General features: G+C 41.6%; 1 protein-coding gene across 2 annotated transcripts; it reads right to left on the bottom strand.

Annotated features, from left to right (window-relative positions):
• Window positions 1-3,429: 3,429 nt before the first annotated feature.
• Window positions 3,430-21,527, bottom strand: AKIRIN2 (akirin 2). Of its 2 annotated transcripts, XR_009958008.1 has the most exons (6): window positions 20,879-21,527; window positions 8,994-9,137; window positions 8,266-8,415; window positions 5,345-5,538; window positions 4,421-4,492; window positions 4,092-4,110 (listed from the first exon to the last, which is right to left on the bottom strand). XR_009958008.1 is itself a non-coding variant. In XM_062572775.1 (5 exons), exons 1-5 carry the CDS (start codon window positions 21,081-21,083, stop codon window positions 4,100-4,102), a joined length of 582 nt encoding a protein of 193 aa, XP_062428759.1. In that variant the 5' UTR covers window positions 21,084-21,519; the 3' UTR covers window positions 3,430-4,099. The 2 variants fall into 2 exon arrangements, 1 of the variants encoding a protein (XP_062428759.1); XM_062572775.1 differs by lacking the exon at window positions 5,345-5,538 and having other exon boundaries at window positions 3,430-4,110; window positions 20,879-21,519.
• Between the last annotated feature and the right edge of the window lie 42,591 nt (window positions 21,528-64,118).

Below are 64,118 nucleotides of genomic sequence, written 5' to 3'. Positions count from 1 at the left end.
CCAATGATGTGAACTTTGAAGCTTAACATCATTTATATGTACTATGTGATGCATGCTTTCTCAGCATCCTTAGTTCAGTACTTGGCACCTCATAATTTTAAACTGGTATTTTGCATGTTAGTTTATGTAAAGACCGCCATGAAATTTATTTTCCTGAGCAAGGAGGCAGGAAGGTTGGACGGTTAAAAAAAAAACAACAAAACTATTCATCAATCTCAAGTGTAATTTATTTTTCATTTAGAGGCTAGAATTGTCTCAGTCCTAACTCCCTGAGTTTAACATTGCAGAATTTTGTATTAACATCTGTAAGAGCAGAGGTATTTCAGATCTGTAAGTGTCACATGGTGCTTTTTCTCCCTGGATGAAGTTCTATTGCTAGAATTCAAACATTGAGCTTTTTGCTTGCAGATAATCAGCTTATGAATTTGACATTTTTTTGGCCCTTCATATGCTTTTACTATTGATACTGTAAATACCCCCAATTCACCTAGCATGCCATAGCAAAGTATACATAAAGTAGGCCTTACCTGCAAAGTACAGATGCACACATAACTTTAAAAATTAGTTTCTACAGTTGTCTGCCTAGTAATAATGTCTTATGCAGATATTCCAGGAAAACGCCTGTCTGCAATGTTCACGAAAAGTGAACATGGCAAAAAAGCTCCCACAGATATTAGTGTGCTGCTAGACCTGGAATTGTAAGGGTATAACACCTCACCTCTGAATTAATAACTGTATTTTGTTTTTCAAGACCCACATATTCCAGCAAAACTGTTAAAAATTACACCTGAAATTAAGTTAGCTATTGTTTAAACAGTACGCCAATTTTCTGTATTATTGATAAAATATTTTGCTACTCTTTGACACCCCTTTATGCAACTGGTTTCAGATACAAAAAAAAAAAAAAAAAAAAAAAAAAAAAAAAAAAAAAAAAAAATAGAAAGGACTTGAGAATTCAGTCTTTAAGATAAGTTAAGATAAACTGTGAAACATTCAGGGATCCTACAACAGCAGTGAAGTGTAAGAATGAACCAGATACCTGTATTAGAGCCAAACATTCTTCCTCACATTTTTCATCTCAGAGAATTTCAGAAGCGATTAAAATTTTTAATTACTTCCAATACTAAGGTCATAGCATTGATGCAGAACAAGAGCATAAACTCTTAATACATGATCAGCCTCATTTTCTTCTCCCCTGCTGCAGATCATACAGCTGATCCTTCACACTTCCCAACTTGCAAATGGAGTGAGCTGCCACAAAACACAGGTTCTAACTAGAATATGATAATGGTTTTGCTGCTTTTCAGATCAGTACAGAAGTTACCCATAGACAGAGCTCAAACATCTGCACACAAGCTTACTTGAAACTCTTTTAACCTTGAAAAAATGCTGAATTAATATTAGTTATACCCTTTCATACGTAGTTGTGAGAAGCAACATGCAAGCAGTCTGTCAGGATGTATATGCTGCTTTTTATAACAGATCTGCTTGACAAGAATTTACATGCTGATAGCTTAAAAATAGATTAACCAAGATCTTTAATTGCAACTTAATGGCATGAAACCAACTGTCCTTGACTTGCGTTGCTTTTGAACAGATTCCAGCTCCATATAAATGGAAACGATATTCTCCGTGTGGCCACCAAAAAAATACAGTGCAAGAATTCAGTATTTATTGAATCTTACCTATTTCTACAACATCCTCTAGGAAACCTTTGAAAAGGTTCTCCAAAACATTTTTAAGCACCAGCCTTCTCTTCAAGGAATCCAAACTCCATATAACATTTCTTGAACACTACCCAAGCAGCAAATGTTTTCCTCTCAAAGAGTCACTTGTAAGAACAAGCCTTTCATGTAAGATTCATCATGTTAGAAATTCACACTAGAAGCACTGTCATTGGAGAAAGCAGCCAGTTCGAAGTTGAAGATAAGCAGCAGGTTTTTTAAAGTCGTCTGATGAATGCAACCTCATTTTCAGTACAGGCACAAATTAAGCACACATTTAAGACACATAAACACCCATGGTGGCATTATATTTAATCTAGCAGAAGACTGTTTATTATGTATTTATTTGGAGCAGTAGAGGAGTGACCGGGTGCTAACATGACATCACTTTTTATTTAGAGCAGCTCTTAATGTCCCAAAGGATAAGACGAGCTGAGGTGCAGAGACAATCACACTGGTTGGTAACTTACTTCTATGTCAGTCTTGGAGAGGGAAGCACATTTTTATCAAATCAGAACAAGGATCTTCTGGAACACACTACAAGAGATGCATCAGGATGGTGTAATTTGGGTAGTGGTAAATCTAGAAGCAAGTGTGCTTTCCTACACTGGCCAATGAACGAAAGAATGAAGCCCTAAAACAGGGAACAGGAAAGAAAGGGCCAAGAACTCTGAGGTGGACAACAGCAGAAATGAGAGCTCATATTTCTGTCTTGCCTTTATCTTCAGCAACAGAAGACCTGAGGTGATAATCTTAACAGAAACTTTCCATTTCTAAAATTCTGATATAGTAAAAATAATCCCAATATTCAGGGAATAAAGGTTTCAGGTAAGCAGACAATACTCAGGTACTGTGCCTATGCACATAATTCTGAACCTGTAATCTCACTACTTTGTAAATGAAAGTCCAGTAAGAGCTAAAGGCATGATTCCCCTGAAATCAAAACCATCACCAGTTGAAGTTTCAATTACACTTCAACTTATAACTTTTCTCCATGTAGTTGAAACGGTACGGAGTTATACGATGCAAAAGACTTCTGTGTAACCAGAAGCTGACAAGCAGCAAGTTAAATTTAGAAAACAGCAAAATTTAATCCACAGATTGCTTTAAAACTGCTCCAGGTCCCAAAAGCAAATCCAAGTCATTTGAAAAATAGTAATTATACCTATAACATAGAGATCTGGACTTACCATGTAGTAAGTTTTCAGTAAGTCACACTGATACTCAGAATTACACAGACATCCTCAACCAACACTGATACAGCAATTTTAAAACAGCTGAACATATCTAGCAGCAAACTCCTAAACCCGGAACATAAGAATTATATACCTTCAGCTCTTGCAATACCTATGTAGTTCCCACTTGTGGTGCAAGTGCCTGGTCTATCATAAAAAGATTTCCTTTGACATGCCAGTTAAATTTGAAGCAAGAAGAGCACAGCTGTTTTATGAGTCAGCTGCAATATGTTAAATCAATAGTTTGTCAGTTATATAATGAACATGCTTCCACAACAGGAAGCAATATATGCAAATCTAAAAGATTTCTTAGCTCCTGAGGAATTAGGTAAGATTTGCATCCACCTTGCTTTAGTCTAAAACTCAGATCCACTCCGCACTTGCTAGTAAATAAAGTTTTCATTTAAACACTTAGATTTAAGTTTATTCATACACAGCAAAGTTCCACCTGCATATTAAAAACAAACAGATTAGAAGTAAATGTTTTATTCTTCCAACTAAATTCCAGTACTACAAGGGCAGTAAAACAATGATACACTGAAAAATTGCAGCAATAAACATTTGTTAAAGACTGATAGAATAAATAAAAACTACAAAAATGAGAAATCATATAAACCCATTCTTAACCCCCAAAAAAGTCATGGAATACAGAAATGCCCTCCTTCACTATTTCACAGGCAGTACTGTGGGCTATTTGCTTAAAATTGTCCTGGGATTACATTCTAATTCAACTGTGATTACAGCCTTCTTGTAGTGCACAGTTATGAAAACCACACTAACTTCAGTCAGAAGTGTCATTCTACATTTTTATTTACACAACCAGTGAAGGGCAACTTCTAGAACACCAGCTTTAATCCTTTACTTTTTCAAACTTATTAACATAAGAAGCCAAATTGTAATGATACAGCAAATGAGGCCACTGGTATTATTACAGGTAGCAAAGGTCCACATCCAGGTGGTACTGACATCAGGGAGCACTCCAAAACCAGTTGCTGCATAAGAGTGGTTGCCACTGACAAAAGCTTGAAATAACCTGTGTTCACAGGGGGGAAATATGGCATTGCTGCAAGTCTTTACTGGGACAGCTTGCAACAATAAAAGAGGGTGTATAGGGCAGCCCACATATGCAGAAAACGGGATTCATGAAACGTCTGAAACAGAAGAAAAACACACATTAATGATGAAATTAAAGCCAGATATATCCCAAATCTTTATGACAATGTCAAAAACTGCTTCAAAATCAAAATCCAGCATTTTATGAGAGACTATTATAGAAATTTTTTAAAAGACAATGCATTGCAATCTAACATCATTATCCTTTCAACTTAAGCTTTCCAAATTACCAATTTGGAAGTATTTTAACTTGGGGCCTAGCTGAAGTGAAACAACAAAGAATAGCCATTCAAATTATTGAACATTCAGTAATTTAATGCTGCTATAGGAATCAAAAGAAATACTCACAACTGGCAGGCTGTTCTCCATATCGTCGCATGATCTGATCATGCGTGAACTTCACAAATGCGTCATATTGTTCTGCAAGCATGAAACATTAGAAGTGTGAGTCTGCTAAGTTTAACTTAGGCTGAAAAATGTTCAAAGCTAGTTCTTATATCATATAAATCTTATCAATTAAGCACACATCCACTAATGGTATTTTTAGGAGACTTTGCACAGTTCAGAGCTGCCATTTCTTTACATCCGAAAACAATGCAGTACATGTATCCTTAATTAAAGGAATTTCCCTTAGAAATTTCTGTAACAAAAACCATCCTCAAAGATAACATGCTGCACATAGATGCAAAGATCTCAATATGCCTAACATCTATTATGCTTCAGACACCATGCTCTGAAGTAATCAAGCGCACCCATTTTACAGATGCAGAACAGATGCAGAACAGATAAGCAGATGTAACATCAAGGACAGTGCTACTAGGGTTGGAAATACAATTCTCTCTGCTCTTATCACTACCAAATATAAGAAAATTAATTCAATGAAATGGCAAGACAGACGTACAGGAGAGGGATTTGCCACAGAGTGAGAAATTCTTTTTTTTTGCCAGAAATCAAAAGAAATGAAAAGGAAGAAAGACTAAGCGACTAATACTTGACTAATTTCAATCACAAAAGTAGCCATAGTAGGAGAAAACATAATTGACTCTGGACTTCATGAAAACAGTTGTCATGTAATCTGAAATGAAATTCTGACACGAAAACTATTCATTTGGCTTTGAACTAAAAACTGTTATTTCCCAGAAGGATTATTATTTCTATACAACACATACATACAAAACCATTCGCAATGTTTTATTTAGTTTTAATATTGCACTCATCACCAGGATATCACCTTTCAGAATTAGGAAATTGAACAAGGAGAGTAATATCTACCAGATGCCGCTCCTCTCCATTCCCCTTCCTCCCTTGTGGAAAAATACATGTGCAGCAAAGTGGGGTGTTCTGAGAAAAGGGCAAGGTCAAAGAAGGCAATCTTCAACCAAAAATGCAGTTAGATTTGTAGTGGTTCCTAGTCCCACAGGTTTGCCCCATTAAAGTCCCCATCCTCTTGCTGGGATGAGCTTCACCTTTGAAGTAAACAGTGTATCAGTAATCAGCAAGTAGTGCAGCAGCAGCCCAAAGTATGGACCTGACTTCATGATCTAAAGATACTCATCCTTGACTAAAAAGGCCCAGTGTCATAGCAGCCAGCTCCCCTTTGCCCGCAAGCATAACTTTTGTTTCAGTGCAGCTGAGATTGATGGCTTTTCAGCAGCCATGTGAGGATCTTAGCAAAACAGCAAAATAATACAAACAGCAGACTGAGGGATTTGTTGCCCAGAAACCATTTCCAAAAACAACAGTGACCAGAACTTTTCCTAAAAGTATGTACTAAAGGCCAGGAAACAATTCGCATGCTTTCTTCTTTTAAGATGTAAGTCAAAATGCACAGACGCTTTGTAGTACCTTTGTTAAAAATGTGGCTTTGGAAATTTAAATAATCCATTGTTGCTGAAAATCACCTTTCCTGCAGTGTTCAGTTTGGTAAAGTTAAACAATCCAAAGGTAAGGGGAAGCTACATCGAACTGTTGAAAAATTAACTGAACACTTGTAAAGCTACTTACACCACCAGCATCCCATATTGTAGATAACTACCTTTAAATCAAAAGATGACAAAATATGCATACAAATATTATTACTGTATTCTATGAGCTGAACTTCAGTACTGAAGGTCATTTTTCACAAGCAGATTCTAGAACGACCTTGGAGCTGAAGCTTCATGTAGCCCCTTGCCCTCCTCCTCTGGTTTTAAAATCTACAAAGGATTTTGCAAACCGAAGTTAACACTAACACAGAGGTTTCATATAGCAGAGGCTTAAGGGGAAATAAGGGCATTACAGTGATCTGTGTTTTCCATTCAAACACCCATTCCATATAAAAAGCAATTCTGCTCACAAAGAACAGGGAGAAGGAAATCTAGCAAACTACAAGAAAACCCTGATTCAGAAAGGAATGAGGAAAATATCTCATGAGATCCAAACAGTAACTCGAGTGAGTTACTTCACTTGGAAGAAGCCATTCATTTAAGTTATGTTACAGAATTTCCAGTTATATTTCTATTGACTTCACTACTCTGTAAGAACAAGTATCATCCTACTGTACATAGTTTAGGGGAAAATATAACCATTCTGCCAGCAGAAAAAAAACATAACTGGCCTTCTATTTAGGGAATTATTCTAAATTTTTCTGTCAGTTTCTTTCTAAATTCCCACCTACTCCTGAAAATCTACTATTGGCTGGATATATGGGAAGAAGTAACAATCTTTTTAATAGGGACCACTGCCCTCACAACCAGGAAATGTAACTCTGTCACTCTGACAACAGAAAAAAAAAAAAAAAAAAAAAAAAAAAAAAAAAAAAAACCACACAACACACAGTCCCTCCTCCTGCCTGCCTACTACATCCCCCCCCACCTCTCAAAAAACCCACAGTTCCCTTTGGGCTAACATATGAGGAGCCTGCCAAAGGGTTGATGTTGTGAAGGACTACAAGTTTGTACTCAGGAAGCAACTGGGACAAACGTGTAATAATTAGGAGAAGACCACATACATTTATCATCACTACCAACTGGAGTGCATTTTAGGAAATGGAACAAATGTCTCAATTCCTTGGAGATATATATATGTAAATATTATATATAGAGAGAGAGAGAGAAAGAGAGAGAGAGAGAAATTATAAAACGTAAAATTATAAAACGTAAATATACGGCATTAGCAATATTTGTAAATTAAATTGAGATTTTTAAAGGGACTTAGAGCTATAGTGGCTTCACACAGCAATGGCAGACCAGCATGTACAGAACATGGAGAGGCTCAAGGGCAGAGACATGGGCAACCCACAAGCCTGACACAAACTTGGTGACCTCCGCATGGGTATGCTTGCAGAGGTTTTAGTCCCCTTCCTGAATAGGTCTGCAAACTATAATCTCATGTGTTTTCAGGTGGGAAGCAAAACAGCAGTGTGTATTCAAAAGCCGTTTTGCTGCCAAATAGTGCAATCACATGTTTATTAGATCCACACTAACTATTAAGTACTAAATTAAATGCTGAATCGTACTGTGAAGGCATCTACCTCTGAATGCACCAGAATTTAGGTGCTCAGATGTTAGAAAGATGCTTAGAAATAGAGGACATAAATACCTTTTCTTCTGACAATTAAAGGCCACATTTAAAATACTGACATCAACATCATCCTTATGAAAAGCAAGTTGGCAAAAGGCACAAAAATATTGGCTGAACTGTATGAAATACAACAATTCAACACAGAACATCAGAAATACAGCTAAGTACTGGCACTCAAGCAGCTACCGAACACCACTGGCAGCACTGTAATAGCAAGTGCTGGGAAAATGAAATCTTAGGTACTGTCTTCTTGCCAAATTCCAGAAAAAGGAAGTCAGTTCCCAAGAAGGGGGGAGGGGAAGTCTTTCACAAAGAGCTCTTAAGTCAGTGAAATAGAAAGCCTTTCTGGCAAAAAATGAGGAGGAAATGGTCAATTCAAACCTGATAGCAAGAGAAAGTTCTATCTGAAATAAAACCTCTGTTTCCATTGATTAGTAATATCCAACTGTCACAGCTTCTACCGAAGGCAGCGCAGAAGAGAACACCCCAAAGAACAAACAGTTTTTCTGTCCTGTATCCAATCTCATTTCTTAATTATATTAGGACAGAAAAAAAAAACACAGCGTAACACTAGTATTAGAAAAAGGTTTATACTTTCAAATTCATCTTAGTAATATTCAGCTATTAAATACCTGCAAGTTTTGTGGTCAAAATTTCTTCATACTCTTCACGGATTTTCTCTTCACGTTCTTTCAGCAAACGTTCACAGATCATTCCAACTTGTCTGAGAGTAAACAGAGGCTGTTCTTTTTTCAATGGTGATGATGCTGCAGATGAAGTACCTAAGATTGAATATTCAAGCGTAACAATTAACTACTTAAAGTAGTTCAGAATTGGTGGTTTTTTTTTTTTTTTTTTTTTTGATCTCATTTTCTTCACATCTTTTACATTAATGGAATTTTCCTAAACATTTAAAGAAGTGTCTCTGCCACCTGAACACTTATTATTGGACAGTCAAAAGGAAAGTATCTGTAATGGATGATATGCACTGATACTGAAAGACTAAGTGTATTACACAAACATGATAAAGAGAAAAAAAATTACTATTCCCTACTTAAAAATACAAGCTTCTATTTTTAGCAAAAAATACAGTAAAATATCTTTTTGCAAAGACTACTGCTTCACAAAAACCTACTATAAGATCTCTGGCAGAGCAAGATGGTTTCTTGAAAGTGTTGTAAACTTTGTGCCCTACTAATTCTCACAATGAGAAACTAGAATTTTCCAGATCAATGCCAGCATTGCCAAAAAATGCAACACTGAGTGGTGAGAATATGTCATTAACACCAGATAACTAGGAAAAAATATTTACTCAGAGTCAAAGAACATACACCAGAATTGCAAAGAATTTCTGAGGCACCTGGCAAAGCTGGTCCAGTGAGAAGAAATGCATGTGGCTGTGCATCAGTAGAACAACAAGGATCTGTCTGCTGGAAGCTATTTTCTAAGTGTCTCCTCTTCTGCATGCGTTTGTACTCCTGTTTTATGTTGTACAGAATTTGTTCTAAAATAAAAGCAATAGTAATTAAGCAAGAGATGATTACATTTCAGCATCTCAGTGAACTTTATTTCCATTTCAAACACCAAATACTGTAGATAATTAACAGATACAAGTTAGACTGTTAAAATACAGCCTACAGAAACTACCAATTTTATGCAAGAGAAAGGCCAAACAATGAAGCTAACTGAAAGAAAGGTAACTCCTGTTTTCATCAAAAGATTGAAAAACATTTTGTTAGTTAAGGTCAAGTATCACTGCTAGAATACAACTAACAAAAGCTAGTGTAAAGTTAAAATCTAAGAACTACCAAATGTATACATGGATAAAAAATAGGCCATAGAACTTCTACAGGTATTCACCTTCTTCCCTTCATACATTTGTTATCTTCTTTCTCCCCCACATACCATGCTTATAATTCATACAGCAAAGGGTGACAAAATACTCTAGAATCAAACATCTAAAAGAAATACCACTCCTGGCTGTTCAGGAGTGCCTATATGCCAGCAGTATAGGCAGCAAACTGATGGGGAAAGCAAAATATAGAAAAAAAATATAGACAGAATGTTCTTAAAGCAACTACCGCTTAAAATCTTAACAAAACTGGTAAGCAAAATACAAAAGCCTCCTACAATTAGCAGTTTTTGACAGCTTCAAATTTATCCAAGTAAACATACTGGTCAGATCAGTAGTTTCTTTGAAAGTGGGAAGGCAACATATAATTCAGTGTACTGTGCTAAGTAAAATACAGCAATTGTTTTTTTAAAAGAAAATCTCATCTCTATTGTAGAAATACGAGGGGAAAAAAAGAAAAAAGAAAGTAATCCTTGCAATAAAACTACCAATCCTAAGTGTTTGTCCTCTGAAATTCCATGTGGCAAAAACTTCCCACAAACATCAGTGCCAAACTGGCTACATTAAACATTTTCAAAAACAAAAGAATTGTCATTTTCTACGTTTTAGAAGGTCTTCACAGAGAGAGATCTCCAAAGACTTCCTTCTGATGAGAATTCTTATTTTTAAATGCTCAGTTATGTTTAAGAAAAACCTACATGCACAGCAGTAAGTTTCCCTTGATGATTAGCTTCTACTGAATCTAAGCTTTGGCAAAGACAGCTTCCCAAAACTCAAGTACATGCAGCTCAACACGATCATGTCAGAGCATCAAAGGACTCCACACAACACCTTCCTACTTCTGTTCAGCATTTTCCAGTACAACAGCATGAAAATTCCTTAACCAAATTTCAGTGTTTGTATACAATATATTCACGAGTTTCTGTACTAGAATATTTTCTAATATGCAATCACATGAAGCAAGTAACTTCAGCACTCAGCTTGTTCAGTCATTGGCTGAAACCTGTGGTAGGTGGACCAAGCAAATGAGATTTGCCAGTTCCTAGTTCAGAGGTTTAACAACTGTGGTTCTTCCACTCCAGGAAGCAGTCTGGGGGTTTCTAATTTATAAGAGCGGAAACTGTTCCCATGCAAGTCTGAAAGAAGAATATCAGCATCTTCAGCAAAGGAGCTTCTTGTCTGAATTTTATCCTTTGATAACAAACCCAGCGATTTATACTGTTTCAGTCACATATTTGTCAGTGCTTGTACAATTTTCAAACTCCTAAAAGAAGATCAATAACTTTGTTCAAAGAATCAGTAACTGCAGAAGACATAATAAAGAAGCACAATGCGGAAATGTAAGCAAAGGAAAGCACAAGAAAGAGCTTTCAAGAACTCATGAGTGCCTGAAGGATTCATATTTTTTGTAGGACAGACATACATACTTATGTGTCCTACTTGTAAGACACATACCTACTATGCTCCACAAAAATATTTAGATCAGGTTAAACCAAGGTGCAATTCGGCTTCCAAAATTAACTAGAATCCTACGGAAAATTTGTCACATGGATTACACTATCTCAGGTATTCTGAGACTGGTCACAGAGCATTGCAACATTTTTACCAAGCACCATTATGGTGGAAAAACCATACTCTTCCTCAGAAACAAGTGCTGCTGTAGCCAGAAAGCTACTGCACAACTGTAGCTACTACACAACTGTCAGAGGAAACTCATATGGCTCACAAGACAGTATCTGTCTTAAAGTATATTTACACTATAGAAAATATGATTACAAAGGTTCAGACTATATTTATATTAACTGAGAAATGCAACACACCATATGCATCTTTTGCTACTACTTGGTCTTGGGCATTCTTTCCAGGTTTCTAATGAACTGCAAAAACATCAATCAAATTTTAGGTGTAATAACTTTGATTAAAAAAAGAAAAAAAAACTACAGCTCTGCTTAATATTAACTTTATGCAAAACAAAAAATTCTAAGCAGATTAGCCTTCAAAAATCACGAAGAAAAAACCCTAAACAGACTCTGTTTAAAACCACAAGAGTAAACACACCAATCAAGCACATCGAGGAGCAAAAGAAAGATAGCAGGAAGGGGGAAGGAAATAACTGAGACAGAAAATGAAGTTCTGTGCACCAAGAATAGACGATTTATTTAAAACTATATTGAATTATAAGCCTACATATCTCAGTGATACTACTGTAATCCCATGTATTTCTAATCTGGTATTTATTTTGTAATTTGCCATCTTCAAAGTTTACTCTGAAAATCAAAAATCCCTGAACAAGCCACTGACTGGCACACTGGAAGGAAAAAAATGGCAGGGGGCAAAACAAAACAAAAAAGCCTGCGATAAATTGCACTAGTGTAACTTTAGGTTCCAACTGTGGGAGAGAGGAGGGGACTACTTAAAAATGACAGTACAGTACCTACATTGCAAACAGCCAATCAGCAAAAAAGCAAGTGTGAAATTTGAAGTCCTAACTGAACACTTAAGCATGTACATAAGTTGTTTCGGTAAACAACTTCCCTATATTTAGTGTAACTTAAGAGGTTTATGGCAATACTGCTCAGGATAGCGTACCGAACTACAACTGAAGCTCAGAGCTCTACTATGCTGTGAGCAGGCAAGATGACTGAGAGGATGACACATCCTATACTTATTTCCACCATTTGTAAAACACAAATAATACTTGAAAAATACTAGCTTAGCTTAACATCAAACTGTTCACTGACTTCTCACATGAACAATCAGACTACTGATGCTTCAAATTAAACAGGTATGTGTTTGCGGCATCCAAGACAGTGTAAATAAATACATTTTTATTTACAGACAATGACAGAATATTTCAGACAAAACACTTCACTGTCAAGTGGAATGTAAACTTTCAAATATTCAGGGCTATTTTAAATGGAAATCTGAATGACAAATTGAAGTCACTAAGCAAAGAACACTGAATTAACACTAATTTTGATTTGTATTAAATTTGTTTTCAAAAACATTTTGCTTATTTGATTAACAATTAAGGATGCAACTAAACACAACACCTTTACAATAAATGTGTTATTTTCAGGCATGCATAATATAGCTACAACATACTGAAATTCACAGAAGTAGTACTGGTAACATACATTCATTTCTTTTCTCAATTTTCATTTGTGCCTAGAATAGTGAATGAATAAAGCATTCTGGATTTGTTATGCTGGATTTGCACAAAAACTAACTGAATTAAATGTAAAGTATGTTTGTTTGTTCTTTTTTTTAACTGAATCTACCTTAAACATTCTCAAGGGTTTAAAAAAAAGGGGGGAAAAAAAGATGTTTAAATGCACCAAGTTATTTCCTGCACTTACGATTCTGCCTAATAAATCCATAAAAAAGTATGCTTTATGAACCAACATATTCTGATCAGAACATTTCTGAAGATGTGTGAAGATCATGGGGTGCATAACTTTCAAAGAATGCACAACTTTCTAAGCAACCATAAAATCTTAAGATGAGAACCAAACAATTTTTGAACTGCATCTATATGGCAGACATCTAACTGTAAAGCCTAGTGAATCCTAGTTAATTAAAATTTAGAATAAGTAGACCTTATTCTCCACCCTAGTTTTCATTCCAGAAAATCTTTCTGCTTTTTCAGATGTTTTTTAAAGCTAACTGGAAGTGAAGGGAGTTAAGTATTATCTCTCCATTGACAATCAAGTTAAAATGTGTACTCTAACTAGTGTCAGACTTTGTGTTCCCCAGTACAGAGGCCCCAACTGTCTTCTTCAACAATGACAAGCATTTTAATTAACATATTACTTTATATTTAAAAATCTTGAATCTAAAATCGCATTAACTGCACTAGATTTGTACTAATTAAAGAAACCTTAAGCATGAGTAAGCATCTTAACACCACAAAATTGAAGTGGGAACCAGAGTGATGCAGATTAGAATTCATTGGGTATTTCAAAAGGTTATAATTTTATGTAAAATCCCTATCCACCTACAGCACCTTATAGGTGCTGAAGTTCACACTAGATACTGTATTTCAGGTAATAATTTTATGAGATGATGAATTTAATATACTTAATATGACCAAACAGCCTTGTGGCCCACCCTCAGTTTCATTTCAGTGTTCACTTTACCCATGGTGCGCTGCATTTTCTACTGGCTGGAGGTACCTCTGAGGGCTAACAGAAAACACCAGGCCAAGCGACTAAAGTGAAAATTAAGTGTGCTGGACCTAGGCTAGTATCAAGACAAATCCACACTACTAACATGCTGAAATGAATTAGAAATTCATAAATGACATTTCAAAATCAAGATGACTATGAACCCAGGCCACAGTTATGCAAGACTGTACTCTATGCCCCTTCTCCTCCCTCAGTTAAAAGGTCAGGTTCAACACTAGGATAAAGGATGATACATGAAAGGATCACTGTGACCATGACTGCTAAAGGCATGGGGGATTAAAATTAAATACATCTGAATATAAAGTGGATAGTTATTCATTTTCATCTACAGCTCTGTGTATGAAGACAAAGCATAAAGTGTATCCGTTCATAAAATACTGCATTAAGACGAAGGACAACATTCACAGAAGTCGTCTTTCAGAACTTAAGATATAATTCAGGAAATCAAAATTACATGTTTAAGCTCCCTTTGTAGCTAGTAAACAGAGGATGAAACCTGAAATGAGCAATTCAGAATCTTAGTTTGACACGTGAAATATGATTTGTCAGACTAATGAATTACAAAGTCAAATATTCATTTCCAAGAGGTGATGTCTATTTTCGTACTTCCTTTAATTCATGAGGAAGAGACAAGAAGTTACTCTTTTTAAAGTTCTATCATCTAATTACTTCATCCTGACCTGCAGTTATGTAGGAATTACGTACAACTCAAGTAGCATTTCAACTTGAAAAGGTAACAAGGCAAACAATTATTTTCTCCATTTTAATAATTGCTTATCAACTGTGAAGGCGTTGATCGTTTCCCCTGAAGTTTTTTTTTTTTTTTTTTTTTTTTCCTGGCTTGATTTTTAAGCTAGCAATCTCACATCTCAGTTCTTGGCTTCTCTTACTTAGCTGAAGGAAACTTTGGCAAACAAGTAGGATGGTGACTCAATAGGTTGAAATCAGAGTAGCAGTTTTCCCCGGCCCAAAATGGAACCTAAAGCTCAGGTTTCACTTTGTGAAGTCACCATTCAACATATACATTCGAGCCTTAACCATGCCTGAGATTTCTCCTATGCAAATCAATCAGATGTTATTCTGATGTCAGCAGCATATATCATAAAGACGCACACAAAGGATTTCAGCTCCTTTTAAAGTAGAACTGTTTCATTGGGCTAGTCCAGCTGCAGAGCATTTTCATTAGCCAGTTTTCTTTATTCAACATTCATCTGATGCTATAACATTCCTAATTTTGTTTTCTCCACCAGATCATTGACACACAACATCAATTTCATGACACTAACTTCACCTAAGGAAAGCACTGCAACAGAGCAGTGGGTAACAACATTCTTCACTCATTGTATCTACTTAGCTAGGCAATCCACAGACACAGGCAGAAATTAAAATGATCCAGACACTTCTCTTACTCTCTTGCTTTGGTCATGGACATCAGTCACCATAATTTACTTTCTTAATTAGACATGGTCTGTTAGATTTCTGTAATAAACTTTTGGAAATTATATTTGCCCAGAAGATTATATTCTAAGACAGAACACTGATAACGGGTACGCGCTGACACTTCACAAACAATGTCTACAGCTACAGAACCAACAGAAGAAACTCTGGATGGACTCTGGCACAGAACTGGCCACCTCTGGAGATCAAGTTACTCAAGACCTCCAACTGACAAAGGTCCTGAATCTTCTATAACAAGTCTGATGCTTACACATGCATTAGTTTATTTTATAAATGAGTTATTTCAGGAATTCCCAGTTCTCCTGATCAAGGGATAGAGGAATGAAAAATAAATCAAGCAATGCAAAATGCATTAGACATAGCAATTAGGTCTTTTTCTGCACACACAAAAAACGTCAAATTGCATTATCAGACTTGCAGCTGAAACAAAGAACCGTGTCAACATTTTATGACATCCAAGACCAACAGTATTCAACATTTATAGTCACAACAGCCACTTATATAGAAAATTTTCATATAAATTAAATTAGCAAGTCCAGATGCAGCCAATTTTTTTAAGGAGTAGGAATATTTTGTTTTTAAATCCCTGACGATTGCTGTAGTACTGGAGCATGAGAAACCTGGCATCTTGCCAAGGTAATTTAGCACTAGATATACATGCCAATAAATGTGAACAAAATAGAAATTAAGCAGGGAAAGATACAGCATAACATCCCACAGCCAGTAGACTTCATTTAGAACCCAAATCTGTACTTGGCTACTGTATGATTGAAAGTTTCAGACAGAAGTAGTCACCCTTCCTCAAAAGGAGGACTCAAAGGTCAAAGGAGGACAGGCTAAGGGGAAGACTAACAGTTCCTCCTATTGAAATAGACCCAACTCTGTTTTCTCGCATAACTTTAAAAATCTATGTTAATTAGGTCAGATTTTTTTCAGATTATTCTGAGACAGCGAAGTATAAAATAAGGACAAATTCAACTAGCTTCTGTTTGTAAAGATTCAACTATTGCTTACAAGAGATAGGACTCTTAAAACCAACTATTTGTCACCTTTAACTACAGACATTTGACTGCAAGCTGAGATTATTATTTCAGAATTCATCACTTGTTACTTCTTATCCTGATAAAAACTTTCTTTTTTTGAAGACTGGGGGCAAAACATGAAAGGTAATAATGCAGCGCTGAATTAATATGGAACAGCAGTCCTGAAAGCTAGCCTTATCGGCAAGATGGATGCAGTAGCAGTACACTGCTCTGCAGAGTAATCAACATGCCTCAATTCTGAGCTAAGTTTGGAAAGGTGTGAAAAGTGGACTATTTGCTACAATCAGTGGCCTCACTTGTTGAGACTGCCATTAAAGCAGCAAATACCAGCTATGTATATCCACTACCAAATAGTGCATAAACACGAAAGTTTCCATATACCACCAAGCGTTTTACATTATCTCTGCTTGGATTTCAACAGATGACCTGAGGTGAAGGACTATTCCCAATAGCACCACCCACTAGAGCTTTTGGGTTGCAACATCAGCTAATTACTGGGGAAACATTCAGGCAGATGACTGTTCCAAATGGAAGAAAAAAACACATGGTCAGATGCAAGAGTTTGCTTGTGGATTTTTGAAGAGATTTCACCAACTATCTTAAATACAATATTCTTATTGATTCTGCAAAGAACTACCTGCAAATCCAATTCTGAATCAGTAGACTGGAAGAAAGCTACTGATCTCAATTTGTTTTCTCAGCTACCATGAACAATCAATTAGAAGATTTAAATCCCTACGGTCAACATTACTTCCCCCCCCCCCCATTTCTTTGGACAGTATTTTCCACTGTAGCTTCAGGATCAGAAATATCCAGATAGTGATCTTTCTCGTACTGACTCGCCTTTCAATTTAGGGAACAGCTCAATGTAATTTTTGCCTTTGTAGGTTTTTGTCCAGAGTGTAATCTTCCATCAGGGTAAAACTGCAAATAACCTGTTCTAAGATACTCAGAGGATAAGAAACAGAATTACTCCACTTTTCCTCCCTTTCTTCATCTAAAATCTATTTAACAGCTTAAAAATAAGACAGCATTCTGAAGATTGCTGAGGAAACAAGATACAACGCATTATCCACAAACACATAGATCCAAGTCCATTTCTCCTTGTAAAGCCCACCCACTCACCCATTCTTTTGTGACAGGACATGCACACCCCAACAATCTACAGAGAAGAATCTTAAATGTGGTAAACACTTGTAACTACCTTCCTGTTTTAACCTAACCATTCAAAGCATCACTGGTTCCAGGGCACCTATCCAACAAAAAGTTATTTTGATCATACAAGAACAGTCTCCTTTACAGCTGTAACTTTCACAAAAGTAAATCTTACCTGTAATATTCACCAAATAGGAAACTTCTTAGGAGGAACTACTCTTTCAGTATCAAAAACATCTTATATCAGGCAGCTATGTTCTGTATTGCTCATAGTGAACACAGTTTTAAAAAAATAATCCTAGATGCAAACAACGGTATCAAAAAATTACCAAATACACTCAGAAAAACTCAAGTATAAAGTCCACAGAAAGTATAGATGGTAAAGCCACAATTACAGTTTGACTGCCAAATTCATTGAGAAACTGGAAGTGACCTAACAGCTGTTCAAATAAGACCAAAATATTAAAACACGCTTGTGAAATATAAATTTCATCTTGAATAAGCATTCTAACAGACATATGGTTTATTTATCTATGGCTATTCTAAAAAGACAACTATTTTCTCACCTATCACACTTTATCCTTCAGCCATCCAGTTCAGTCAACTTCTATTCTGCTTTCAGATAATTCATTTTTGAAATATTTAACCAGATGTTAAGTAGAGGTGCTAGCACATTCTCCACCGGTTGAAGTTAAACAGTACCAGGACACAGAGTACCAGGTAGAAGAAAAACGTTTTAGTCTGAGCTTTAATAAAATATCAGCATCAGGTTTTATATCCAGACCTGGTTTCATATGAACATCAATTTTCATTAAATCAAATTAAGGTAGACACTCCTCCTTCAAGCGCTGGAAATCCATGCATTACAGTAATAAACTGAGAAAACTGTAAGCGAATTAAACTGAACTCTGGCTACTGTTGCCAAATTTCTCAATATGAGTTGAACAAGACAGTAACTCATTTGGGATGGCTTTTAACATGAGACTGGAACTCTTTCCAGGCACAGAGCAAGATTCATCAGACCCAAATGTAGACATACGCATGAGAAATGGTCATTTAAATTCTTCCAACAGCCAATGAAAAGCAAATAATTCTGAAGCCCACTTTGTCTCATCCCAAGTCAAAGCCCTAGAGCAAACCATCTATTTCTTCATACCAACTATCAAGAAAACAACAGATTATTGGCTTAGATATATATTTACAAAATTAGATATGAATTCCACGCAATCTTTCAAGAGGCTTCTTCAGAATCATAGGCTCTCATTTTAATTATCAATGAACAACACAATGTAATACCACTAAATTTAATCAAAAGAGAAAAACTAAGCAAACTCCTTTAACACTCATATTTGCACTACCATTATATAGTTTTTTTCTTGTATTAAAAGTCTGAGTGGGAGCTTTCATGCAAAGCATTCAGCATTGTAAGAGACATTTTGATTCACTGTTCTTTATCTTTCACTATATCATGTAACGGTTTATATAAAATAAAATCTTGTGAGTATATAATAACATTTTCACATGGATTACAACCTCTACCCCTATTTTTCTCAAGGGATAATGAGGCCTCTATGTGCTCAACTTCAGTAACATTTTCAGATTTTAAGGGCCTCATACTGATTAAGATGGGAGTTTAGGTAGTCTCTATAACAGCACTTGAAGTAATACGTCTGCTGAAAATTTTGACTTTTTTCAGCAATATGTATTACTAGCTAAAATACACTTTCATTAGATATTCATAATCTAAGCCCTCCAATTCCCAATGAAACAATCAAAAAGAAATCCTTGCAGTGCAACACCACTTCATCTTCTTAAAAGAATTAAATTAATTCGTTTTTTAAACATACATCTCAAAGTACCTATAATGTCTCACTGTGCTAGGGAGTGCCATCCCTCACAAATCTCATCCCTGACCGCTGACTCATTCAACACCTTTCCCCAAAGGTTTAAAAAAAAAATATATCGAGGCAGTGATTTAAGTGTAAGAAAAGAGTTTTTCATATGTTCCCTGTATCTTTCTATGGTTCCCTACAGCAATTTTGGGAGTATTTGATTAAAAGCTGTAAAAAAACGTGTGCTATCAAATACTATTCAGAACAAAATACTGAAACAAGGAAATGAGCTACATGGCAATTTAAAAAACACATTTAAATCTACTGCTTGGTAAATATTTGCAATTCTCCAGGACCAACTCTTGTATAAAAAGGAGCAATGAATGCAACAGGAAAGGGAGCTCAGCTATAACAATTACAGGGGGCTTTTTCCTGCACACAAAGGACACAGATCTACACCTCATCACTACAACCATTCACGACTCCAAGCATAAACGTTCTTAAGTGCACTACTGGAAGCTACCCACTAGGCTAACCATAGGAAAGGTCGATCAATTTTGCGTGCCCTGACAAGATTCATTCCTTTTTTCTCTCGCTACTCACTGGTGACATAAGATTTGGTTGTTTTTTAATTGACACAATTACACAAGCAGACCTGGTAGTTTTAGGGCCACCAGTTGAATCACGAACCAGAACATAAAGGTTTCTTCCTCACCAGCGTTTCTGAGATGAAGACTGCCCAATTCCATTTTATCTGCCCTAAAGGCAACTCTTGCACTTGCACACAATCGCTTTCATCACTTGTTTTTTATATGAAACTTCAGGAATGCCACAGAATGGGCCATTCGGGACCGTGACACACATTAAGGAACTGGAAACGGAATTATCCCTTTGTTTTATCAGCTTTTGCCGTTTTTCCCACTGGCGTTTTGCGGGTGATTGATGACAGGCCGCGCTCCCCGCCCTCGATGTCTGAGCAACGGGAGGAGGCGCCGCCGCCTCGGCTCGGGCAACGCGCAAAGCCGCCGATAATGGCTGCAGCGCATCGAGCGGGGCCCCGAGCAGAGGAGGGGGCCGGGGCCCCTGCGGCTGCCAGCGCCCCCCATCTCATCCCATCCTATCCCACCCCCTCCCCTCCCCACTGCTCCCCGCCCCGCCGCCGCGCACACCACCGCCCCCCCCCCCCCCATTTCCGCAGCCTGACTCGCCCCTGCGGCTCTCCTTGCCACATGCAGACACCCATGGGGGGGGGGGGGGGGGGGGAAGAGAAAAAAAGAAATCCTCCATGGATTTCCAAGCAAGGAAACCAAATCTCTCCCTTTTTACCTCTGCCGCGGATCAAGATTCCCCCCCCCGCACACCCCCTTCCCTCGCTTGGGTCCCCTTCTCCGCTCCCCCCTCCCCTCAACTCCGCGCCGACCCCCTTCTCATGGCCACCCGCCCGCATCGGCTCAACCCGCCCCCCCCTTCCTCCTCCTCCCTCCTCCCCCTCTCCTGCTGCAAACGGCCATTTCTATTGTGTCTCAGCCGCGGCGGTGCCAAGCCGAGCGGGGATCGCCGCGGCCCCCGCCTCTGCCAGACACGCAGCCCCACAGAAAAAAGCTGTGGGGGGTGAGGGGGGGAGGCGGGAGGCTGCCCACCACCCTCCCGGCTTTCTCCCTGCTTCCCTCCACCCCGGCCCTGCCTGCCCTTGCCCCCCCCCCGGGCCGCTCGCTCACCTGTGGTGAGCCGGGATGACACCTCTCCGAAGGGCGAGGGCTCCATGCGCAGGTATTTCTGCGGGGAGGCGGCGGCGAAGGAGGAGGAGGCGGCGGCGGCCGAGGCCGGGGCTGACAATGGCGCACATCGCCTCCGCTTCGGCGACGCCGGGCTCAGCAGCGGGTCGAAATCCAGAGTCCTTTTCAACGTGGCGCCGCAGGCCATGGCGCGGGGCGGCGGCGGGGCCGAGGAAGGGCGCTCGGAGCGAGGGGCCGGCGAGGCGGCGGCAACCGGCCCTGCCCAGAGGCTCCTTCGCCGCTGTCTGGGGCGGACTGGGGGGGAGGGAAGGGAGGGCGGCAGGGGAAGGAGGGGGCGGCTGCGTCAGGCCTCCGCCACCTCCCCGTCGGCCTCTCTCTGGGGAGCGGCCGCGGCCCCCGGCGGCTGCGGCTCGGCTCGGCCGGCCGGATCCCTTCTCTCGCCGCCCGTCCTGCCCTGGCCGGGCCGATTCCGCCCGCAGCCGGTGGCGGGGCGGGAGCGGGGCCGGCGGGCGCGGAGCTGGGCCCGGCTACCCGGCCGGGGGCGGCCGATGACGAGCGATGGCGACGAGGCCCCGAGCGGCGGCGGCGGCGCTCCCCTCTGTGACTCCCTCACCAGCAATATGGCGTCAATAACAACGCCGCGGATTCAAAAACCAGCCCCCGCACTGCGCCTGCGCGCCTGGGGCGGCGGCGGCCGCAGAGGCTCAGGGGATTTGTGGTTCCGCCGCCCACGCCCCGCGGCTCGGTGGCGGGGCACCCGCGCGCGGGAGACGGACTACAAATCCCGACGTGCCTCGCGCCTCCCGCCCCGGCTTCCGGGTTCTGGTTTAAATCCCCCCTCCGAGGCTGCGGTGTGGGGCGCGGGTTAAAGGATGAGGGTGGGTGGCGCCATTGCGGTGTCGCCTGTGGGGGCCGGCACCCCCGCGGCGCTCCGGCGCGGCCCCCCGCGCGGCCCCCCGCGGCGCTGGGGGGGGCGCGAGGACGGAGCCGCAGGAGGCAGCAGCTCGGAGCTGCGAAGCAGGCGGAGGTGACGGCTGAGGACGCGCCGGGGGAAGAGGCGTGCGGCGCTGGGGGGTTGTACCGCGGCGTCGCCAGGCAGCCCGTGTCCTTGCGCTCGCGTAAATGGCTTCCTGGCTTGAGGAAGGCGGCGAGGGAGAGGAGGCCCGTTCAGCTACGGGCTCGTGCCGAAAGGGCGGAAGGTTGTTGAGCTGCGTGACTGAAGCAAGCCGTGTAGCAGCCCAGCGCTGTGGAGAAGCTAGCCGGAGTTGAGAGGCCTAAAACTCTGAGCCCTTCTGTGAGCTGAAACCCTGTGAATTTAGCTAATAGCATAAAAACAGACTTGTCTTTGGAAAATGAAATGATGAATATGCCCTTAGAAAATTTTGATGCTTCCAGCTTTTTCATTACTTTCTGAGGAAAAAAAAAAAAAAGCCTTTCCCTAATGGTATTTGAAAAAAAAGATTCTTAATATCATTCAGAATTTTTTTGATTTACAGATTCCATGTATGTGGTATATATTAGTTAAGCCCTGTTAGCACCCAGACAGTCTAAACACAAATCTTGTGCCTGTATTAGCAAAGTGCTTGTGCATTTCTTAGAATAGCTGTGGCGCTAAGAGGTAGGGGTGACCTGGCTGAGCCTTTCTGCCCAACAAAAATACAAATAGTAATTAATAATTCGCTTTCTCTGTGACAGATAGCCCATGACAATGTTGGAACAACTAGGAGAAACTTTCCTTAGGTTTACCTGATTAGGCCTTGGCCTAAAACTAATTACTGGAAATAGCAAAATGATTCTTCTTCCTGTTGTTTTTTTCCTCTGTAGAAGAAGTGCTTAAAATATTTCCTTACTAAGGATGAAAAATACAAGCCCTTCTAAAACTAAGACAAGTTCTGGTTCTCTATAATAAGGCTAAGGAAATGTATTGACATTGTTACAGTGTTATAATAGTTCTAATATTGTTATACCGGTATAACTCCTTCTGCAGATACTCTTATTTGGAATAATGATGGCTGTTTTTCTATTCATTTAATTTGTAATTTCCATTACATTTCCCTAACCATATAGGTTTCCCTGAATTCATGTAACAGTGTGAAGTAAACTGACCAAGCACTTCACCTAGGAAGACTGAGGCAAACTTGCCCTTAGAGATTTTGAATTAAGGGACTCTTGCCTTGACATATATATGATGCACTTGTGTAATTTAGATGTAGCTCTACATCTATACAGGACTAAGACAGCCAGTTCTGTCTTGCTCTGTATATTAAGATGTGGCCATGTTAGGGTGCAATATTGAAAAAAACACATTTTAGAATAATCATCACTCTCCCACTGATCTTCATATCTGTGCTGTTTTATATGCCTTTTTTTTTTTTTTTTTTTTTTTTTTTTGCCTTCAGAAGCAGAAAAGATTCAGTTACATTAGCTCAAGTGACACCAGATCCTAAGGAGCATTCAGGCACAAGTTTTAAGTCAATTAGGACAGTCTGAGGAACCAGGTAAAACTTTATCAAGATAAGCTACTAGAAAGCAATTTTTTGCCAAGGCAGATAGGACTATAATTGTAAGCAACTGATTAGAACCATGATTGTCCTAATCAACAGGCTTTACTCAGACTTTAGCTGACCTTTAATTTGTTGAGCTAAATTGAAATAAGACTGATTTAAGTCAAAGTAAAAACTCACGCACCCCTTTGCAGCAAATTAAACCCAGCTAAACCAATGCAACTCTTTGAATAGACAAGCCCTAAGGCAGCAAAATGTCCAAAATCAGTGACAAAGTGTTTGATGGTTGCAGAGAACATATGTTTTTACTTTCATTGTGGCAGGAAACACCATAGGGTCAAGGCTACAAACCACTGTTTATATTGTTCTTTCTTCTACTTACTTACTGTATAGCACAAAATGGGACACTGCAAATTGGTTATGTAGGGTGTCTTTAGAAATCTGTATGTTATAAGCATATTTTAAAGAGCATCAACTAACTTTATTAATAGTGGGAATAGGGAATAGTTTATTTAGAGCTGGTGTTCTGTTTTTTTTCTGGATCTGCACTTCAAGCATGACACCTGTTAAAAGGATAAGTCCAGATGTAGGACAATGTTATGACCTCTGTACAGTTTTGAATGGGGTGGGAAAATAACTATTTTAGTATATTGCTTTGGGACCATAAGGAAAATACTAGCTGCCTGAATGCTAGTCTTTATACATTATCTTTTCTTCTGTCCTCATCTCCTTCCTTCTGCCATCACTCCTTTCCTCTATTGTTCCTAGGTTTTTTGCTGTCTTCCTCTCATTCTCTTTATGTCCCATGTTGATTCTGCTTCCTCTTCCTTTTCCTTGAGACATCCTATTCATTCTATGTAGAGTCCACCTCACGGTCCTTTTATGCTGTTTGATCATATTCCTCCCACTTATGGAACAAGGTGACACTTCACACAGTGGGTCGTTTCTCCTTAACTGGTTCTGCTTACAAGCATAAGACCTCCTTAGTTAAGCTGTTTGCTAGACTTTGTTCCATTTTACCCTGATTTAGGAAAAGTCACATTAGCAGTGTCTGCCATTCCATTTGAATTTGGTCATACATATCAAAGGTTTCTTGTGCATTAGGCACACATTGCCTGCAGATTTTATAGGCACAATGAATAGAGAGAATCTATCAGGATTTCAGTGAAGTGTTTGTACGGTTCCAAGTGAAAAATGGTTAGTTAAGCTGAGGAAATGGAGATCAGTGCAGGAATTGTGAAGTGGGAAAAACAGCCAAAAGAAAAAATTGAGTCACTTTTTCAAACTGCTTTGCTGTATAGTAACACGAATAAGTACTGGGAAAGGATGCACAGAGCGAGAAATGAAAGCCAGAGGTCAGGAAAGGTCAGCTCTTCTGATTTATGCTAGTAAAGTGTACGTAAAGTTACAGTCTGAACCTGCAATGTGGAGTGACCTTCAATAGAGCAAATGGAATCCACAGGAAGGAATTAAGGTGTTTCCAGTAGAAATACAGGAGTACTGGTATTGGTGCAATATTTCATCTGAAATAGTGCATGCGTTTTCAGTCATACACATTCAGAAAAGATTAATTCAAAGTAGAATATGTATAGAAAAAGGTGACTGGGCTGATTAAAAAAATAGGAATGGAAAAGTTAGTTACTGCAAGAAATTAAAGGAATGTTTGACCTAACCAGATAGCAATTTAAGTTTATGATTTTTCATAATAAATAATAAAGTACAAGAAGCTGATAAGCTCAAGGCAATTCTAAGGCTATTTTACTTTTAAGAGCCATGCTGGTACAAGAGCTGGCAATTACTAAAACTGGAAATCACAGAAAGATTTATAATTATCAGAGGTATGAAGTTGCAGAGCAGTCTTTCAGTAACAGTAGTATGGGCAGAAATAAAACAATCAAAATCAAATCTGATCTTTAATCAAATGTAGTCTTTCAGCTTAATATTCTAAGAAAAAGGATTATATGATCTAATTGCCTCCAATGGCACAAGACTGTCAGGAGGGACCCAGGAAGTCATTGTGGTCATTTTGCAGTAGAATGTGGCAACCATGAAGTCACAGTGAAACTAAACTTTTTACTTTAAAGAAGGTGAAGCAGCAATAACCCATTTCAGTCAGTTCACCTGTATTCAGGACAATACGTTGAGGCTATAAAAGGAAAATTGCTAAACTCACTGGTGTATAAGCATGAATTGTGCTAACAGACCTGAATATAGAGTAATTAGGAAGCAGTGAGTAAAATTTTGCAGCTCTACCAACTGCAGATATTATCTCTACAATTTCAGGAAAGTGTCAATACTAGCAAAGAATGGAACAGCGCACTTCACCATCTGTTGTCAGTCATGACCTTGAATTGGTTCACCAAAAGTAATGGGGTGTAGGGAGGGCAGTATCGTGGGAATGTTACTGCAACCTAAGGCAAAGAATGCCTTATTCCCCAATGCCCTGTACACCCGTGCCCTCTGCTGCCAAACATGCCCTCTTGAACATTTCAATACACAAATAAAAACTTCTTTTATACCTATCTATGTTAACCGTTTATCCTTTGTTGCTTGCTTTTAGAGTGTAAGGAGTTTGCATTTTCAAACTACACATATGAGGTTCCTTGTGTGATTTTTTTGAAAAACGCTGCATCAGACTAAACTGTGGCTTTTCTCTTAATCCTCAAAAGCTGCCACAGTGTTTTAGCGGAAAGAAAAAGTGCTTTCTGCAGAGATTCTTTCCAAAAAAAATTATTAAATTTTTATAGGACAATTTATTGTTCATAAGTGATTATACAGACAAAGGAACAGTATAGTATTACTAACTGGAGAGTAAAATCAAGTCACCTAAAAATATATTGAACTGGAATGGTCAAAAAAAATTACATGGCAGATATGAATCATGTGAGTGATATTAAACATGTAAATTAAGAGCCATTGAAGTCAAACATATTTTGAGTTGTTTAAATGCCACTCAACCGTTACGGTGGACTGGAGCCCAGGTTCTCAGTGAACTCAGGCAACTGTATAAGGCTCAGATGTAGTGAACATCAGGCATTTCTTGCATGCCAGGATGTTAATGAACAAACTAACACAGGACACGATGACAACCAAGATATATTAACTATTCCCTACTAATTATATAGACTGGGGATAGGGGCAATATCTCTTACAGCCTCAACCAACCTGTTAACTCATATCCAGCTGCAGAATCTTTATTGCCATCCAGGGTGTATAAAGGAGACAAAATACAACTAGAGATCTCGGGTGCTTTTTGCAGTAATGGCAGCTGAGGAAAAAAAAAAAAAGCATTTATTTGTGAAACAGCTTAATTGTGGAGGATATTAAGAGATGTATGTAGAGTTTCTCTGGGGCTCCCCTCATTTTTTTAGAACTACGTTTTAAGAACGCTTGAACCTGCTCGGCAGACATTTCTTCAAATTTATGAGGAGGGGTTAGTTACCTTTATTCTGTTCACTCACAAGACCTACACCTGTAGTTCAGTCTCGTTGCAAACTTATTGCTTCTGTGGAAATTTTCCGTGTAAACTCAATGAAAGCCAGCTGAAATTTTCATTATTAAACTCACTTTTCTCAAAACCCCATAAAGAACAAGGAAGAACTGAAGACTTTTAAAACTTTTTTTTTTTTTTTTCCCAGATCATTTACTAAGGGGGGACTGCTGGGACCCTTTCTGTTTTCTGGTTGGTATAGGCACTGTACCATTAACATACAACTACGTCTTAACCTGCTTCACCACCTCAGGTGCATTTGTACATCTCTGCCCACCTGTGAGCCAGTCCCTCCCATGCAGTACCTTTCACCTGACCTTTTCCATTAACTAAAAAAGAAAAAAAAAACTATTTTTTCTGCTTCCGCTAGGGAATCTTCAGCTTCTCCTTTTCACTCAGTTTAGGGTGTCTCTTTTCCCTGTTCTGGCAGATAGAGATTTCATGGCCGCGCTCCTGCTTTTCCTGGTGGAGCAGCAGGGCTGCCCCCCACCTGGGCTCTCTCTTGCTCTTCCGCTCAGTTTTGGGCTGCACCTTCTGGGCCCGGCATTGATCTGCTGCTGCTTTAATTCAGCATTTGTGTCTTTGCTCCCACACATTCTGGTCTACCCAAGCTTTCCTCTAATCAATTCCTTCCTTACCTCCTTGTGCTTTCCTCGGGGGAGGGAGAAGGGGGGCTTTCGTTCATGCGGCGCTTTTTGTTTAAGTCTAGAATAACCGCCTCCCTCTTGTGAACCAAATCCACGCTGTCTTCATTCAAATCTTTCTATAAAGTGTAATTCTGTCATAAAGCCTATCCAATGCGGATTCCTCGGCTGGAGTATATTCCATTCCTCTATAATAAAAACAAATCCTGTTTCACAACAAAACAAAAAGAACTGAACAAGAAACTGGCTATGCAATTAACTTCTGCCGGTTGTTTTCTGCCAAGAGCAACATGCTTGTTCTTATCCTGCTCCTTAGGATCGTCCTCCCCATATGCTCCGTGTTTGTCCTTTTGTTCTGTTATCAGCTTTTGAGTACTTTCTGAGGGGTCCTGGCTTGATCCTGTGCTCATATCCTTGTAAAGTGAGGAGTAACTTCACTGAAGTGAACAGAACAGACTTTTGCCAAGGTTAAATTTTCATGGGAGGAAAAACATCCCTTTGTTTTAATACTGGCTATTAAAGACTGTGCACGGCTCCAGTACAGCATTCTGGTTTTAATTAATAAGAATTAGCATATACGTGTACATACACTCTTTTTTTCTCTTTGCATGCTCAGCTACTTTGAAGAAAGCCTCTTTGTAGGTCTTCCTGGTTATTCTATATCTTGACATTGAAAAACAAAACAAATGAAAAATGAAAACCAAAGTAACATAAAACTCCCACGCAAACAAAAGGATTAGCTGCTCCCGGTGACTTGGAGCCCTGGGAGAAGCCGTTCCCGCCCGCGGAGAGGAGCCGACTTGCGGGCTGTGCTCTCGGCTGCCAGGAGCCGTCCCGTTCCCAGCTCCCAGCCTGCTGTCCCTTCCTTCGTGGTTGCACAATCCCACTGCAGTGACTTCCCCCTCCTAACTGGGGCCTCTGGGCATTATTGTGTTATTATTATTTAATAAACAACCAATAAAGCATTGGTTGGCATTTAAATGAGAGTAAAGAAAGGAAAGCTCTGACTCCTAGACTGTTTTGTTTTCCTGTTGACTTCAGCGGAAGCGGGAGCAGGTTTCCTATACAATTCCTATACAATTCCTATACAATTCCTATGCTAGCAGGACATGAGCTTACCTTTAATGTTTTAGAGAAGACACTGCTCGCCGCTGGTGAGGTGGCCCCAGTGCAGCTGAGGGGGCCGGAGCTATTGCAACAGGAGCTAGAAAGTGTAGCTGTAACCTGGACGTTCCCATGTGAAATGCACTAACAGTTTTTCTTGCCTAAGCTATCACTAGCAAGTATTCAGCATCGTTTTCTACATCGTTACCCGCGGCATGTAGCCTCCGGCGGTTATCTGAGATGCACAGCCATCATGATGCTGTGAACAAGAAAACAGAGAGTTTTATTTTTGCATTTGATTATAAGTTTCAGACATTTCGGCGTAAGAATTATGATGACAAAACAAAGCAATCTGTCCTTGAAGTGAACACGGTGGAGCACAGCTCGTTCAATAGGACTTTGAAAGAAAACAAAGAGCTGAAGGCCAGAACTGAGTCCTTTAGAAACGAGTATAAAATGAGACAGGATTCAGAATGCTTAAAATACTTAGGTGACAAGCAACAAAGAGGTGTCTGCTACTATAACTAATTGAATTAAGGAGAGAGACAGAAAATCTTGAGATCTTTCTTTCTTTTTTTTTTTTTTTTTTTTCTTTTATTTTTAAATAGAGATTTGATGTGTGGGGAGCATAAGAACAAAATTCTCTTGGGCCATGACTGGAGCCCTGAATCAGGGCAACTCTTTCCCTTGAAGAAAGTACAAACTAGAAGAGGGTGAGTACATACACCCTCCTTTCTCACCGTGGATCAAAGAAGTGGAATTCCCAGAGCTGCCAGCTTTCCAGTTTCCTGCAGTGAATCTGGCCCCACTTTGGACTATACTTTATCATATTTGGTTTATATGTGTTCTTCAGGCAATATTTCTGTAATACTCTAAACGATCAGGTCCTATAATGGACTTCTTGTGAGATCTGAATCTTATTTACTAGTTTGTATGTGGTATAAATGTTTTAAAAGTATTCTGTAGGAGTGAAACACTCCTGCCATTTAAAAAAATTATATATATTCATGCTTTAATTCTAGGGAGTTCACCCCTCAGTCTTCCCACCATTTCATTACATGCTTGCTCTCCTTGTATTATTCATTAAAAGCTTTATGCAGTGGTTCACTTGCATTTAAATACATGGACTGTGTAATAATTCTGTGATTTTGTTTGAAATTTTTGTATGAACATGTTATATAAAGTCAATGTGGGCACTACAAGTGTATTGCAGATTTTCAGATAGATAGACTGAGTCGGAGAATGCAAATATGAATGAGTTTGTTTGCAGGTTTTAATATCTAAGTAGAGCTTGTAAATGAGTAACACCTGCAACCATAACTCTGGGTGCAAACAGGGAAACTAGTTTCAAGTTGTCTGTGTTGATTTAAAAGTGCTGGACTTTGAAATTCTTTGCTGAAATGGTAGAGATATGCTTATCCTCTGGCAGGTATTAAAGTGCATAAAATCTGTTATTAAAGAATACAAAACTTTATTAGCAGTTGATATTGCAGGAAGATTATGAAGGAGACTGGTGAGGACTGCCATATTAGGCAACTTGTTGGTTTTAAAGACATTATGTAAGTATTACTGTGAAACAGATTAAAAGTGCTGGTTGATGGTCTTAGGCAGATATGTGTTAAGCATGGAGATTTTTTCGGAAGCTGAATGGAAATGTACAGCAAGGATGGGGGGTTTATTATTAGTGGCTTTGCAGCAGGTATTATGCTTGATTAAGAAGCAGGGAAGTTTCCTGTGAAAAATACTGCAGGGTCATACAGTCTAGGGAGAAAAGATATCTGTTTGAATACGGAATGTAGTAATCGTCCCCTGAAGTGAGAATGAGTGACATTTTATAGGGGGAGAGACTTGAGACAAGAATATCTTAAATGATTACCCAAAATATAGGGAAGAAATATGTGCTAAAAAGTTTTCTTGTGCATTTTATCAAAACTGATCATATTACAGAAAGAAAAAATATAATCAAGTCCAAGACTTTAATCAACAAAATGGTAAAACAAATCTCTTCCATTTATTCATGAATACAAATCTTTGCTTGCTTGCTTTATTTGGTGGAGGAAAAACTGTATGACCTGAATTGGCCTGCAGCGTATTTCCTGGATAGGATAAAATTCCGATTCAACAGATGAATGAAACTTGTTCTGAATTTGATGGAAGTCCACCTCTTCTTTAGAGCTAATGCCGTATTAAGTAGCTGTTGATCTGCTAATGCCATATTAAGTAGCTGTCGAACTGCTATAAGAGAAGTTATATTTTGTAGAGAGGGGAAATAAAATTGTTTCTGTATTTCCATTTCTTTAGAGCTCTGTCCAAGAGGTTTATCCATGGAAAACCGGAAGGCAGAGTCTTCCCAATAGGCCGAAGAGCTGGGTTGAGAGCGTCTGTACCTCCCCAAGATGAAAACCTAGCCTTTTGCTTGCTCCTGCAGAGTACCTGCAAATGCTGGTAAAAACCAGACGCCATTTGGTCCCATTGTATTTTAGAAGTTCTTTTGTCTTTAGGGCATTAGGATGATGTCAGAAGTTGATTGTGTTAAGTGGCTCCATTAAGAACAATTAATTCGGGGGCAAAAGCAGTGAGGACCCTGTCAGACGCTGAACAATATTTTGGGGTTTCATGCGCTGAATCATCAGTGCTTATAGGCCTCCGACGTGTAAATCGCCCTGAGGTAATCTGGAAGGGAAGGATATGAATAAGCCAAATAAATTGGCGAAGAGTCTAAGGAACACCCTGTTGGGGGATAAAATCACATGCTTGTCCTAGTGCCAATAGTTTTCCAGGAGAGAATAGAGTTAAAATCTTTGTAATTTTTTAAAAAAACAGATGGGGATGATTTAGAGGACTTTAGTTGTCTCCTTTTGTATTTGTTAGCTCAGGTGACTGAGATAAGGTAGTAAGTAAGGTGTTTTGTGCAGGATGCTTTTGTTTTGATGACACAGAAGGATGCCATCCAGGTTGCAAAGGGCGTAGGAGCTAGTTGCCTCATTTATGGTAATTATGTTATATTCAGTTTTATGATATGAGCGTACAAAGGACTGAATTGCCCTTTATCTTTGCAAGTACCTCCTTTTCTCCTTTTTTTCTTTTCTTCTTTCTTTCCCTTTTTTCTTTTTTAGGAAAGGAGGCACAATTTTCCATCAGGAAGCCTTCTCCACACAACTCAGCAGTTCCCAACATATTTAAGGTGCACTGTACCTAAATAATAACAAAACAACTGCTCTCTTCCTATTCTCTGCTAAGGCAGTGCCTTTAAAAATGTGAAGTAAGGTGGGGGGAGCAGGGTGGGAGGGGGGCGGAGACAGAGATGAAAAAACCCTTGTGTTGAAAGTTAAAGGGCAGAGGAAAGAGTATTTGCCTTCTTCGTGAATGGGTTCTCTTTGTATTTTTAAGAGGCATGCTGGATTTGCTGGAAGACTAACTAAATATTTCTGCCACGCTACCCTGACATACCCCAAACACGTCCCCACGGGAGGAGAGGCCGTGGCAGAACTCATGGTTGACAGCAGATGGTTTGCATAGGAGTGCATCATACGGAGTTCCCCAAGTGCAGGAGAAGCTGTAATTGGCACTTGCAGGTTACTAGGCATCAGAGAATATAACCATAAACACAACTCCATGAGAAACCAGGAGTCAGTAGTTTGGTTGCTGACAAAACTACTTGTTTAAGGCAGCAACAAGCTTTTGGATGTTCTTCAGGCACTATAAAAAGGGAGGAAGGTGCAATCTCCCCCTTTCTTTCCCCAAATAGGCCATCACCCTTGAACTCCTAAATCATATTTTTAGTTGAAAGGAAGTAACTTTCAGAGAAGACAGCCACAGAGTAACAGGGACAAGGGGCCACTGGAGGCGCCACCTAACATCCCTCTGGATGCTTCGGAAATAACAGCATCAGGCGATCCTAGATACAAATGCACAGATTGGCAAAAGTCCTAAATAAACATGGTTGTTTAAGATGACTTGGATTCATTTTACCTAATCCCAGCTATCTGATATCTCAGCATCTAGCCTAAGTCAGTCTCCACTCCCTATGGAGATAAAGAGGCACCGTCTGAGAACAATTTGTTCCATCCCAAAATAGGTATAAAATTGGTGTGAGGAATTCTTTTCCCATCTCTCTGCAGTGTGTACTAAGGAGACCTAGATGATGATGTGAACTTTTTAGTTCAGTTAATGTTCAGTGAGATGAACCCCAGCCTGACTGTTCAGCTACCTTGCAGGCTGACTTGCATTGCTGGAAGCAGAGCAAACTCTTATTACTAGATGAATGGTTGCAATTTTACCCTGACGGGTTAGTTCAGAGCTCCCTTCTGTTCTGAAGTGGACCTGGAGGTTCCCTCAGCCTCTCACACATTCCTCTGGCCCTTTGCTCATTTTCGGGCACTCAAATGCTGCTCGGAGCAGTGGAACCAAACAGAAATAGTTGCTTTCACTTCTCTGTTGGTGTACGGGCCCTGTGGAGAAACAGGAACCAAAGTAGGGTTACGTAGCATTTAAAGGAACGAGATAATGTTTGGTACCAGGGGAAAAAAACATGTGAACTGACGAAGTCTTTGACTTCAGAGCAGTGCACATAAATTTCTGCTATATCCCCAAGAAAAGACTAGGCCACGAGAGATACAGAGCACATGACACAGCGTAAGTCCTTTTTTTCTGATTGACAGCGCCCTGGAATCAGTGTGGCCGTTGCTAGCCTGAAATATGTAGCACAGCTGTAGGACATAGTTCATCATTTTATCAAGGTTAAATACAGTTCTGGACGGGAACATGGAAGTGAAAAGTGTTCTGATCACAATGTTCACTTACATGTTATAACTTGCAGCTCCGGAAAATCAGAACGCTTTGTCTTCTTGAAACACCGGTGAGCGACTCCTTATCATAACCCTGTGAGAGGTTTAAAGCGTGTTCATGAATAGGGAGATGATTAAGATGACACATCAAGGCTTTCTGAATATTTATTCTTGTTCTGCAGCATTCGCATATATTTTTCTTAGTTTTCATTCCAAAACAAGGTGTTTCTAATCTCTGGTGTGATTGGTAAACCACATCCTCTGACTCTCGATGTCTGACTTTGCTGTGAAACTCGAGCAGAAGGGTAAGAGAGTTTAAATGAGGAGCTGTCAGAGCTTAAGCAGCTTGGGTGAAAGCCACTCTGAGGCTTCCACAAAGGAGGCCTCCATTGTTTGAGGGCTTTTTGTGACAAAACCCAAGGCTAAAAGTGAACAGACCTGACTAAAAAGTTCACCGTGGGAGAGAATAAATGGGGGATTTAGAGAATGCTGTTCATAGGAGAGAAAGAGGAAGATGGTTGTGTGGCGGGGGAGCAGGTGAAAGTTTTGCTCTGGACACATTCATAAATTGTGCCGGATAGGGTATTTTCTCTTCCTCTGAATAATTTCCCAGGCTGAGAGCCTGCTTTGGCCACCGCTGCTTCACTTCTTGATTCCATTAGAGTCCCGAAACTCAGCTTTGAGCAGGCTGGGCATGAAAGATGTAATACTTCTCTCTGTCATACATCTGAATAGTTAGGGCTGTAGCCTGACTAATGTGCCTTTTAAAAAGTGAGGACTCATATTAATTACCCTACATCTAAGTAAATCTAATTTCAGAGGCCCAAGGACACAGAAGGAAAAAGGAAGCCTGTTTTTTAAGCATTCAGGTGATCATATCACTGTAGAGATTTGTGTCTCTAGGAGTGCCTCTGGGCCTTCTTGCCACCGGGATTGTTAACAGAGAGCTGGAAAATGACTGAGGCCAATGGCTTCAATGACAGACATTAGTGGAAGTGTAGATGGTGGCTTTTGCATAAGGCTTAGGGGGTTGCAAAAGGCAGTAGGAAAACTGAAAAGTTAACCAGGTGTCTGATTGCCTCTAGGCAACAGTCTTGACCATATAGACAACAGCTCAAGTTTTGCCTCATTTGCAAAGTGGTTCTGGTTGTTCCCTTTTCTTCAAAGTGTTTTACACTTACTGAAAAGGCAGGTTTGGGATATGCATATTATGGGCATGCCTGGTTCAGAGGAGGTAAATTTGCATTATAGCCTCATTTCTTTTATTTGACAGAGCAGAAGGAGAACCCCAGAAGCTGTGTATCTCGAGACTTATTCCAAATTGGTTACAAAGAGCAAAGGAAAAAATAGATTTACTTCTTGACATCTCCCCCCTGACTCCCATGACATATACTACTTGTCTGCTTTTCCAGCTAGGCCTCCTCTTCCTACCCCTTAGTTAGCTCTTTAGCCCCATGGACCCAGTGAGCACCTGCTCCTTGCTGTCTGGTGCCCTCTGGTGCGGCAAATACCTGTCTGGGCTGTATTCCAACAAACTCTTAGATGGTTGTGGGACCCAGCCTGTACCCCAATGAGGGACTCATGAACCTGTCTCTGCTATTACCCCGTCATATCCTGTCTGTGGCAAGGGCCCTCCAATATGCCACGGCACAGCTGGGTTGAGTAGGAGGTAGTAAGGGCAGCCTTGTCAAGTCCTGTTTCAGTCAGCCGGGGGGAGAGTGAGAAGCAGAGAGGTTCTCCATCCATTTACCTTGAAACCACCGCCTCCCAGTCCCTCACATCTTACTCCCTCTGATGTTTTTAGCTTTAGCCCTCTAACTTCATTCCCCCTCTTCTATGACCTACCCTCTTTTAGTACTGTTCCTTCCATGTAGTTGCCTGGTCTTGCTACAGAAAACTCTTCCTTTCTTCTTCCTCCAACACATACCTCGTCTTCCCCTAAGATGCTCTCCCCACCACATACAGCTTCTGACTATGCTCCACAAGACTTGTTCACTTCAGAATCTCAAAGTGCTCCAAACACCCTATACTGCAGGGCTCAGGAATGCTTTTACCTTATGCGCACTCAGATCCATTGTTCAGAAAATAGGATTACAGTATCTTTGCTGTCCTTGGTCTCCCCTCTAATTAATCAATGCTAATTGATTGATTGATGGTGGCTCTCTGGTGTAACAATCTCCCAAGTCTGAAAAATAGCTACATGCCTGTCATTCTCACATATCTGCCTGGAGCATATGGAATGTATTAACTTCCAGAAATTAGTTAGAGCCTTTTCTAAATTAGTTTGTACAAATTAGCTGGACTCACTTCCCTGAACTAAACGAAAACTCATGACAGCAGCAGATAACAATGACACACTCACAGGTCATTCTCTCATTTTTGATCCAAATACATTTCAACCTCATAGTGAACAAGCTGATCTTAGATTCAGTGACCACAAACTGCACACTGACATTAGGTTGCCTGCAGGCCTTCTTCCCTAGGCCTGGTGCTTACGCCCAGTTCAGTTTTGCACTCACATCTTGGATGGCTAAACCCTGTTAATAATGTGTTTTCATAGTGCTGCACAAAGAGGCAATGGATATCACACTGAACTGGAAATAAATTGGGAATGGCTGGGATTGACCAGTCCTCATTGCTCCCTCAGGGCTCGTTGTCTGAATCGTAGACACTCATGTAGTCAACCCCCGGCTCCACTGTCTCTGCATCAAGTCTTGAGTGACCTAACGCTTTTCTTCTGCTCCGGCACCTGTTTCATAGATTGCACAGCCTTATCTTGTTAGGCTCTTTTTTGTCAGCCTAATTTCTTTGCCTTCTGAGTCGCAGGTGGATAATAGTGTTTCCAGACTATTAGAGTGCCAGCAGAGACAGCACTCTTGATGCAGCTAGGAGTAGACTTTATAAGGACCAACTTTACCTGCTCTGTGGGCTGAAACATGTTAAGTTGTTTGTTTGCGATCTGGTTACCATGAGGAGCTAATGACTTGAGCAGTGGGAATGAACTTCCATGGCAAAAACCGTGGATGAAAACCATCACCCTGACAAGTTTCAGTTCTTTTCCACAGAGAGCAATTGCAAGAATTTTTTTTCTTCTTTTGACAAATCTTGCTCTTAGAGAAAGCTGAATTGTTTAAATGAAGAGTAAGATATCCTCCCCAAACACAACCAAACCAAACCCCCAAGCCCAGCAAACAAGCAGTGATCCTGAGGCAGGCACTAAGCTTGAAATATGTAAGCTGGAACTGATAAAAAGTTGGCAGAGCTGTAAGCAAACTGAAAACGGACCTTATAAAGAGAAGTTGGGCAATCTTCAAAAAAAGTGGTGCTACCAGTCCTGTCAATGAATACTTAGATACGGTCTTTGCAGATTGCAGATTACCTTGCTGCAATGCTTGCTGGTGAGTCATGTTGAAGATCACTAATTGAAGGATAGAAGGTGGCCTGCTGTGGCCTGCAGTCATTATGAGCTGCACCTCTTTTTTAAGGGGTGTTTGTTGCAATCCCCTCTATTTTCTGCAGATAGGGTGTGGCTGTACCATTCCCAGAAAAGTGGCAGGTGCAGCCTTTGGTTCGGAAAATTTGGGTGCTCTTGCATGATAGGGGAGGAAAGTCACCTTCTTCCTCTCCAGCACAGCATCAGGGGTGTGACAATTCCCTACAGCACAACAGAACTGCACAGATATCTGGCAGCTTAATCCAGTTTAGAGTTACATAGATCAGGCTCATAAAAAGCTCTGATTCATATTTCACATGTCCCTATCCACCTAACTACATAAGCACCACCCGATCCTCTTCTTGAACCTTTGATTCTCAGACTATGCCTTCTTTCTCTGCTCTCATCAGAGATCTCATGACCCTCACTCCTTGTGTAATAACGCATGCTTGTGTGAAAGCAGCTGTGTTCAAATTCCTCAGGCTGCAGCGAGAAGCAGCACTGTGCAGCCAAGTTTAAACGCTGACACCCCAAGTTTCTTTGGCTATGGTGCATGAGACAACTCATTCGTGATGTGGGATGGGAGGAACACAGCCCTCAGGCCTAGGGACAACAACACATGGGTAGGCAGTAATTCCACATCTGCGTCTATGGTAGATGAGACAACCCTTACCTTGCCCTCTCTTCTCCAGGCTGCAGCACTGTTTTTCCACCAGTGCTTTTCCACTGTGCCTTACCAGATTCACTCTCTTCGGCAACTGAAGACTGCTCAGTCAGCTATGCATGAAGCCAGGGTTCATGAAGTAGGAGACAGACAGTGGCACGGCATTGCAAATATGTGAAGCATGGACTTATTTTCGTGGAGGCTACAAGGAAAGATGCAGTCTGGTGAGTATTTTCAGGGACTCAGTGCCTACATTTTGGCAGGCAGAAAAAGAAATCCACCCTCCCTTATTTATAGGAAGCCAGGGGTTGCTGTGCTAGGCCAAATCAATTGAGTCTGGTATCCTACTTCAAACAATGATTCCTGGCAGCTACAGAAGGAGATGCAAAAAATGCCGTGGGAAAACAATAATGAAATCATTCACTGTGGACATTCCTTACCATCCTACTGATAACTAGGTCACCAGTTAACTATGTCACCAACTGGTGACCAGCGTAAGCTTGGAAGAATGAGGGCTTTACTCTGGACTATTCCAGTTGCTGCTCTACATAATTCCTCTCAGTTAGAGGAAACAAAAATGAAGAAATTGAGACTTCAATCCTGTTCTTCCTGAAATTAATGGAAAACCCCTTATTGTTCTCAAAGGTGTAGGATCAAGCCTATCATTATCTCACACAGAGGGCAATAAATATCGTGACTAAGAGCTAATGGTAAGTCAAGATTGATCATCTCTAAATCTTGTTGTCAAGTTCTACCTAGACTGAACACAGTTGTGAATTGCTTACTTCAATGATAATGCAAGAGCTACTTTGAACAAACATTTTCTGTCAGTGCATATTATAGCTGAAAAACACACATGAAAAATATTTTACACACAGAGAGGCACAATTGATTATATTACAAAGAAGTGAATGAACAAGGTGTTTATTTTTTATTTTTAGGAATTTGTATGATGAGATCTTACTACCCAGAATTAGGATACACTTCACTTGGTGAATGCAATTACAAATGGATCAAGAAAGATGTACTGTTCCCAGAAATCTTCTGACTCAACTCCTGTCCTGTATACCTATCAGTCTTTCAACAGCATGGCAGTTATAATTGAGTGCAAAAATATTTCTATCAGCAAATGGGATTGGCAAAGTTGAGTAGGAGCACCAGGATGAAAATGCACTGGCTGCATCCCAAGGTGGGTGGGCACACCTGGTTCATGTCGAAAGATCAGTGGTACAGGAGAGCAGACTTTCAGAGTGCAATTGGAACCATTTGTCACTTTGTGGTGATTAAAAAGGAAGAAGAGCTAGAGGATGTGTAAAGGATGATGGCTGCTTAACAAGGTAGAAATGAGAGATAATGGTACTTTTCCTGTTCCTTTAATCGATGATTCATTTAGTTTTTCCTTTAGATTAAAAAGTTTGCATAAGATGGCTAGGCCATCAGATAAAGGTCTTAACACATAGGTGCAAAAATTAGGCCACAAATTTGTCTTTGGGAGCCTAAGGAATTGCTATGATTTTTGAAAAACGTAGAATATCTGATAATTTCAGCTGTTTTCTTCATCCTGCTTGTGTTTTGTGAGTGGTCTAGGGCTCGTTCTAGCAGCTTTTGTGAGAGTCATTTTACTTGCTTGGATTGGTAGGATGCAAAACAATCCAGTAAGATAGGTCAGCTATTTTTCCTTTTTTTTATTTGAAATTCTTTAAAATGATCAATTCTCTGTAGACACATAAACCATCAAGATATAAATAACTGTAAATGAGAGTTTTTCTGCTAAGTGCTCTGTCCTCTCCACTCCAACTTCCTGGATGAAATTCCTTCAGCTACCTGCACAGACCAGTGTGTTAACATATCCCTCCTGCCTCCCAATGGCTTCTTATGGGTAGAAGGATCTGCCTAAATTATCCTAAAGAAGGATTAGGGCCTTAGTGATTAAATTTCTTGGAACAGTCAAGAGCCCAATAAGGCTGAGGCTTGCAAGTGATGCTTAGTTCCAAGCACTGGCCCAAAGGGGAAAAGGCTTCTCCTGCTGAATTTGAATTGGTTTACAAGTTGAAATGTTTGCTGATGACTTCTATACCTGAGTGGATTGTACCAGGGAGATATCTTACTGAAAAAGTCTCAGTTATATTGGCCTCACTAAGTTCTGTTGACAGCCTTTCTGAGGGAGGGGAGGACACTGTGAAGGCAGAAGTGCATCTTCATTTAGCTATTTCTTTTTTGTGGTATCTGAATCTAAAATGGCCCTGCTTCCTTCTTGTTGTAACTTAATTGCCTGGATCACAATGAAATTCACATTAAATTTCTGATTCTAAATGTTTGAAGTCCACAGCTAATAATAATAATAATAATAAAACGAGGTTTCACTGCAACCTCGTTTTCCCCACCGGTTCTTACTGTCTGCACCATGAATGTTTCCTGGTGATGGCTTCCATTCCAACCATGCAGAGGCACACACCTCCGCTACTTTTATCTAGTAAAATAGTCTCTGGCACTCAGTGCTTGAAAACTCTTAGTCTAAGATAATTTATAGCCCAGAAAAATCGTAAAGGCTGGGAGACCACCAGTGACCTGGTTACAACATAGTGCTGCCCTAGTTCTTCTATCTTGTAATCTAGAGGAGATCGAATTGTGTCATATCCCCAGGTCACAGTGAAGCCTTAGACCCTGACTGATTTTTCCAGTGGGCTCGGGGTGATCAGTGGCCTGGTCCAAACACCCCAGGAGGTGGCTCTTCTGCTTACCTCTGCCTTACAGGGAGTGGAGGGCTTCAGGGAGCTCCTTATCTCCCCCTGAAGGAATCAGTGTTCAATAAGTTCAAAAGAGAACATCAGCCCCCAGCCAGATGTGCTGCTGTGCAGGCCATGTCGGGGTGTACGTGGCACTAGTACCAAGCAGTGGCTAGCCTCTGTGGGCTACCGTTAGGAAGAGGGGCTATCGCAGAGCTGCCAACAAACAGCTGTTGGCGCAGCCATGGTCCCTGCTGTGCTCTTGGAGGAAGCTCACTTAGGAGACTGAGAAAAGGCTTAGAAAGACAGAGGGATCCAGCGCTGCTTATGTCACTTCCTAAACATTACCCTGTCTTTAATCCACAGCTGCTGCAGATTTTCCTCTCAGCATAAAGTTGCTTTGTCTGAATAAGCAACAACAGCATCTAAAGAAGCAATAGATTTTGAAACTGAGACAACTGGAGCAATCATTACTTTACTTTGATCTCTGGCAAAGCCCAGGGGCTTGATTATTTTCCAGTGGTAGGAGCTGAGATAAATGAGTTTTCATGAGCAGGAACTCACTCAGTGCTGGAGGTGGATTAGAGTGAAGGGTTAGGAGGTGACTTCTCTTTCCTGGGATAATAAGGTCAGTCATCAGCAAGCCACAGGGTCCTCCCAGTGCCCAGCACTCTACAGGGCTCACATGCATTTTCTAGAAATAGGCAGAAATGTTCTTTCCACAGACCTCTGCCACCTCCTTGGAAGCTGATCAAACTATTTTTATTAAAAAACACCATTTTACTTCTAATGTTTTTATACTGATTAAGAACATTGACTTGGCTAAGTGAACAAGGGAACCGATTGTGGCTCAGCTGCTTCATGCTGGAAAAGCTTTGATCAGACTGAGTGGGAGTGTATGTTTAAGGTACTGTATAAAATGAAATTTGGTGATAAGCTTATAAACTGAATTTGAACCTTGCAAAGGGTCCAGAGAAAAAAAGAAAAACAACTCAGTTTATATTCTCTACAGACACACACCAAGATGTGCTTTTAACCTTTCATTATTTTACATAGGGGGTCAAACTGTCTCTTAAACTATTTGAAATTATTTGTCTAGATTAGCTGTCCATGCTGAAGATGGAGAGCATTCAGGGTGCCTCCTAAGAGCCCTGAAGCCAATTATAATATATGAGTTTGGTGTTTTACTCTGAGGGAAAAAACACTGAGTGAATTACAGAGCTGCCAAGTAACCCTAGTTCATTCATACATACTTGGGGATAATGTGCTTCCCCTGATCCCGACATGATATCATTAGAATAGCTTATTTCAAGGGCATTCATGTCTGACATCTTCTCTCCCTTATGACTTATCAGCCTCTGTAGTTACATACAGCAGCCAATTGCAATTAGAAGATACTTGTATCTGACATGAAACACTGGAGAGCATCTAGGGCTCATCTGCCACTTCCACTGAAGTGCTGAGCAAACATGCAGGGGATCAAGAGGAAGCAAGGTCAGATGATTACCCTGTGAAAACCCCTGGCCCAATGTGTCTGGGAGCACACATGCATTGAGGTCAGTCTGAAGAGTCTGATATCCGGTCATATCACTATTCATTACCAATGGTCCATGCAGTGGGGATCCCTAACACAACCATCAGAGTCCAAAGCTTTGCCAGAAACCTTGGGCATGAAAGAATCACTAATACAGGCTGGCAGTGCAGGCAAGGGTCTTTGCCTGGGAGAGATTTTCTTTTAAAAGGTGAGATTGTGATCTGTCTGAACAGATGTCTATTTTCAGAGAAGTCACTCATCTGATGTGTAAGTCTCACAGCTGTATGAAAAGAGAGATTTTTGTTTGTGTGTGTCAAGTCACAAGACAGGAGTGAGAAACTCTAGGTTTGGCTCTGAAGGCTCCTGCATATCTCCAGGCAAGTCATTCACATCTTCACACTGCTCTGTCAGTCTCTCTGCTGACTTTACGATATACTTCTGCTCTGAAAGGCAATTGCAGAGACCCAGCAGCATCCTATGGTGCCACGTTCATTCTCTCTGCCCTACTTCAAAACAAATCCACTCCACTTACCGTAATAAAGGGAACATTTTTTTTAAACCTGGCTTACAGTTCATGCCCTTTTTACATATATCGGTCTCTTCATCCCTCCTGGTAACTTCTGACCCAGATGCTGAACTTCGGCTAAAAGTGGCAGAATTGTTGAGGCCTCATGGCAATCATGTTAAAGTTATATTAAGTGCTCAGAAAATTGGGAGCAGGGCAGAGAAGAGGAGAGCAAAAGATTCAAACATCCCTCCACTGAAAGAAAAGTCTTACCAGACTTCAGAGGATCCAAACAGGGGAGAGGAAAGAGGGAGAGAGCTAAAGACATAAAAATCAGCTTTTCATTTGTTCCATTGCATGCACACACATTTTGAATTTTGTTTTCATTTTCTTATAACTCTCATTTATCTAAACCTTACTTGTGATTTAAAGGCTAGGTTAGTGTACCAGTAACCAAAAATTCCTGCAATTAGACCACAGTTCTCTCAGCAGAGCATCCAGACAGGACTGGAACTCACTCAGCGTTCACTCACCACACTGATAAAAGTAAAATATAAGCAGCAAGGACATTAAACATATCCAGGGAACAGGCCTACTGGGGGTTGGAGCAGGCCTATTAATCAACTGTATGCTGAGGGAAAGCAATAACACACATCTAAATCACAGTCTAATTGCAAAGACTAATTTGTGAACTGGGGCCCTATTCTTTGGAGTGAACGTCTTTTGCTTCTAACCTATCTGGCTTTATCAGTATAGAAATAACTTTGGCAAAAGATATCATAAACAATTGGGTTCTGCAAGCCTTCTGCGAGCATTATTGACTTCTTCAAATGTTCCTATTCAGGAGTCATGGACTTCCTGAATATTCAGCTTCCTCCTGAATAGCTTTGCTCTCAGCATACTCTCTTCATCACATATCATTTTTATCCTAGTCTGCCCTGAAATAGCAGAGTTTAATAGGCAATCTGGCTCTGATTTACTAATATCTGCTTATATGTGCAAGGAGACCTCAAATTTTGTGCACTCATTCTCAGTCAGCATCAGCTAGGAATTAACTCAATGTTATTACATTATTGATTTTATTCATCCCAGGAGCTACATCAATTTATCATGAAATTTACACTTTTTTAACAACCAACACAAATCAAGAACATTTGTCAGGCTTGCAATGTAGATCAGAGGTAGAGGTTTTTGGAATCTGATCCTCATTTTCTGTTACATTTGTTTAGATTTCCAGTTAATCTGAATTCCTCTCTAACCCCTTTGAACTTTCATCAACTGTAAATACTTTTGATAGATTTCCTTGCTAAGAAATATATTGCAACATAGTTCTGAAAAAAATGAAAAACAACTGCTAAGTACCCAGGGCCTTTTGATATATTGATATAACTGGTGAAACAAATGATCAGGTGCTTTATGTTACACAGTGGCCACATGTAAACAATAAAACCTGTTTGTAACCTGTCATGCATTTGGTTCTACTATACCCAGTATAACTATCTGTAATTTTAGCTCATGTCTTGAAGGTGTGCAGCAAATTAAAAACATAGCAAAAAGTTGGTCCTTTTCTGTTGCTTTTTTACCTGTTGACTTATTTGCAACAGATAAGGAAATTCTGGGAAAATTCTTTATCTGTTTGTACATTCATTAGGTCTTCTGCTCTGGCCAGGCTCTGTGATGGCTGGAGAGATACTGAAAAGATGATATCAGAAAAGTTGGAAGTGAGAGCTGGAGGGAAAGGACTTTTAGTCAGATACTTTGGGCTGTTGATTTTTTTAAAGGTTGGATTAATATTTACATAGCTGAAATGGTGATTTAGCATTTGGTAGAAAAGAGGTGGGACATCAGCACAGTCACAGCACTGGCTAGTGTTAACAGAAGTACATGGTAGGGGGTAAAACATCTTTACTACTCTTCTCCACACCACAGAAAAGCCCACCACTGACTGGAGTGCAAGATGAAATTATAACTTTCTATTCTGTATAAAAGTTTTATCACTACTGCTGTATGCAGAGCCTGTCACTTGGATGTGTTAACTGAATGTAATAAAAATAAAACTTCAGGGATATACTGTTGCTTAGCAGTAGGAGGCTAGAGGCTAGTCAGAAAAACAAAGATGGACTTTACTGAGAATAAAAGGACCAACTCAGATGAGTTTAACTTAGAGTGTGTGAACAAGCTAGAAAAGGGAGAATTGCAAAATCTGTTTCCATGGAAACACCACCCTTCACTGTTACTTAACACAGTTCAGGTTACATCATCAGAGCAAACTTTCATCAGTTCATCACGGTTTGGTTATATGACACTATTTCAAGCTTTGCGTGGAAGGGATGTTCTTATGCAAATTTGCCCTCTCTGGAGCATTGCAAACAGTGTAGGAAACTCCATCCAGCCATAGTCGCTCACAGGTTGCCTTGGGAAAGAAGGCCGTGCTACCCAAAAATATCAGATGAAAAACTCAGGAGCTAGAGGATTTTGCAGGAACTTCCTTGTCGAATTCTCTTCACCAAAACAGGACTTTCTTGGCCACATTTCTTAGGAGAGCTTTGTGATTATATAGTACCATTCATTCCCATATAAACATCGTTCTGCTTTGGGTCTCATCTTTTCATACAGAGGTGGAAGATGGATACTAGGTCCTTGAGTACTTGTGAGGTTTGAAATACAGGCACGCAGGACACAGTGAAGTGAAGACCAGGAATTCCCTTTGGATTTACTGGGCAGGCGAACATTCCTATGTCATTTTAACTTACTCTGGTAATAGTGCCAAATTAGACAATAGTATAATAGTTTGTGCCAGGAACCTTATGCATGGGCTAGTTGGCCAGTGGTAGGTGTGATGGTGTAAGGGTAGTAGAGAGAGGTGATGTTTCCCGTTACACTGACTGATGCACCTGGAAACTCTTCTCCAGGTTGGACATGGGACCACCAAATGCCAAGCAAACCGCAAACCAGAGCAACGCTGTAGTGCTTGGGGCAGCAGGAGGAAACAGGAAACGGTGTGACTGCAAAAGGTGTGAAAGGTTTCTCTCTTGGCCTGGGCAAGGAGTGAGTAAGAAACTGCTGCTGAGCTGTAATAAAAGCTCAACACTAGTGCATACATGAAGGCTAATGCATAGATTTAGATACAGGTCCAAATGGTATCCAGTATAAAGTATGCTCATAAAAAAACTAACCCATCAACATTTTTAGGCAAATGGCCTGTGCTAATTTGTCAAAGCTTTGCACTGTATGGCATTTGGTTTGGCACTGTGAACCTTAATGCTGGCTTCAACATATTGCTGGATCACAGCCTGACCGCTCTGTGCCGTGGCAGAGGGGTTCTGCCAGGCTCTGCTGTGGGGGCTGGAGAGAGCACTAGAGGTGCCAGTCCTCGCAGTGGAGGTTTTGGCACGTTCACCTTTGCTGCCTGCGCTGCAGGAGCATGTGGTGACCATCCACGCTTAAATCCTCCAGCTGCTGCAGCTAAAAGTCACCAAGGCCCCTCAGTCTGAGCCCTTGGACTCCACAGCGTTGCCTGACTTGCAGCAACTGCATTGTGCAACCTTGGACATTAAAATATCGTTACTCGCTGCTCGCGCTCCCTTGTTTTCCTTTTGCTGGCTTTGCCCAGATTCATGCCGTTTCCAGGAGTCCGTATCAGCAAAGGTCGCCGAAGTCAGATTTCCACACACAGGGAGCACTTCGGTGCTGCATTTCGAACCCTGCGTTGTAACCATGGTGATTTGTTTTCCTTTAAATTCCTTCCCCTTAGGTTCAATGCTATCTTTAGATGTCATCCTGTTTGACAAATGTGCATGTAGTTCCTGATATTATCACGGAACTGTGGTATGACAAGGACTGACTTAAGTAACAGCTGCATAACTGTGTCAGGAATGAATGATGCGGCTGGTGCCCTTTCTTGGAAACTCTCCCATTTTCTGTGATTCTTGGTCTGATGCTCTGCGTCCGGCAGCCAGTTATGGCCTGGTTTGCCCTGCTGCGGGGTTTTTTTATTTTGTTTTGTTTTCCTGTTCCCCAGATCTTGTGCAAGGACATAGCTGCAGATTTTTGCTCACACGCTGGACTTCAAAGCCCAAAAGACTGGAGAATTGGGAGGTACCAAGGCAGCAGGGCAGGAAAACGGGAACTGAAGCCTGTCATAGCTTAAACTTGCTGAAAACTGCATTCTTGGCCCAGCAAAGTACCAAGGCATATGTTTCACTTGGGAGAACTGGGCTAGAGTATAGGCCTATAAGTACTTTTTCTGACTCAGTTGTGTTCTGGACATGGAGACGGAGACCAGGTGAAATATTGCCCTCTGAGATTTTGTGACTGATGCATGGTTTATGTATCTCTGGTCTTTTAAAAATAGTTTGTGCCTCTGTTATGCGCTAGTATTATGCGCAGCCTTGGACAGGTAAATGAGTCTTTTTTTTCATATGGAACTTTAAAATTACAGTAAATAAGTAATGCAAAATTTTTTGTTTCTTACAAGATTTTGTATTTAACCCCTGATGCTCTGGATATGCTAGCCTGTCCCTCTGCAGGTGCATTTACCAGGGATTTCTGTGCCATGCTGTCTTTGCTCATTTGGAAGTCACAATTTTCCTGACAGATTTCCTTTAGAAATGAGGGTGCGACCAGCAGACACATCTATTCTCAAACTTCCTGTTATCCGTGGCTCAGTTCTCGTGCCGGTGAAGCTGCTGTGTGTGTGTGCAGCCGTTACCTGTGCAAATACAGCGAATGCCTCCCCTGGCAGGAGTTTGGATGGCCAGAGGAGGTGCCTGGGGCAGCAGAGGGGCAGTGCAGTCATGAACTGCCCCTCCTCAGGTTGGCATCTCAGGCTATTTAAGTACCCTGTTCGAACTCAGAGACCAAAATCTGATAATTCGAGTTTATATGTCAAAGACATTAAATCATGAAATTGCTGGAAATTTGGCCTAAATATTAGACCATACAGTCTGACATCACCTTCAGCTCCTAGTGATCTAAGATCACAGTCATCTGCTTACACACTCTGAATTGTAAGTTGTCATAACATGTCATTTATTTATTATTATGGACTATATAAGCCCCATTTTGAAAGGGCTAGGAAAATCATCCCATAGTTACACAGCTGATTTAATGCCAGCATGTATTCAGAGTCGAAGAGGTGATCTTTAGTGTCTCACATGAACGTTATGTTTCTTTAATAAACTACATCCTACTGCAAGTTGGCAAGAAACAGTAATCCTTCCATTGGCTGAACAGCAGAAAGTTGCAGAGATAATACTGTCAAGAGACAGACAATGTTATGATTTAGGAACTATTCTAAATGCCACAAGATAGAACCTTTTTAATAGTCAAACGTTATATACTCAAAATACTTAAGCTGTATGTGTAAGAGTTCCTTAGGATAAACACCTGGGATCAAAGTCAATGCCATACCTTAGTCAATTGAAGCCTTCCAAACAACTTTTTTTCATCCAAATAGCTACCCAAATTTAAGTGTCTTGTAGGCTGTTACAGGTAAGAGGTGCAAAATATGATAATGTTAGGTCAATTATGTTTACTTACAAGAATATTCTTGGCTTTCCCTAAGACAGAGCCAGAGTTCAGGATGTTTTAGGCTTCCTTTCCAAGGATTGCCTATGAGTCCCAGCTGTCATTCTACCAGGCAACGCTCTGTACTTGCCTGGGTCTGGCTCCTCACCCTGTCCCAGGAATCCCTCCTACCTCCTTTTTGCTGCCCTTCCTTCACCCGCAGGAGCCCCACTGCTCTCTCCTGCTATATATCCTCATTCCGGCTTGATGCTGGGGTCAGTTTATAAGCCCAGCCTGTCCTTAACCGCTCTGGCACCGGTGCATGCACTCCATAGGGCTCCAGAAACACAGTGCTGCAGCAGCTCTGTGCAGGAGTAGCACAGATTTGGCAGAGCCGATTCCTCTGCGCTCTGTGCTTTACCTCCCTAGTTACATCTGAGGTCTCACCAGTGAGCTCCCCAATGAGAGCCAAATGCTACTGGTCTGCTTTCTAGTAGCTGATGTTAAACAAGGCTGACATGGTGTCAATACAACCTAGATCTGAAAGAGTTGTTTGCAGTGTACTTCTATGCTATACTCTTTGAGCTATGCTGATAAAAGGTCTCCTGTTGGCATAGCTGTGTGCACACCCAGATCTTCCTGGGATGGCTCTGTGGGCTAGGAGATGCAATTTTCTTTCCCTCTCTGAGGCAGCCCAGCTCTACAAGCAGTTACATTTTCTAAATCCAACTGGTCTGCTCATGTATGTTGTCTCACTGCTTCTTTCTCTTTGACACCCCATGCGCCGAGTGATACCTAAGGTGAAGGGCCTGGATGCTCCCTTTCCTGTGAAGCCAGCCTGGGAAATCCCTGGCCTCCCCTGCCCCCGTGGCTCATTCCCAAAGCCCTGCCTCATGTCACTGCCCCAGGGGTGCAAACCACTAGCCAAGGGCATGGGAAGGGAGTCTCACCCTCTAAGAAAATGTGTAGGCAACTCCACCCTCAGGCAGCCTCCTCTGCCCAGAATTTAGAGCAGTTTTGCTGCGTTTGCTTTTGTTTTGCGTTTCAATATGTGCTTAGCTATCTCTTAGAGCTATCTCAAATGAAGGGGAGTGGTGAAACTGCCTGATTTAACCCAGCCTTTGACATCTGCAGACTGATGGCTTGTCTCAGAAAAACCATTTTATCTTTTTCATTTAGACTGGTTTAAAAGCTGATCATTTAAATCCTTTGTCACCATTCTTGTTTTGGTTTAATGAGATTTAGGCTAAGTTTGCTGGCAATTGATGCAAACAAAGGAAACCCTCTCAGAAACAGAAAAAGGCTCTGCAGAGGTTTGCACCATTTTCACAACATAGCTTTTCAAAACACTGCTTTAGTTGTCTTAGTTACACTGGTGTGAGGCAGCGCGTAGGCCTAGGAGGAATTTAGTTGCAGGATCACATTTCTAGAAAAGAAGAAGAAATTTCAGAATGTTCTGTGTGTTCACGTGAAGGCCCAGTTCCTCTCCAAACTTTCATCATCCTCTTCATTATTTCCCATTTTAGGGTTCTGCAAACACTGAAAACAGCAAGGCATATCTCCTTCAGATCAATAGAAATGCTCAGGTAATAAACATAAAAATTGACATCCTGAATCCACTAAAGTAATTGGAAAAATGCCCTTGGCTTTCACAGGGCTAGGATTTCAACCTAACTAGTATTCTGTAGTTGAAAAGCTACAGGCCAAACACACCCACATGATTCAAAACATACATCTCTAGCAATATGTTGTGATTTTAATGTATTTGCATATAATCTTCTCAAAGAGGGTTTTCCCACAAAACTCTTGCTCTGACATGACAAAGAATGTTTAAGAAAGCAAAGTGGAAAATACAGCAGAGAGAGGTAAACATATAAACATAGATGAGACAGACAAACATAGTTACCTTTTCTCCTCCCTGCTTTCCTTCGTTCTGGCGTTGTCAGCATGAGTTTTAGCTGCTGGAGTTACTCCATAGTGGCACCAGAGGAAATGCCGGTGGTAGGTGTGCAGCCTTGGTGTAACTGCTCCTCAGACTTGTGCTTTCTAGTGTGAATCACAGTCTGCAGTGTGTCGGACAGCTGCCCACCAGGACAGCTCCCACTCAGGACCTCAGAGCTATTTTATCGCCAGAAAAGGTGGGTCTTCAGATGTCCAGAGTGGGGAATCCCTTTCAAGAGAGGTTCTTGCTGCCAGCGCTTTATAACACACACAGTGAAACCAAGTGATACATTTTCTTTTGGGGACACAAGGCAGGAGGATAATTACAGTTCTGTCAGTTTTGATATCAAAGCGCAATGCGTCACTAGAAGTATGTTTTAAGTTCTTGAAAAGGTGATATTTTCACATCTCAGTCTTTTGCATATTTACCCCTCTGTGAGCTAGACAAGTGCTATTACACCCTTTTCATAGACTGTCTGAGGTCACAAAATATGTGAAAAGTGAGAAACTGAGCTCTAGGTTAATGGCATAAACATTGGTCTAACTATCCATCTTCAGTATTGGACTCGTTCTTGGGAACAGATAAAACGATGGACACCTCCTCTGGTCTTCCACTGACCCAACAGCAGTCACACACATCCCTATCCTATTTTTCCAGGGATATATTCAGTTCACTCCTCTTTAGGTAGAAGAATAAGGATCCTGGCCATGTTATATTAGTCTGTGGTATGCATTTGTGTTTGGGATCTTGTCCAGGGTTCAGTTGCTCTGCAAGGTGCTCCGGAGAGGGCTCTCACAACAAATTCCTCTCCTTGCTCACAGAAGGACCACAGCCCAGGCAATGCTTTCCAGAAATGTGTCAGGTTTAATCTGGAAGAACCAGTTCTAGGTGGGAATAGACTTCAAGGGCCAACTGCAAACAATGCTATTAATGCTATTTTGTTCCCCAGATACATCCCAGCTCAGGACGCACTAGACACAGACTGTTAGAAATACTGACCATCCACTCAGTGAATCAAAGAAATTTTCAATTACTATTAATTTGGGATATATTTTAGCTGGTGACACTAGCTGGAAAAGTACCAGATCTCATGCTGTGCATCTCAGGGGTATCCTGTCTCATTAATAAGCACCTTCATTTCAGAGTATTGTGTATTTACTTTGGAAGGTTTTTCTCCCCTCCCTGAAAAAACAGAGATGAATTGGGATAAATAGAGGCAGGAAATGGTTTCCCTAGCAACGCTAAGAATACATAAGAACAACCTCATCATTCACTTTTATTCCTTAGATCTACTTTTAAAAGAAGTTTGAACTACATTAAAAGACATCTCCTGTTCACAGTACCAAGTCAACAGAATTAATCAGTCCTGATTTTGTTTCCAGTGAGAAGGGAACTAGGTCCCTTTAAAGCAAGGGGACATAAGGTCTTAGATTCCAGGGAATGAAAGCTGAGTCAAAAGAGGAGTTCATTCAGATTCAACAGTGGTTTTAAAAAAGTAGCAGCTTTATACAACATCCAGCTTTGCTAAAGTGTAACTTGTACTAATGAACACCAGTGTGTCCTATTTGCAGTGCCTCAGGTTTTGGTAAAGCTTGGATTGGACTGTCCGTAGGCAAAATCTAATCTAGTTGTGTAACAGTACCAGAAAAGAAGTCAGAAAAACTGTTTCTGGGAGGTTACTGGGTGGGAGACATCAAAGCTTGGTACGATGTAATTTCTACTCCCGTCACGTTGCATGAACACAACCCCCCTCCCTCCTGTTCTGCTTGCCGTCCCTGCCAGCCTCCTCAAGTGCTGAGAGATGCATGAGATTTCAGCAACTTGCATTACTTCACCTTTCATCTGGAACAGCGTGTCCAAACCCTGAGGCCCAGGGGAAACCTTGCGGGGCATGTCCTGCTCAGGCAGGCTGGTCTACAGTCTGTGCACAGGATGAACTGTTCCTGAGAGAAAGCCATTTGGGGAGCAGGGTTTCAGGCTTAGCCCTGTGTACTGGTGATAGGGCCAGATTTCTGCTTCTAGGACAGGCAAAATCTGCCCTTTCTCCTCACTAAAGAGGGATCAGATCAGCCCCAGTAATGGTCATAGTATCCTAAGGAGCTGATGTTCAAGTTGCTTCCTTACCTTATATCCTTTCTAGGATCACTGTTTCCCTGACAAGAGCCCTCTGTCCCATAAGTAAAACCTCCTTTCTTTGTTCCTGATCTGCCTGAACAGTGATAGATTTGTCTCCAAAGACTGCTGGGTATCGATCCGTAAGTGTAGATACAAATCATTATCTAGAAGCTGTGTTTCTATTCACTATTGAGTGTGTTATCAGTGTTGTGGAAGGACCCACTGCTGATGACATCTGCAGATGATAATAATGTTGAAGTGGTAGATAACAGAGGTCAGGTCACAGTGTGATCATTTGTTCACCTGGGTGCAAATAAGTAATACGAGCTTCAACATATGACTAAGACAGAATCTCAGGTCTGGGAATAGAGGGGGCAGGTCCTTCCTGCAGGAGGAAAATCTCTTCTGGGAAGTGGTGAACTTGGGCTGAATGTGGACATGAGTGATGGGTTGAACACCATTTTCCTGAGAAGCAGTGACCTGAATGGTTAATGTAATCTTTGGGATGCTGCTAAGAGCTGACAAAAGGGAAAGAAGGACAAGGGCAGGTCCTATTCTCTCTGGCTGGATTGTCACTGAGACACTGTTCCCTGTTGGAGAAGGATACAAAACGAGAAAGCCTTCAGAGAAGAACCAATAGAAGGCTGGCAAACATTCTTTGAAGCATATTAGAAGGACTCCAGGGCCTCTGTCTGGCTCATTGAAAAGAAACTTAAGTAGTAGGCTGGTCCCTATTTACAATTACCTGCGCGAGGACAGATATTTGACAGCAGAATGCTCTCAGTTCTAGCAGGCAAACAGAAAAATCAGTGGGTAGAAGCTGGAAATAAGCAAACTCACATAAAAACAGGTTAATATGTTCCTCTCTCTCTCTCTCTCTCTCTCTCTCTCTCTCTCTTTTTCTTTTAACTTTGCGCCCTGAGTGTAGTAGTCACTGGAACAATTGATCAAGGCTGAGGTGGTTCCTCCCTCACAGGAAATGTAACATTCATGGTGTTTTTCTCAGCTGTACCTTTGTTCAGTTCCAGGAAGGCCTCTGAGCCAGGTTGTGTAGGAGATCAGAAAACGTAATGACAGTGTTCCCTTTCTGGCTTTACACTCTTACTGTTTCATAAGCAAGAGGAATAGCTGGAGAAGATAGTTTTGTGGCTAAACTGGCCACAAATTAGGCTTAGCTGCTGGGAAGGAATCATGGCAAGAATGGGAAATACATGGTGCTTGCACTCCTTGGAAAGACTGATGTTTGTAGGACAGTGCTGACATGCTGACACATACTTTCTTGTCTCTCAAGCCTGTTTGAAGTAAAGACCCCAAGAAGGAGAATGTCTTGTTTTACCAGACCAACTGGCATAGCTCTAGTTTCTTTAATCTATCAACCTGAACTCCATCATCAGTAATACTATCATAGAGTCATAGAATCAGTAAGGTTGGAAGGGACCTCTGGAGATCATCTAGTCCAACCTCCCTGCTCAGCAGGGTCACCTAGAGCATGTGAGACAGGGCTATATCCAAGCAGGCCTTGAAGATCTCCAGAGAAGGAGACTCCACAACCTCTCTGGGCAACCTGTGCCAGTGCTCCATCACTCTCACAGGGAAGAAATTCCCTCTCACCGTCAGGCAGAACTTCCTGTGCTTCAATTTCTGCCCATTGCCTCTTGTCCAGTCACATGGGACAACTGAAAAGAGTTTGTCCTTGTCCCCTTGACACCCTCCCTTCAGGTACTTGTACACTTTGAGAAGATCCCCCCTCAGTCTTCTCTTCCGCAGGCTGAAGAGGCCCAGCTCTCGCAGCCATTCCTCATAGGGCAGGTGCTCTGATCATCTTCGTAGCCCTACAATGGCCTCTCTCCAGTAACTCCATGTCTCTCTTGTAGTGGGGAGCCCACAACTGGACACAGCTCTCCAGACGAGGCCTCACCAGGGCTGAGTAGAGGGGCAGGATCACCTCTCTCCACCTGCTGGCAACACTCTTCCTAATGCAGCCCAGGATGCCATTGGCTTTCTTGGCCACAAGGGCACATTGCTGGCTCATGGTCAACTTGTCATCCACCAGCACTCCCAGGTCTTTCTTTGCAGAGCTGCTCTCCAGAAGGTCAACCCCCAGCTTGTACTGGTGCCTAGGGTTAGTTTTCCCTTGGTGCAGGACCCTGCACTTGCCCTTGTTGAACCTCATGAGGTTCCTCTCTGCTCAGCTCTCCAGCCTAGCCAGGTCTCTGTGACTGGTAGCACAGCCCTCAGATGTATCAGCCACTCCTCTCAGCTTGGTATCATCAACAAACTTGCTGAGGATGCACTCTGTCCCCTCATCCAGGTCATAACTATCACTGCCTCCTACTGGAAGCACAGGCTGGTGGCACCTTAGTCAGATTAATAGTGAAGTAGCTCTGGGTGGTCCAGCTGACGGTGTGTAGAGCGCGTGTTATGGTAGCTGGTGGTGGAGGAAGTCAGAAGAAGACAACAGGTACTGTGGAGGTTAGGGCTTGGCAAAGAGCCTCCAAATCTGCATCTGGCTCCCACTGATATGCAACACTGAAGTAATTCATAATAGGAAATGTTTCTATAGCCAGAGACAGTCATAGAAACTAACTTAGTCACTTCCTCATCTATAGGAGTTGGATTAAACAACATCTCAGAAATAGTTTCTAAAGTTGGTTCTCCATTTTTCATGTACAGTATTATTAACCTCAAACTTAAAAAAAAAAAAAAAAAAAAAAAAAAAAAAAAAAGAAATCCCAAATGCTGCAATGCTGTAATGATGAAATACGTCTGAAGTATGGATGGTTTTGTTCTGTAAACAAATATGCACATTTTGTTTCAAGATGAAAATTCAACATCATATTGCCTAATAAAAATGCTAATTTCTCCTCTGCAGGATAAGATTCTCCGAAATACATCTCTCAGTCTCAGGGGTGGGCTTTCCTTATTCTCCCCTCTCCTTCTCATACAAAAGCCTATTCTCAAAGATATACCTTTGTTCAAGAAGGGATCAGTCCTGAGAAGTCCAACGAGCTTGGTTATACAGATCAGATTAGGTAACCGCAATGGTCCTCTTCTGGCTTTATGTTATAAAGGGGGATTTCCTGAGCAGAGGAAGCAGGATGGCTGGGAGAGGTAGTCCAGTATTGTGGCCAAACTGCTAAGCTCAGTGTTTGGAAGGGAATGATGAGAAGAAAGGAGGAGGCCTCCACATGCTGGGCATGTCTTTTATAACCATGTAACTTCCCATCTCTCCCTTTTCCTTCTCTCTTCTGCTGTAGAGGCTTCAAGCATCCTTCAGAGCATCTAAATGCAAGAGAGTGTCTGTACTTCAGGAAAGGGTGGATGCAACATGATGAGTGCCCTGGCAGCAGTAGGTGAATGGCCTGGCAAGGACACCTAACTGGAGGACTTTGCAGGCCCAGTGCTCTGAGAAGGCCTCCTCAGTCTGGTGTGAGAGCTGGGCAGCTGGCCAGGAACAAGAGCAGCAGAAGTGCCCAAATGTACAGTAAGACTCAATGAGGAAAATGCAGAGCGCTCCCCTTTCAGGATGGAGGTCACCAAGAGCTTGGTTGTGCCCCCGTGGCATGAGGAAGAGGCCTGCTGTGCTGGCCTTGCCCACTGCAAAGACGAGGTAAAGTTGCTAAGGTAAAGCAGGGTTTGACTGAAGGATCATTAATCCCAGTTTGCTTTAGCTCTGTTTCTGCTCCGGATCAGCTCTGCAGCAAAACTCTTGCTGATTTCAGCAAGGGTTGTCTGGGCCCCTCTCTCTGTGCTTCTGAGCTTGCCTATAATGTATATCAATTAAACAGAAGCCCCAGACACCCCCTTACTCATACAATGCTTTAATTATAAAGTAGTTTGCTTCCGATTGGCAATTACTGTGCTTGGGAATCGGCCTGGGAAGTGGGTGGGCCTTAGAGACCTGGCTGTCATTTTTATCTGCCTTGTCCCCTTCTCTGCCTGGCTGCTAAAGAGAAAGATCTTGCAGGCTTTTCCATTAAATAATAATAATAAAAAATAGCAGTATTGGATGTTGGCCTTCACTGAGACTGTAGCTTCAGTTTGTTGCTTTGTTTTTCCCTTTCCCTCTTAGCTGTTAATAGGAAACGTCTGATTCATTGCTGTTCCTTGGCTAATCCCATCATGCTAGCAGTGCTGCTCTGCGCTCGGCTTCTCCTGCCAGACATGCTGTAAGCAAAAGCAATGAAATGGTGGTGGCAAACAGACAACCTGCAGTTGACCTTTTCTTAAAGGCAGTGGGGCTACCCGGGAAAAAGCACTTCCCAGAAACACAGCCCTGATCCCAGACACCATGGTCCAAATGTGGTGGGGGTGTGTGTGTGCTAGGGGGTCTCTGTGTTGTGAAATGGGAGGGCAGAGAGTGGGTGTGGGGGCCAGACTGGATCTTCTTGCTGTGAAATCACTGGCACTTGCTTTACTCAGGGCTAAGATAGAGGCATAGAAATGCAGAAGCTTCTTCTGTATCTTGACACTGACTGAGCAGCTTTGCAAGGTGACACTGGGTTGGGAACGGCGTGTAGGAGTGTGGCTGGTACCTGTGGTCCTGATCCCGGGGAAAGTCACTGTCCCTTCCTGACTTTGGCTCCCCCCACTCCTTTGCCCTTCCATCCCCTGACATCTTGCCCAGTGGCACAGACTAGTCCACAGTGAGGCACCCAGTGCCAGGTGCCAAACTCTGGAAGCTCAAAAACATCCTGGTGGATGGAAGTGCCAGAATGCAGGGTTGGTTTTAGACACGTCCAAAGGCCACCTGCCAGCAGTTGGAGTCACCTACTGCCACGGTGGTCTCCCTGTAACCATTTTATGGTAAGACACAGTTGGTCTGTGCAGCTATCCCGTATCTTCATACTTCAGTTCATCCTTCAGACCACATCATAGCCTTTTCCCATATTCGGAAGCATTTAGAGTCACAAGTAATTTCCTTTTCCAAAAAGAAACTCCCTAGGATTAGATCTCAGTACAAGGTACTTTACTTTTCCTTGGTACAATCACACTGATCGCAGGTAGTTGTTTAATAATAAATATTGGCACAGAGCAAATATTTAGTAGCACAGAAATTAGGAACTGAGCATATTTTGAGTGAAACTCTTCCTTTCTTCAGCAGCATGTGTTTTCAGAGCTCTTTAAATTCAGCCACTAGAGAGCAAACTTCTTCTTTTTATCAAATGACAATTTATATATTTATTTAAAAAATAATTCAGTACTTCAGGCTAAAAAGCACAAAAAATGAAAACAGAGCTTTTAGTTTACAAAGAGAAAAAGATTTCTTTCTTTCTTTCTCTTTCCTTCCTTGCTTCTTTATTTCTTTGTTTCTTTGTTTCTTCTTTTTCTTTTTCTCTGTTTCTCTTTCTCTCTTCATTAGCCATGTCTTAAGAAGAGAGAAAAATGGACAAGTGTGTTTTGTTGTAGTGAAAGCCTCTGCTAATGACCGTCTAAGCTCTCTCCCTTCATGTGAGCCATCAGAGGTAATTGTCCATCCTGGCCTGTGGCAGGCTGTGTGAGAAGCATCTCAAGAGGAGGCCCTGGGATAGTAACAGGCACTACAGCCCTGAGCCTGTAAAACTTAAGAGATGAGCAAACCAGCAGGACTAAATGCTTTAATATTGGAGATTGCCTCTTTCTGGAGTGGCACTGTGGCAGCTGGGTTCCTTAGCCAGTGTGGTTTAAATGCCGTTGAGATTTTAGCACGAACAGGCTGGAGAAGTCAAATCTTTCCAGGGAGCCTTCAGCCACAGCTTTCCTCTTCCCTTGGCCTTTCACAGCTCAGAGGTGTCCCTGCTCTCACTGATCCCATGCAAGCCTCTTGAGGGAGGAAGAAGACCCTTTCCATGTGGTTGATGGGGGAGAAGCAGTCCTTCTTGCCTGTTCTTTTGGTGATCAAAGGTTGTATGTGTAGATAGGAGTAGTTTTAAAGCATCTGAAGGCAATAATAGAACGGCAATAGAATGATGTTTTGTTAACTTCCTTCATTGCCTCAGGAAAAAGCCTGTACAAGATTCTTCTGGGCTCCAAAACTGTGGATCCAGGCTCCTCGAAGTCTTGTAATTGCTATGCTACAACTACAGGTCCATGACAAGGTAATGGTCCATGACAAGGGTGCCTGCAAGCTTCTTTCAAGGCAGTTCCAATAGCATTAAATCTTATGAGGGTATTGAGGTGGACAGAGGCACAGGGGAGGGGCAGACTGGAATATCCACGGCTTAGCTGGAAGCAAGGAAAAGCTAGACTTATGTTTTGTGCCCTGGGCTTGCCAGCCCATGTCAGAGCAGCAGCAAGGAAGTGACTTTCCTAGAAACCACATCTGAATGGCCCAGAGCACAAAGTGAAGCAAGTGCTGGTTTAGGCAAGGCTCTGGAAACCCCCACCAGCACCTCTTTGAAAACAGCTCTTCTTAAGAAACTGAAAAAGGATTTCGTGAAATACTTAATGTTGTCAGCATTATGTGCACAGGGGCTTAACTGTCTGCCTTTCTTTGTGAATCAGACAAGGGACCAGCTGCAGATACATGCATGTTGCCTAATGTTCAGTGAAGTGGTCCTTTGTGGTGTCTCACAGACATGATATTAGACCATATGGCCTGACATGGATCTTTGCAGAAAGACAGTGTCCAATAGGCTGTGGCTGGTATGTTATTTGACTGCTAAGGGGAGAAGTCCTACTGTTTAATGTTACAAACATCAATGTGGCCCAGATCTGATCAATTTAATTCATTGTACCGACCAGGGAGCTAGTGTTCTCTAGTTCTTTATTATCTTTGTGCTATATTAGTCACGATAATGTGGCTATGAAATAAATTAGTTGCACCCCCATTCCATGCTGTGATGGATTTTGCAGCCCAGATGTTCTGCTGGCAATGAGGATTTTGGACCCAGTCAGAGCAGCTGGCAAATCTCAGCAGGTCAATTTGTTGCACTCTTCTTTTTTTTATATATATATATTTCACTATAAGGCCACTGCTCTTGAGACTAAATGCAGCTTAAGCAAATACTATCCAAATGCAAGCAACAGGTAGTAAGATCCTCTCTGCTCTACTTTGGGAATATCAGGTTGTTAGGGAGAAGATGGGTCGGTTGGGAGAATGGGGTCCCCCTTTCCCCTTTTTCATGCAACTTAGTTACAGGTGTGATCTCAAAAATCCGTGCCTGTAAGGGTTTGGATATGAACTTCACCGTAAGGTCACAGAGATCACAGAGATACAAACTTCGAGAAGCAGGGACATAAACAGACTATGTCAGACATTAAAGTGTCCGATGCTATTGGGTGACCAGACCACCACAAAGGCTTGGTTGTTGGACTGGCTGAGCAGTGGTTAGATCAGGTATGACATCTCCTCTTACCCTCTACCAGTGCCTACTTAGGTCTCCTTTGAAAATAACTGATAACTCTTTGTGAAGTGTGGCTTTGGGCAAGTTCCCTTCACTGGAGAAGCTCCTAGCTAGTGAATGTTTAGATCAAAAATAGCCACTGGACAAAATAAACAGGTCACAGGGTTTGTTGGTAGCAGCTGCATAGCTCATGCCTTTGCTGTGTGCATGACAGCACAGTCTAGTGTCAGCATAAATTCAGCTCTGGGCATGTTGAGACCTTTTGTACACTCTAACCTGCCTATCTAGCTTTTAAAGCTGTGTCAGAAGCAAAAGCTGATTATCAGCTTAGGTGTTGCGGTCTCACCTCTTTGGCTGCAAACGCTGATCACAAGCAGATGCAAAGCTGGTACTTGGAACTTCCTCTGGGAAGAGGCTTCCAGGTATAGACTTCTGTCTTTAGGCACCATCACCTCTTCCTTTAGGGTACATTTAAGAATGCTTTGTTCTGCTTCCATATACGGCCAAGGATCTCTCTCTCTCTTTTTTTTTTTCCACATAATTTTGGTCTTGATTATTTTTATTTTGTGTCTGAAAACCTATTTTCTGCAAACACTCATGCCTCTGAAATTTGACCCCATGAGCTCTGTCAAAAATCGAATGGGAAAGTTTTTGCACACTTTCTCCAAATAACTTTTCTAAAAAACCCTCTATGTTTATTCCAGAAATGCTTTCTGCTTTTGAGTATCTGTTGGTATTTTCTTAATTCCCTTTGGAACAGACTTCATTGCCATTACCATGCCACAGTTGCTGAGGCCGCCATCTAGAGCACCCACTGGGAGGGAACCACCCTGGCATCTGCATTTTTTATCTCCCACAAGTGAGATTCGGTGCGCGGGGATGCAAAAGAGGCGCCAGGCTGGTGTAATGGGAAAGGACCATGCTGCTAACCTATGGCTGGGGAGGATGTCTTCCTGTGTTCACTGTGGGTTACATTAAGCCATGGATCCCTTCTCAAGGACCAGATCTAAATTACTTCTAAGTATTTCTTATGCCTTTTCTTTCTTGGGAATTCTTCTCATGCTTCTGAATCCTATGGAAAATACTCTGCCAAGGCCTGGGTTCTGTACAGGGACCAGGATTTCACCTTGGCATTGCTTCACTCTAAAGCACCCTATTTTACTTTCTTTCTCCCTCCTGCTTCATGTTTTTGCCCAATAAATGTATCAATTCTCTTCATTTTTCTCTCTCTCAGCTTAAAATTACACAAATGATTTCCTTATCTCTGAGCAGCTCCAGGGTGCTATACTGTTCCATTTCTTACCTCTTCTTTCCCCTCTCTAACTTTTTTTCTGAAAAACGTGGCTTGCAGAGAATGTTTATTAAGACTGGAAAGGAAGACAGGGCAAACTAAGTGAAAGCTGGACGCAGGCTTGCTCCCTTTACTCTGCACTTCACAGGTATAGCCACTTACCTGATTTTTTGGCCAACCTGTCAATCTCTTTCAAAAAGTTGTCTTTTTTTTTTTTTTTTTTTTTTTTTTTTTTTTTCCCCGCATCAAAATTAGCATCTCTGGTTTGAATAATGAAGTGTCTGGGGAGACAGAAACAACACTGCACCACGCTCTGATGTAGTCAGATCAGTCTGGGGTTTGAATCAGGGTGCTCTGCGTTTGGATAGTCTGATAATCTTTGATGTCTTTCCTGGCTTCAGAGGGGTAAGAGTGGTTGTACCTTACCCTGAGCCTTGCACAGCGATTCCCTTATGCAGTTTTCATCTCAGGCTGGCTGTTTTCCTTTCAGTGCCCAAGCATGCTTTTCATGCAGGGAACATCATTGACTTAGAGTGGTCCCAGACCTACCCGTGGAAGCTGGGAGAGGAGAGAAGGAAATGGATGCTAAGGGCAGCTGGGAGAGGCCAGACACCTCTAGCATTTATGAAACTTATGCCCTATAAAATACTTCAGTTATATTGTTTTCTAAAACCCGGGGGAACTGTTGTTTTTTGAGCAGTAAATATCCCCCTGCAGCGCTGGCAGCCGTAATATGGCAGCTCTGACAACATGAAAGTGAAGCTCATTCCAGTAACATGAAAGTGATGCTAGTGACTTTCCATTAGCTAAGCTGAGAGAAACGATCAAAAAAGGTAAGTAAATCAGATGTTTAAATTTCTTCCAATTTTAATAGTCTGCTTCCTTAGGGATAAAGCCCAAGAGCTTCACTTGCAATATATTTTTTGATAGTGTATTGCTAACAGAGCCCTGAATGATACAGAAGGAAAGAGTTATGACTGATAGATGCAGTACTGTAGTTTTTGCTAAGACTGATGTGTATTTCCTTACAGTTTGAACATCTCAAGGCAAGACGATGTAGGAAATCATTCATTCTTTCAACACTGATCGTATTTCCTTTTCCCATCTTTCAGCTGTTGTGGTCTGGGATACACAAGATGTTCTATCAATATTCCTGTAGCACAAACTTAAATGAGTAATAAATAGATAATTGTGAATAACAACATGCCTGGAGTGACAAGATTAAATTGAGGTCCTGATCCAGCAAAGCCTTAATTAACTCTGAGCAGAACAGTCCTCAGGTTAGGTGCTTCTTGGCACAAATGAGACTCTCTAGAGCACTTAACTGTAAGATACTGTATCTAAGCCATGCGCACTCTTGCACTATTATAATTAAACTAGTGCCATTTTATGTGGAAACCTGTTTATAAATTGATCTGGCATTGGCTACATGACACGATCCATAAACTAGGTCTTTACAGTTACAGGGAAGTGTCCCTGTGTAAAATATCACTAGTTCAGTGCAACCTTATATCTTCAGGTAAATCAGTAGGGCTCCGTGTACAGATAAGCTCATTAACACATAGTAGATCCGATGAAAAAAAAATGCAAGACAACTGTAACTGGATTTTTAGGGGGACAGAGCTGAAATGTAGCAATTCTTGGAAAAGCGCTGTTTGAACCACTTGCCAGTGATGTGGAGACAGCTGTGACGGAGAGACACAAGGAGCTTCCTTCCTCTTCCATAGATGCCCCTTTCCACAGCTGGTTGGTCTGCCAGGTTGGTATATTAAAGACTTCTAATTCTTCAGGGTTGGCACAGACTTGCCATTACTTGCCAGGAAAAGAGTGCAGTGGAGACAAACTGCCTCTCAAGGGAAGTGGTGTAACTGGTGTACTCCCACGTCCTGTGCCACAGGACCCTGGTGGACCTCCTGAGCCTCCTTGGACTCAGAGGAGCCCTTGTTGTTCCTATGGGTTGTGAGACTCACAGATTGTCACTGCACATCCCAGCCTGGGCTCTGACACCAAAGTCAAGGGTGGATCTCAAGGAATATAACCTCATGTTGAAAGGGATGTATTTTACTCTCCAAAGGACTTTTTTTCAGGCCTTGAACACCAACTGAATGCTGCTGTCACCCTGCTATTTATGAAACATGTCCATAGTTCTTATGCTAAGTCTTTGTTGAGAAGATTTGTGTTACGGTAGTTAACCTCAGATTAAACCTTTGGTTTTTGTTCCTCTGTGCCCTACAATTTACAAGCCATGTTTGACCTGAAGATGCACTCAAATGAGAATAAAGTTTACAGCAAACCCCTACCTATTGCAAGAGCCTTGCATATACATTTATAATTAATAGTCCATTAGCAGAGATATCTGCATAGACATAATAATTTTTTTTTTTTTTTTTTATTTTCCTGCCAGGTCATGTGTCTGCCCTAATCGCATATCGAAGATACTCTTAGAATCCTCTCTTTCATGTAAATATACCCATTGGTTAGTAAATATTAATGCTGCTCTCTGGCTCCAGCTGTGAGAGGATTTTATTGTTATGTTAGAGGTTTTGATTAGCCTCCAAAAGGTTTTGCAGTGTCTACTCTATTTATCTGCAACATACAGAACCGCTGCAGGCAAGCGTTGCCACAAAGAAAATCATACATAAAATCATCTTATTGTTTTTAATTTAGTCGGGGAAAGCATAATTATTTCTGCCTGTTTAATGCTTCATAGTCACTCTCTATGAAATTCCAAAGGCGAGGAAGAAGCTGCCTGGTACCTTTTAGTTCCAGTTTTTAGCAGACAACACTGAAGAAAAAGAAACATATGTCATGTCTTCACATCATTCTCCCTAATTGTCACGGCAATTTCCCCACGAGCTGACGTGATAGCCGTAGAGAGAAATGGAGCAAAACCTTTTGCGTTACTCAGGGCTGAAGGAAATTTCAGGCACAGATGCAAGCTGGCACCTGGGTGTCATGCGCATCCGACCCCCCTGCCTGCGGCCTCAGCTTTCCCGCGCCGCCACGATTCTCCCTGCTGGGAATCAGCTGATGGAGCTGGTGGCCCGTCTTAATGTCCCTTCATCCAGCTGAAGGAGTCGAACCCTCCTCAGCTATCTCCACGACATCCTTTGCAGTGCGGGTTGTCCCTTCGCTGCGGTGCTGCTCGGGCTGTCCGTGCCGGCGCGGGCGAGCAGCGCTCTGGAGGCCAGGGCTTCGCCAGGAGGCACGTCCCGGGCTGCGGCACTGAACTCAGCAGTGATGATGCGCCTTTCACCTTGCAAAATGTTTTTAAAGCCTGAATTAGGGAGGCGCAGGCAGAATCGCTGCTGTGCGGGGAAGCTCGGCACCCTGCTGTTTTGGCGCGACATGTCAGAGCATTCGAGGTGGCCCAGAGCGCGGTCATGGTCAGCCGAGGTGTTCGGTTAACCTCCGGCTTCTGCTGGTGCTGCCAGCTAGCGCTGATTTCTCCGTGAGCATGGAAACACAGCCCATTGATCCCCCGCAGACAGGCCGCTAGGTGGTAACAACTTTTGTTTGCAAGCGACTAGGTCTGGATTTGAGCCAGTTGCCTGGAGTCAAGTGATCAGCCCCAGGTATGTTCTAGTCCCCTTTAAGCTGCTGGTCATGATGTTCAGCCTTTTAGAGGGGACTTCTCAAAAATCGCTGCT

Source organism: Rhea pennata, chromosome 3, assembly GCF_028389875.1.
Source record: "Rhea pennata isolate bPtePen1 chromosome 3, bPtePen1.pri, whole genome shotgun sequence".
In the NCBI taxonomy this organism is placed as follows: domain Eukaryota; kingdom Metazoa; phylum Chordata; class Aves; order Rheiformes; family Rheidae; genus Rhea; species Rhea pennata.
This window is presented reverse-complemented; position numbering and strand designations above follow the sequence as displayed.

Excerpts from the sequence above, each read along its gene's own strand:
- AKIRIN2 (XM_062572775.1), bottom strand. The coding sequence starts at position 21,083 with ATGGCCTGCGGCGCCACGTTGAAAAGGACTCTGGATTTCGACCCGCTG. Across the intron at positions 8,416-8,993 it reads CACTGGACCAGCTTTGCCAG|GTACTTCATCTGCAGCATCA; the intron begins GTGCCTCAGAAA and ends ATTCAATCTTAG. Across the intron at positions 4,493-8,265 it reads TTTGACCACAAAACTTGCAG|AACAATATGACGCATTTGTG; the intron begins GTATTTAATAGC and ends TCATGCTTGCAG.